General features: G+C 53.5%; 4 protein-coding genes across 10 annotated transcripts in view; 3 read left to right on the top strand and 1 right to left on the bottom strand.

Annotated features, from left to right (window-relative positions):
• Window positions 1-693: 693 nt before the first annotated feature.
• On the bottom strand, window positions 694-7,770 carry RSPO4 (R-spondin 4). The gene is made up of 5 exons (XM_041396170.1): window positions 7,692-7,770; window positions 4,570-4,758; window positions 4,169-4,312; window positions 3,901-4,086; window positions 694-939 (listed from the first exon to the last, which is right to left on the bottom strand). The coding sequence occupies exons 1-5, from the start codon at window positions 7,768-7,770 to the stop codon at window positions 866-868; spliced, it is 672 nt and encodes a 223-aa protein (XP_041252104.1). The 3' UTR covers window positions 694-865.
• Window positions 7,771-24,958: 17,188 nt separating this feature from the next.
• On the top strand, window positions 24,959-32,098 carry PSMF1 (proteasome inhibitor subunit 1). Its single transcript, XM_041396210.1, has 7 exons — window positions 24,959-25,130; window positions 26,191-26,343; window positions 26,880-26,962; window positions 27,542-27,718; window positions 28,884-28,937; window positions 30,756-30,914; window positions 31,028-32,098. Exons 1-7 carry the CDS (start codon window positions 25,002-25,004, stop codon window positions 31,077-31,079), a joined length of 807 nt encoding a protein of 268 aa, XP_041252144.1. The 5' UTR covers window positions 24,959-25,001; the 3' UTR covers window positions 31,080-32,098.
• Window positions 32,099-35,570: 3,472 nt separating this feature from the next.
• RAD21L1 (RAD21 cohesin complex component like 1) lies at window positions 35,571-53,801 on the top strand. The gene is made up of 14 exons (XM_041396106.1): window positions 35,571-35,614; window positions 36,323-36,590; window positions 42,362-42,491; window positions 43,975-44,074; window positions 45,037-45,143; window positions 45,528-45,713; window positions 46,315-46,416; window positions 47,397-47,507; window positions 48,523-48,752; window positions 49,598-49,700; window positions 50,419-50,558; window positions 51,240-51,320; window positions 51,871-51,948; window positions 52,703-53,801. Exons 1-14 carry the CDS (start codon window positions 35,571-35,573, stop codon window positions 52,892-52,894), a joined length of 1,872 nt encoding a protein of 623 aa, XP_041252040.1. The 3' UTR covers window positions 52,895-53,801.
• Window positions 53,802-55,154: 1,353 nt separating this feature from the next.
• The window catches only part of SNPH (syntaphilin), a 13,650-nt gene continuing 12,672 nt past the window's right edge, over window positions 55,155-56,132 (top strand). Inside the window, exons 1-2 of one of the 7 annotated variants that reach the window (XM_041396163.1) lie at window positions 55,155-55,384; window positions 56,071-56,128. In XM_041396163.1, the coding sequence (XP_041252097.1) occupies window positions 55,367-55,384; window positions 56,071-56,128 (76 nt within the window). In that variant the 5' untranslated portion in view covers window positions 55,155-55,366. Of the gene's footprint in view, window positions 55,385-55,429; window positions 55,686-55,714; window positions 56,129-56,132 lie in introns of those variants that run through there. The other 6 variants (XM_041396164.1, XM_041396165.1, XM_041396167.1 and 3 more) reach the window with 6 other exon arrangements.

Genomic DNA, 56,132 nt, shown 5'->3' with positions numbered 1-56,132 from the left:
CATCCCAGTTTGGGGACCAGGACGCAGCAGCATCCCCTGCCTGGGCTTGCACTCACACTGTGCCTGTCCCTGTCCTAGACAGATACAGTCACCCCAAATTCCTGTGCCCACATCCAGCTGGGAGAGAAGATCTTTGAGCCTCTCTGTGAGCCTGAGGATGGCAGGATTTGGCCTGTGAGGGTGCTGAGTGCTGGGCTGGCATGATCCCAAGAAGGGTTTGTCAGTCTGGAGGTCCAGCTGCTCTCCGAGCCCCAGGAGAGCAGGATTTGGCCCTTGGTTGTGCCAGTGGGGATACTGAGCACCAGGCTGGGCTGCTGTGAGCAATGGCACAGTCCCCAGTGGGGTCCCAACGCCAGGAGTCCTGCTGCTTCCCATGCCTGTGGCTGAGGATGGGGGACACTATCCAGCACCTGGAGCAGCTCAGTGGTGCACTGTGCCCCCAGCACTCCCATAAAATCAGGACTCTGTAGAGCCAGGGCATCTCCCAGCCCTGGGGAACACTATCCAGGCAGGCATCAGCTTCATTAGCAGGGTCCAACCCCGGTCTAACCCCATCCCACCCGTCTGGAGGAAGGGATGGAGCAGGCTAGGGGAGAGGGACGACCAGAGGAATAAAGGAGCCACCCCCTCCCCAAGCCCTAGGGCTTTGCTTTGGACATTGCAAATTAGATTTTCTGAAAAGGAAATGTTTTACAGGCCATAAATTGTCTCAAAAGAAAAGGGGGATGGGGGGGCAGAGAAAATTGTGCAATTTTTTTTTTTTTTTCCTGTGGGTGGAAAAACAGGGGTGATGTGGCTGGAGCACCGTGGCAGGAGTTGTCTGGGAGCTCCTGCCATGGTGCCCCAGCTCCCGTGCTGGTGCCCGCTAGGTGCCCGTGTGCCTTTCTGTCTTCGGCTTCTTCTGTCGCTTTTTGCCTTTATTTTTGGGTTCGGTTTTCTCTGCAACAGAAAAAGGAGAAGGAAAGAAGCGCTCGCTCGCTGGCCAGGCAACATGATCTGACCTGAGCCCCATCCATGGAATGCTGATCCCATATCCTCCTTCAAGGTGTTAGTGCTGGACCCAGTTTCTGAATTTGGGGACCCCAGAGCCCTCTCCCAGGCGTGAAACAGCAGTGTGGGTCTGTGGGGGGTCTGGGTGTGCTGATGGCATGGGCACAGGGACACTGGCGTATTGTCCCTACATCTCCCATAGCTGGACTCTCAGTCCTGGTACCCCAAAATCCCCAGGAATGGGGTGGGGCAGCTCAACCCAAGCAGAAACTGCCTGGAGAAACCCCAGCTTCTCCCTGAGCAAGGACTGTGGGTGCTGGAAAGGGGCAGTGGCTGCACCAACACCCCAAAGCCGTGGCACAGCCGTGCTCAGCTCTGCCATGATCTGGGAACCTGCCCTCCACCACGGGACCCAGACAGCCCCTGGGAGGATTTGGGCATGCTGAGGAGCAAGGTGGCTTTGGAGTGCATCCTGTCACAGGTGCTAATTCTCCCTCCCTGTGGATGCCTCCACCTGTGGATGGTTCCCATACCAGTGGCACAACCAGCGTGGAGCCTGGCTGCATCCCAGGTAAACCCACTGCCAGATTTCCAGGGTCAGGCTGTTGGGACCCAAACCTTTGCTCACCCTGAGAAGCTGCCACACACCCTCCAGCTGGCCGAGGTGTTGGTGCTGAGACACCAAAGAAACGGGGATTCAGGATAAACCCTGCTGTGCCATGGGCTCCGCTGGGAGGGGGAGTCCATGCTGTGGATCAGAATGGTTGCCCCAAAAACTGGGCAGCTTTGTGGGTCCTTGCCCCCGGTGCCCACTCCAGTTAGTGTCACATGGGGAGGTTCAGTGTTGTGAGGGGCACAAGGGACCATGACTGTCCCTGGTGCTGCGTGTGCCAGCACTGTTGTCCCCAGTCCCTTCTGAGGACTCCAGTTCTTGTCCTGGCTGGCTCTGAAACCCTGTTTCTCGGCTCTGATCTCCAGACAGTTGCCACCCACAAAGGAGAGGGCACGGCACGCACGCCAAGCGTCTGGAGAGCGGGACAGACACCCAAGGCAGATTTACAGCAGCGTGAGGGGTTTGTGCCACGGCCAAGCGCGGCAGCTTTTCCCTTCCAGCCGCCTGGATGGCTCAGAAGTGGTGGCACAAATCTCTCATCACACGGTCGGGTTCGGCCGCCTGCCCTGGCTCGCCTGGGCTGGGGGTGCCTCAGATGCATCAAGTGAACTCCTCGTCCTCCTCCAGCATCTGGATCCCATAACCCAGCACTTGGCCAGGCGGGCAGGAGCCTGGGAGCGAGGGCAGACACACGCTCTGCCGTGGCAGGGACTCCAAACAGCCTGCCCAGGAGTGGGGGACATGGAGGGGCTTCTCTCTCCTGAGGGGGTCGCTTCGGGGGCACTCATGGGATTCCTTCTGCTGGGCAGGGGACAGGGCTGTCTCTGAAGCTGATCCCAGATAGCAGCCTCAAGAATAGAGTCCTGCCAGTCCCTGAGCCCACCACCGTAGCCCCACGGCTTCCAGCTTGCAGGAGCACAGGCAGAGGCAGAAGGCCAAGCACTTTTCTGGGGTGCCAGTGCCTTCCCAGTAACTTCACAAGATGAGGTGTCCCCGAAACACAGGACAGCAGTCCCTGCCAGTGGGACCCGCTGTGTGCCAGGCAGGGCAGGGCATGGGCACGGTGCTCCAGGACACAGTGCTATGGAGCAGCCTGTCCTCCCACACTAAATTTCTTCCATCAAACTATCACCAGCTCTGCGGGTCTGGAGCTGCCACACACCAGCAGGGAGGAGAACATCCTCAAAATCGAAGCCACCTGGCACCCCAAAGACGTGAGCTGGGACCTGGGTGGGGAAGGGAAGCAGCTCCTCTGCACTGTCAGCAGGAAAATATTACTTATGATTGATGCTGCTGGGATGAAACCTTTCTCCTGGCTCCGTGGCCCTCGCCCAGCACGCACGTCCTCTGCTGCTGCCCCCCTTCTTCATCCTTTTTCTCTCCACCCTCACAGTCCTGTCCTCTCTGATCCCCGCCACGCTGGCGGTGCCGGCCGGCTCATCCCACGGCGCAGCGATCCCGCAGCTCCGAACCGCAACCCTCGCTGGCTCAGATCTGCTGCCAGGCACTTCAGATCGGTATCTCATGCATCCCCCTTTCTGCCAGTTATTAAGTGGAGATTTATTAGGGTAGCTTCAGTCCAGACGCCTGCATCCAAAAATGACATCAGCCACGTCCTGGTTCCCATCGCCAGCCCTGCACCCGCGCACGCACCGCCCGGACAGACCCTGCAGCGGGTCTGGTGTGTGAAAGGTGGGGAGATCCCTGAGCCAGGGAGCCCCCAGCCTGGGAATGAGGTGGGGGGAAGTGCAGGAGCACGAGTGAACATCTGGCCAGATGAGCTATGGATGGGCACTGTGCCCTGGGGTGTCTCCCAAAACTTGCCATCAGAAATCCCCTGGGTGATGCCCTCCTGCTCCACGAGCGTTCCAGCTTTTAGGGAGCTCAGAGGTTTTTGCAGGAACCTCCCCTGTGTGTCTCAACCCTCCTTACCCACAGCTGCAGTACAGAAAGCCTCCCTTCACGTCGTGGCAGGATGGGAGCTGGAGCTCGGCAGCCTCATCCCACCACGGCGGTTCGTGCCAGTGCCCAGCCCAGCCCAGCCCAGCATGGAAGGGGACACTGGCTCGTCCCAGGCAGTCTCGGGGACTGCCAGGTGGGAGCAGCCAGCCCTAGGGCTGCTCAGCACATGTGCCTGAGATGACGGCTTTACCCAGAGTTTCAAAATGCTTGGGGGATGACAGCATGGTTCGCCGGCCACTGCCAGACCCCTGCTGCCACCGTCCTCCTGCAGCGCCCCTCGGGCTCGCTTTGGAGGGACGCGAAGCTGTCCCCAGCCCCGGCGGCGCGGTGCTCACCTCCCGGGCAGTGCTTCTTCATGCGGCACCTCCTGGTCTCCAGCAGCGCGGGGCAGGCAGTGCCCTCCTCCCGGGCAGCCTCCGGCACCTCCCGCACCCGCGTCTCCACGCCCCACTTGCAGCCGCAGGTCCGGCTCTCGTGGGTACAGGCGCTCCACTCGCTCCAGGGGCCCGGCTCGCACGTCTCTGCAGGGACAGGGACAGGACTGGTGACCCTCGGAGCCAGGCACGTCCCCAGGACGGCGGGCAGGGTGCGGGTGCTGCTTACCTTGGCACTCGCGGGTGCCGGGCTGTGCCGCGGTGCCGGGGGGACACTGCCGGAAGCACTGGCCCTTGTACAAGTAAAACTTGTCCTTGCACTTCATGCAGAAGTCTCTGCTGAAGCAGCTCTCGCAGCTGGGCGACCTGCACTCTGCCGGGAGGGACGGCCGGTCAGCGGGACCCAAAACCCACCGGGGACCCAGAACCTGCGGGGTCCAGGCTGCGGCTCTGGGCAAGGGAAAAGGGGACGAAGCCCCCCCAAGCCGGCCGGCCCTGGATCCAGTGCCACCAGGAACGCTGTGGGAAATGAAGCCATCGCCCTTCCCGCAGCACTGGGACCCGCAGGGCGCCGAGGGGAGCAGGGGGCACTAGCAGGAGCAGGGGGACCCCGGCCGGCGCGGGACGTACTTGTGCACCTGTTGACCTCCAGACCCCGCACGCCAAAGTAGCCTGGGGGACAAGTGTGGACGCACATCCCGTACTGACGGATGCCGTCCCTCCAGATCAGCAGGAAGAGCCGGTGGTGGCAGGTGATGCAGCCGTTGTCCTCAGAGCACAGGACGCAGCCCGTGCAGTTTTCCAGCAGGCCAGCACTCGCTGCGGGGACAAATGAGGAGAGGGGCTGTGACACAGGTGCTGAGTGGGGACCCCAGCCTCGTGGCAGCCCCCTCTCTGACACACCAGGGGACAGCGCTGTCCTGTCTCCCTGCAAATGCCACCCCACTTCTCTCTGCTCCTCAAATCCCCACCTCTGTCCACGCTGCAGCCAAGGGACACATGGAGCCATCGCTCCCAGCTTGGTCAGCACTGGTGGCCTCCATCCCCCCAAGATCCAGACTGAGGGTTTGCCCCATGCCCTGCACTGCCCATGGGTGACAGAGGCACACCCCAAGCCAGCCTTGCCCATCCCGTGGGAAGTGGAACAACCACTGGGTCAGCGGTGGGAATGTGATCTGACCTGGATTAATCAGTTGATGCCTCTCAAGTGTCAGAGGACAAAGGGCATTTTGGATGCACTCAAGAGGAGCTGAGAAAAGAATCTGTCTGTTTGCTCAAGAGCCTCTGCTGCCTCCCTGGCTGCCTGTGCTGTACTCCCAGGCTGTGGGCGAGTGACTGACCCTGAGGTGGGTGACCTCTGTTCCCAGGGACAAGGACAGGGTGCCAACATCCACCAGGCCACAGAAACACCAACAACTGCTCCTGCTCTCTGAGCCCACTGAAAAGCCACAAAAGGGGGTACTGAACTCCTGCATGCAAGCATCCAGTGCCTTCACCATGCCCCTTTGTTGGGAGCTGTTTGCTTGGCTCTGGCACCACAGCCTGAGCAGCAGTGACAGTGCCACAAGCCCTGGTACAGCCTGCTTAGGACGTGGGCTCTATGGAACCATAGATCACAGAATGGTTTGGGTTGGAAGAGACCTTCAAGGTCACCTCAAGCCCCCCACCATGGGCAGGGAGACCTTCCACTGCACAAGGTTGCTACAAGCCCGAGCCACGTGCTGGGTGCTGCCTGGTACAGACAGACTCAGCCCTGGCAGCAATGCCTGGCACTGGTCCCTCTGACCCCAGAAGCTGCACCAGAAGGGTCCCACGGCTGTGGGGCTGGGGCAGAGGTGCTGGGAAGCCGGGGAGATGCTGGCAGAGGATTCTGTCAGACGATGATGGCGGGCGGTGCCTCGCAGCCCCCGGTGGTCCCTGGCACAAGCCAGTCCACGGTGCTGCAGTGCCATGCAGCTGTCCCCAAGCTGGCTCATCCCAGTCGCTTCTCTGGGGCACACTGGGATGGCAGCACTGCCAGGAGCCCTCATTAGAGCTGCGTCTGCTGGGAGCGCTAACGAAGCACCTTGGATCCATTAAGTTGTTATGGTCTCCGTTACATATTTACCAAACGCTGACAACATTTGTGTTCCTGGCTGCAGCTGGAGTGGCTTCCCTGGAGACCCGTGGATTTACGAGCCTCTTTCCCTTCCCTAATTCTTTTTGATATTTAGGGGTTTTTTTTGCTGCTCTCCTTCCACCTCCAGCCAGGGCAAAGAAGGTGGGGAACCCTGGCTGGGCTCCAAGGCCTCCTTCCTCTCACTGGCTTGGGAAATAATCCCATGGTATGGAGCTGGGAGAAGTGGGGAGTCCTCCTCCACTCCACAGTGCTGCTGGCATGGCACACACATCTCTGCCACCAAGAGTGACACTGGGAGCCACCACAGAGAGCAACAGAATGTGGCTCACTCTGAAACCATGGGCTTGGGGATTAGGAACAAGAGGTGGGTTCATCTCCTGTCCAGTGGTGATGGCAGAGTGCAGGGCTGAGCTGGGATGGGCACTGGGCATGGGGCACAGTGGGTACCTGAGTTTGCTGGACATGGGTGTGACATCCCCCATCTCTGCCCATCCTATGCCGGTCCTGCTGGGATCCAGGAGTCCCTGGGGCACTGCACTGCCCAGACCAGAGCTCCAGTGGCAGTAGGGAAGCTGTGGGGTGCTGCAGCATCTTTTGTGGCTCCTGGACCCTGAGCTGGCTTTTCTGTGCAGGTTATCCCAGGGTATATAACATGTCTGGGGTGTGAAACCACAGCCAGACCCCCAGGCTGCCAAGACCTGAGGCCTTTGGAGCATTGCATCAAGCAGTGGTAGCTGGAGCCCCTCTTGGTGCTTGGCTGTTTCCCATCAGGGGTGTTTTGGCCACCAGTCTGGCCACCCACATCATCACCCACACCTACTGCCTCCGCATGCCTTTAACATGGAACAACTTCAAGGAAGCTCTCCAGGCTCCAGCCCTGAGAGCCTGGTCCTGGCACGTCCTGCCACTACCCTGGCACGTCCTGCCCCTACCCTGGCACATGTTGGCCCCAAAACCAAGGCATTCCTGGCACAGGGCTGAGAACCAGCTCTGGACCCACTCCACACAGCCAGCTGGCACTGCCTGGCACTGCCCAGCGAGGGGACACGAGCCAGTGCCCAAGGGAGGGGGCACGTGCCTCGGCACAGCCCCAGCACACCCTGCCCTTGCCCAGGCACTGAGCAGGGGCTCAGCTGGTGCCTCTTCCTGGGGAAAGGATGGGGCAGGGGACAGGCAGTGCCTGCTGTGGCTCTGAGCATCCTTCCAGGAGGTTTTACTCCTAAAGCACTTAGTGTGCTATGCAGAGAAAGGAAATATCAGAAAATCAGCCCATTTTGTGCTATCCCCACCGTGTCTGCCTCTGCGGGGGTTTGCAGAGCTGGTCCCAGTGCCAGCCAGTGTCCCTTGTGTCCTGCCAGCCCCAAAGGCAGGGCTGGCACCGGGCAGGCAGGGCGGTGGGGCTGTGCTCTGCATCTTCCACACTGCCAAGCCAGCCCCGTGCCACGCACCCAGAGGGGAGCACAGACGGTCCCCAAAGGGGCTCAAGGCGAGGGGCTGGGGGTTTGCTGGCTGCTGGCACCTCCAGTCCCTGTTCACAACTCCTTCCTGCTCCGTGCAGGCAGGACAGGCAGCCTGGTGTCCCAAAGCCACCCCGCAGGACCCGAGCGGGACGAGCCCACCGTGCACACTGTACCTTGCTTCTTCCACCGGTTCTGCGTGAGCATTTCCATGGAGCTGATGAATAACAGCAACATGAATATTATCCACTGCATCTGGGCAGGAGTGATGTCGGACAGGGAAGAAATCAAATCATCCAAGCGGCTGGCGGGCTCGGCTCCTGCCAGAGCCGGTGAGGGGTGGTGGGAGGGCGACGAGCGGCTCCGGGCTCACACCATCCCAACCCGAGCTTCGGACACACAGCCACACTTCAGGGCAGTTGAGCCGGCGGCAGTGGGGCAGGCTGGGGCTGTCAGGCCCGGGGAGTGCTCATGGTGGCGGGGAAGTGCCGGCTGCTCCAGGGAGCTCTGCCTTTATAGTCAGTGTCAGCCCCCTCTCCTCACCCTCCCTTTCAAAATAATAATAATCCTAAGAAAAAAAATAAAAAATCCCCCAGCAGCAACAAAGCGACTGGCAAACGCCCTGGCTGGATCCCCCCGGAGCACTCCAGCCACCACCTCGGCTGGGAACCGTCCCGCCGTCCCGCCGCGGTCCGACTGTCCCGCTGCCATCCCAGCGCCGGGGTCACAGCGAAGCCCCCTGCGATTTTGGGGGGGTGGAGCCAGGAGGGTGACGCTGCCTGCCCGGCCCCCCCGGCTCGGCCCCCCCGGCTCAGCCCCCGCTCCGAGTCCCCGCAGGGCTGGGGGGGCCGGTGACAGCCCCCGGGCAGGGCTGAGCCCCCCGGGCAGGGCTGAGCCCCCCGGTCGCCGGGAGCCGTGGTGGGTCTCCGGCAGCTCCGGCGGCGGCTGCGGGTCTGCCCCGGCTGTCCCCAGGGTTGCAGCTGACTCTGATTTTCCGAGCGCGTCTTAACTCACCTCCCTCCGAGCTGCGGGAGCGAAGCTGAGCCGAGCCGAGCTGTGCCAAGCTGTTCCAAGCCAAGACGAGCTCACTGCGCTGTTCTGGGCTCCCATGCGGCTGTCCACACCCCTTGTCCCACGCTGTGCTCCCCAAAACCCACCCTAGGGGCTGTGCTTGAGGTGGGGCGCAGGACAGGAGGGGGACACCCCACTCGCCAGGTACCCAGGCGACCTATGGGCACAGGTCCCCATCGTGGGAGCCCCACGTGCTCGTCCCGTTGTCCCAACCCTGTGCCACAGCCTGGTGACGTCCCAGCCAGGACTCCGAGGCCACTGGCCGCCGGTGACAGCGCCAGTGACAGCACATTCACTCCTGTCATCACCATGTGCAAACCAGCACATGGCGCCCCTCTCCTCCCCCCAGAGGGGGCACTGAGAGAATTTCTGGGCACACAGGACCCCCCTGAGCACCCTGGGGCAGATCAGCATCCACCTGCTCATCCCACACAGCAGCGGGGCTCCTTTCCACCCGGGAAGCTCTGGGTCTGCATTGCCTGGGAGGGACGAAGGGGCTGGGGGTGCTGAGAGCCAGCAAACCCATGGCACCAGAGTGGAGCACCCACGGGGCTGCAGTGGATGTGTCCATCAGTGCCCTGGGGTGTCCAGCCATGCCTGGGACAGTACATTGGGGTTAATCTTCTCTCTACCCCTCAAATTTCTCCCTCCTGTTTCCCTTCTCTCCCCCAGCCCCCCCGAGCCTCTCTCCCCACCTCTCCCATCCGGCACTGCTGCCTTTCATTCCTGAAGGGTTAATGATCAGACAACAAAGGAGCCATTTCAGACCCCTTTGGCCTCCATGTAGGAAACCAGGAATAATAACTGAGGAAACCAGGAGTAATAATGGTTAGGATCACTTTAGGTTTTTTTTTTTTTTTTCTAATTATGAAATAAATTGAAAAATTACACATAAAATGCATAAATTGCAGCATCTGGCTCAGATGAAATTTCCATAAACAACCAAACCTGCAGCATGGCATCACCATCAGGAGTTTGCAAGGGCTGGGGCCCATGTGGACATGGGGATGCTGCTGCCATCCCAGCATGGAAAAATAGGAATATGGCAATGGCATTGGGGATATCTGAGTGTCTCCAAACTCTGGCTGCAGGCAGGTGCATCGGAGTGGATGGCAGTGACTGGGATGGGACGTGGATGCCACAGGGCAAGGAGGTTCCACAAGTCCTGTTGGGTGCCAGCACGGCTGCCCTGGAGCCCATAGGGAATTTCCTTGTCCAGACCTGGAAGGCAAACACTGGGCAAGGGCCAGGGAAGCACCTCATTCCAGGTCACGCTCTCTGGCTGCTGGCATGGGTGAGCGGATGTCGGCACAAGCCCTGCCAGGGTGACCCGTCACAGGAGGACGCACTAATTAGACAGCTCTCATTAGTGCTGGATCCTGGGGGCACCACGTGGCCATTGCTCAGCCCATCCCCAGCTGTTTGGGATCACGGGGGATTTGCCAAGGGCGGCACAGCTGCTGTCCCCATGCCCCTGCTGCTGTGTGCCAGGTATCCCTGAGAGAGCAGAGAAATCCACACGTTTCCCTTAATTTGTCTATTTATGACAAATCCTACTGTCGGTGGGAGGAGAGGTGCTGTCTGCTGTTTAACTGGGCACCTGGCAACCCTCTGTTGTGCTGGGAGGGGTTTGGGGGGCGGCGGGGAGGGGAAAGCCCAGCTGATGATGCCAGGGCAGCACCCGCGGTGACTCAGGGATGATGTCGGCGAGAAGCGAGGCTGAGCCGCGGGTGCCGCTGGCGGCTCCCGGCTCCTCACGCAGCCCCGCTCCACGCCAGCACAGAGGGAATGAAATGTTCCTCCTCCGTCTTCCAAAGCAGAAGGGAGAAAGTGTCCAGAAAGATAATTTGGAAAGTTTGTTTGACACTTGAGCACACTTTCATCTTCGGAAAAATCTTGGTGACCTTCCAAAGCTGCACCGCCTGCTTCCCGGCACGGCAGGCGCCCCAGGGCACACGCCCGTGGCACCATCCCAGTGGCTGCTTTCGGGATGCTCAGGGCTCTGGAGGGGACGGTGTGGTCCCGCCGGGCCCACAGGTCAGCAGGGATGCAGGCACAGAGGTGGGGGCACGGGGATGCAGGTGCACGGATGCAGGTGCACGGATGCTCCTAGAAAAGGTAATAAAGTGAAAATTAAATGTCTGGAGCTGGCTAGCGGCAGGAGACAGGAAGGGGCAGGGGGATGGAGGGAGCCCCTGGACGAGGGCGGGGTTTTCTCTACAGGTGCCATGAGCTCCCAGCAGCCACGAGGGCTGGGAGGGATCTTCCCCAGTGCATCCCAGGCGATGAATGTGGGTTTGATCAGGGGAGGGTTTGAGCGGATGGTAGTGGATAAGGAAGAAAAATACTTGGCATTCCTCTCCCATCATAACAAGCCCAGATGCTTGGACGGTGGCAGCCCACTTCCCACAGGAATGGAAAGTCACAGCTGCTCTCGCGCCAGTTCGGCAGAGGCCCTTTCCCCGCTCTTAAGAAAAGCCAGCTCCACCTCACGCTGCACCACAGCCCTCGCTGGCATCCCGTGACACGGCTCCCTCCATCACCCAGTCCCTGGGGGTGGCACTGCCCATGACCCTGATCCAGGAGAGGCAGAGCTTGGAGCAGGGAAATGTGCTGGGAAAGGGCAAGTATCAGATTTACTGCTGCTCTGGCTGGTGCTCCTTCCCACATGCCAACACGTTGGGAACACCTGGATTAGCACAGCCCTGCAAGGGAGGAGTGCTCTGGGGAGGCTGATGTCGTGGGAAGCATTAATGGGAAGCAGCTCCTGTCTGGTCAGAGCTGGTGGGAGCAACTCCAGCCTCCGGGCAGCCCAACTCACCACCTCCCTTGCCAGCACAGAGCCAGTGAGGCCCCTCAATGCTGGGGTGCCATCAGCTCTCCCAGATGAGAAGAAAGGTGTGACGGTGGCTGATTTTAGTGCTGACGTTGCCAAGTGCAGCCCGCAGCACGCTCATGGCACATTTGCTCTCTCCTCCTTCTCCTCCTCCTCTTCCTCCTTTTCCTTCTCCTTCTCCTCCTTCTCCTCCTCCTCCTCATGCCACACTTCAGCCATTCCTGGGTTTGTGCCACCCGCCATTCCTGCTGTTCTCAGGGAATGTGGCATCCCAAGAGGCTTAAGATTTGCCATAAATCACATCCTTCATCCCAGAGCAAGCTCTGGAGCTCCACATCTCTTCTTGGCTTCTCTGGCTTGCTCCAGTCCTGGACGCCAGCATGGCTGCATGGCCTTCAAGTGCTCCAGCTGCCAAAACAGGAGCAAAGCCCAAACAGGGAATTGGCATCAAGTGGCACTGAAGGCCAAGGGGCAGCAAGAGTAGGAGAGAGAGCCGGGAGGAAAGGGAAGACAAGCAGTGAGATGAGAAGGAAGGCTTGGTGTCGAAACTGAATTCCTGGTCCATGTCAGCAGAGCAGATTTCCAGTGTTTATTTTATCTCTTTAGCTGAGCCCCTTTGAGGCAGAATATATTAAATGGCCTGACTTTATATAATGGAAATAATTGAAACAATACTCCTGCTTCCAGCCGCAACGTGCCGTGATTTCAGCCAAGAGTGGCCAGCCTCCTCGAGGTGGTGGGGACAGCCGCCGCCGCCGCCGCTGGCGCTTGTTCGCTGGTTATTGTTGACACATGTCAGCGTCGCCTTCCAATTTCCGTACAGCTGTCAGAGCGGGGAGAACACCCGGCGGCTGGCGCGGGTGGGCTCAGCGCCGGCCAGCGCCGACGGGCGCGGGGAGGGAAGGACGGCGTCCCCGCGCTGGGATCCTCCGCTCTGCGGGGCTGTGGTGATGGCAGAGCTGGGATTTCCCAAGGGGAGGTGCTGTTGGGGCAGCGCTCCCAGGTAGCCAGGTGAGGATGGTGGAATGGGGAGAAGCTTGGGAGGATGGAGGGTGTGCGTGCTCGCTGCATGAACTGTTGAACTGGGAGCTTGGTATTCACTGGAGAGGTGAAAGGAGGAGAGGAACGTGAAGGCCAGGGGTTGTTGAAGGTTTTATCCAACTCTGCCCCAGCAGTGGGTGATGCTGGGGCAGGGAAAGGCCCTCAGCCCCAGCATCCCTGTGGGAAAGTGTGGTATTCACATGCCCTCTGAACAGAGAGAAGTTGTGAGACAAGCAGAGAAGGAAAACACAATTCTTATCTCACTTGCTGTGCTAAGGTGGAATGCAAAACGGAGATTATTTACCCAATGTGAGGATGTTTTGTTTTCTTGGCCTATCAGGGCCAAGAGCTGTGCGTGTGTTGGACTGTCACGAGACAGTCAAGAGAGAATCGAGACGAGTGCTGTTGTGTGCAGTTGTGAGCAAGGGTGAGTGCAAAGCAGACTCAGTTAGATACAATGCATATAGTATAGAATAATAAAGTAATTCTTTAGCCTTCTGATAAGACAGAGTCCTCCTCATCATTCTCTCCCCTTCATCGGGGATCGCCTGTGCAACAATAGGAAAGCACTTGCACCAAGCACCATCCTTGAAGCCAACATCAGTCTCCATCGCACACGAACCACTGAAACTCCGTCACTGAAAACCTGTCATTGCTCCTTGAGCGGAGCTGAATGGATGAACTGAGCAAACACGGTGGTGAGGAGTCGCCAACACTGAGCCAGGCCATAAACCAATTCCCATTTGTGGGCACCGCAGGGTTCCAGGGAAAAGCTGGCAGGAGGTGACAGTAAGAGCAACAGCAGGCAAGGTCTTCAAGGAACTGTGACATGGTGTGAAAAGTGCTCCAGAATCTCTACCCACCATGGCAGCCACTCCCCCTGGCTGTGCACAGTGGGGGCTCAGGGAAGGTTTCTCCAAGGAAAGGCAGATGGGACTTGCAGTGTAGGACAGGGAGCCTGGGGTTTGGGGCAGCTGGAGTGCAGATTCCTTTGCTGTAGGGAGCTGGAATGTCCCAGATGAGTTGGGTGCTGCTACTGTGCCCAACAGGACCCCTCAGCCTGGGCAAAACCTGCTCTACCAGCAAAGCCAAAGCGTCAGTGACCATGGAGCATCCTTCTCTGGGCCAGATGTGCCTCTGCTTTCCTTGCAATGAAAATCATGTGTTTGTTACTGGAAGGGAGCGAGGCAGCGGTATTTTAGTATCTGGCCCTCTTCTATTCTCCTAAGAACCATATATGCCAAATTCCAAAAGATTTTTTTTTTTTTTAATATTTTAGACTATTTAAGGAAACTATTGAGAAAGACAGATGGAAGCATCAGTCAGATGGATGTTCCTGGCTCCACGTGAGACAGCACTCAGAAGTCCCATTCTTTTTCAAATAATTTTAATGTGACTACGTGGTTCCCTCTCGCGCATCATTCCCCAGGAGGGTAAATCCTCTGACTCTGGTGGATGACTCTCACCAGCTGGAATTCAGCAGAAGACAAAAGCTTTGAGCAGGCTGCTGGTTGGGGATGGGGAAATTCCCCCCTGCAGCCACAGAGCCCAGGGAGGGCTGTGGAAGCAGCCACTGCAGTCGTGGCTCTGGTGCCCAAGGCCAGCCCTGCCCATGACCAGCCCTGCCCATTCCCTGCCACAGCTGCAGCTCACAGAGCATGTGCTCCCAGTCAGGGGACATGGTGAGAGGCTGAGGTGACCCTGGGCAGTGGAAGGCAAGCAAGGTGCCCACCTGTGTGCCCTGAGGGAAGCAAAACTTGGGATATGTGGCTGCACCTGCACCTCAGTTTGTGCCAGGGCTGAGAACCTGATATTGATGCTGGCATCACTCAGCTGGGACTTGGCCACCAAAGGCTGTGATGGTGCCTCTGTCTCAAAGTTTACTTTTAAGTTATTTTGCTGATAATCCAACCCCAGTGTCTCAGCTCTGGGAACTGCCCTGGGTCCTCTGGTTGCAGCTGAACGTGGACTTTTGCAGCATCCCAACCCTCATGGACCCTTCTTGGCAGCAGGATGCGATCATTCCGTGACAAAAGCCAGCGGCTCCTCAGCTCCCGCCTGCCCTGGCCAAAGCTGCAGGGATGTGCTCATGCTTTGGACACCAAGCCAGGAGGAAACAGCGTGTCTAGGAGCTTTGTCCTTTGATGGACCCTGCTGTGCTGGCACGGGGTTGGGAAACACCCAATTTAAGTTCATGGTCCACAGGAACTGGAATTTGGGTCTCCCACAGGGACATGGGTCCCTCCTCACCCCAGCCTCGGGATCCATCCTCAGTCCTGCTGACATCCCAACTCCTGGCTCTGTCTCTGGGTCTCTAGGGCACTCCCTCCCATCCCTCCCCTCCAGAACAATCCAGGAACGTGGCACAGCAGGGCCAGCCTGGACTTTGGTCACCAGCCCTGCTGTGGCTGCCAGCACCCCAGGGCCGGCGGCCGTGTGCCACGGTGACTTATAAAGGCTTTTTTTCAAAATTAATAACAGGAGGAACACAAACTTTAATATTTCTGAAGTGAAAATGGAGTGATAATTGTATTTAGCCGACATTCAGGAAAATTATTACCACCTGGCAACCCCATTTGTGGCTGACGTCAAAGAGCACCATAAACCACCGTTAGTTTGGAGAACACCAGGGGAAAAAAAAAAAAGGAAAAAAGCAGAAATGGTGACCTTTGTATTTAAAAATCCAGGATCAGGAGTATCCTGAGATGCTGGACAGAGCAGGTCCCCAGGGCCTGTTTGTCATCAGGAGTTTGACTAACACTCAGGAGTGTCAGCAGATATGGTCCTCAGAGGTTGAAGGAAAAGGCAAGGAGAAAAATGTTCCCCTCTTCTTTTTATTTTTTTCAGTCTTTTGTATCCTGTTTATGCCACTAACAAATTAAATTTTCAGGAGCTGGAATAAAGACAAAGCCTGAGCTGTTTAAAATGGGTTGTGGGCAGCTCCCGCTCAAAGCAAACAGAGAAGGTTCATCACCCCAAAAAGTACCAAATTGCAGGAGTGGGGAGAAAAGGGGATTGCAGTGGGACAGCAGAGATGAAGCAGTGATGGAGAGGGTGCCAGTTAGGTGCCCTGAGCCTCATGCCCACTTTGAGCATCCGTGCTGCTGCAGTTGGAGGAGGGATACAGGGGCATGGTCTCCAAATGGTCCCCAGTGCCATGGCCGGGCACAAAGCCGTGGCAGCAGGATCTGGCTCATGGAAAGAATTCTTCACTTGGGAATTTGAGCAAAAAAGATTAAATGAAGTAAAAAAATGCATGTCACACTATGAAAGCAGAAAAAAGACATTTCCAAATATCCCCAGCCTCCTCTGCACCCGCACGCACTCCAGGCGCTCTCAGCTGCCACCTCTCCTTCCCACGGCATTTTGTGGGTTCATGGCTCCCCACCACAGGGGAGAGCTCTGTCTCAGCTCTGAGGCAACCACAACATGGAGAGACATCATGACCTGGTGCCCTCATCTCTTTCCATCCATCCCCACTCTCCCCTGGCTGTCGGGAGGCTCCCAACAGAACCATCATTGCCATCATTGCAGTAGGGAGTTCCAGCACCTTCCTGCAGGCACAGAGCCCCTCCTGCTGAGGTCCCAGCCCTGGCCTAGGGGTGCTCTGGGGTGCAAAGGGTGATTCCAGTCCCAAGGGAACTGGTGCTTCTCAGAGTTCCCCAGAGACAGGGAATAAACCTGCATCAGTTCTTTGCTGGAGGAGAGATATCTCTGTGCAGGAACAGGAGTCCTGCGAGGATCACAGTGGTGCTTCCCATGGATGGGGATTTCCAGGGTCCTGGCATAGCAGTGCTTCCCACTGTGGGTCTGGAGCAGGGCTGCTTCCAGACATCAGCACTGAGGAAAAATCCCATCATACTGTGATGTGTGGCATGACCTCCCCAGGTGGAAAATGCCTCCTCCCTTAGGAAAAGGGGATAATTAAAGGCTACTGATGTTTTGAGCTGTTTAACAATGCCGGTTTGTTAATTCAGGCCCTCCTGGAAGACCACACAACAATCCCTGTGCTCCCACACTCTCCCAGCCAGCCTGACAGAAGCAGGGCCAGCAATGGTTCCATCAGCCAAACCAGTTCTGGCTCCAGTGCTCCCAGTTCCAGTGGAGCCACTGGGATGGGGATGTCTGTCTATCCCCACATGGGGATGAGCCCCAGCTCTGCTGACAATGGCAGGGCTGGGAGCACCTGGGTTTGCAGCAGGTTTGGAGTGTCCCTGTCCTTGGCCATCCCAATGGCATCTCACTGAGCCTCAACCAAACAACTGGAGATCACTGAGACCACAAACAAACAGCATTTGATTAGATTACTCTTTTTTTGTACTTTTTTTTTTCTCCTGAAAAAACAAAGAAAAGAGGAGAATTCATATTTCCTGTTCATGTGAAAGGAATTTGCCAGCATGTGGCAGGGAAACCAATGCTGGTGGCCTGGAGAAGTCACCACCTCGTGACTAGGAGCAAAGACGAGCCAGGAGGTGGCTGGCATGGAGGCTCCACACCCAGACACCTGCACAGGGGCACAGGCCAGAGCAGGGAGCTCTTGCAAGGCTGCAGCTCCCTAAACCTGGGTGCTGGGAAGAGGCAGGGTGGCGTGGCCAGGCCAGGCTCAAGCCCCAGTGCTGCCAGGGTCTGAATGTCTCAGCAAAGCAGCAGCGGCGCCCAGCCAAGGCTTCAGGAAGGAATTTCAGAAAGTGCTTGGTGTGGCCTCTCTTTTCCCAGACCAAAAACTGGGATCTGCTCAGCAATCCTCCTCCATCATTTTGCCAAGTTGCCTGGAGGGGTCAGAGGAGCAGAATGAGGCTGATCTGAGAAGGCCTTGGCACCCTGGGGTTAGGGAGAGGATCTGCATGGGCAGAGGGACCATCAGGTTGAGACTTGCATCCCTGCATCCCCACAACCCTGAATCTCTGCATCCCTCCACCTCTGGGTCCCTGCTAGTCTGCTTCCCCCAAATCCCCACACTCCTGCATCCACACATCCCTCTATTCCCATATCCCTGCATCCCTGCCTCCCCACAGCCCTGGAAGGCTGTTCTGTTCTCAGCTCATTCAAGCATCCTGTCACTCTTCCCAGACAGTCAGTGCTGCTGGTTGTCTGGCACATCCAACTTCCCTGCCTCCCCACAGCCCTGGAAGGCTGTTCTGTTCTCAGCTCATTCAAACATCCTGTCACTCTTCCCAGACAGTCGGCACTGGACAACTCTGCAGCCCTGGCATCTTGCTCTCGATCGAAGTTACGCATTCACTGAATTCTTCCGTTTCCATATTAATAATGGATAAATCCTGTTGCATAATTGTTTTCCACATCATCTCTCTTTCCTGGTGCTGAGAGGCATTAACCACCCCACAGATCCCTGCATAGCTGTGGTAAGGGTTGGGCACCCTGGCTGCAAAGGGCAGTCCTTGTTCCTGGTCCCCTGAGGCTGGAGATGCTGCTGGCTTTGAGTTTCCCAGTCCCTGGATGTGTTCGAGGCCAGGCAGAATGGTCTGGTGGAAGGTGTTCCTGCCCATGACAACAGAGTTGGAACTGGATGATTCTACCATTCCCAAAGCCTCCAGCCCCCTCCTCAGGGCTGCTGAAGGCCCAGGAGCCCTCAAAACACCGGGGAGTCTCAGCCAGACCTTCACCAGACACCAGCACAGCCCCTGTACTCTCCACCAAGCACCCCTTGGGCAGGCTGCAAAGGGGAAATGATGTTGGAGAGAGGAAGGATGCAGCATGTCAGGGGTCCTGTGCCAGGCAGGGACATGGACCAAGGTGCAAAATCCCCTGGGGGACTGGCAGCAGGATGCAGTACCATCTCCATCCCTGGAATGGGCCCTCCTGCTGGTTCTGGGGACAAGAGCGGCTGCGGGCGAAGGGAGCAGCAGTGTCAGTGCACGGCCAGTTCCCAATTTGCACCAGCCTAGAACAATGACAATGACAATGGTAGAAATAAAGAGATGAAAAATGTGTCTGTGATTTGAAGAAGCTGGAAACATCCAGCATAGGGGACAGAGGGCGGGAGGGTGGCTCCCGACTGGCCATTGCCCCAGCAGCAAAAGGGGTCCCTAATGCCTCCAAGCTGTGCAGCCCTTCATGGGGAACAGCCTGGCTTTCTGCAGTCACAGCCTGGGAATAATTCAAAGATTTTCTTGTCGGGAATTTCTTGCTGGGAGTGGCTGTGGGCTTTTATGTCTGCACCGAATGACTGCAAGGGGTTGGAAAGGCAGGCAGGGGCTCAGTGGAGCCCCACGGCCTTGTGCAAAGCATCCGTGTCCTGCTCCCATATGGAGAGCAAAGGAAAGGGAAAGGCTGAGTGGCGGCAAAAACCACAATCATCCAGGCCTCAGCAAATGGCAGGTCCCACTCTGGCACCCGTTTTGAGGCAGTGGCCACATCTCTCCCAGTCTGGTTTTCCATCCAGGATGAAGTGGGAGCAGGAGGGGGCATCAGAGCCAGACCATTCCCAGTGCCTGCCATGACAGAAGTGGCAGCAGCTGCTCCCAGCACTAGCCCACAGCTCATCCCCTTCTTGGGCTCTTCTCCTTTCCTCCCTGGAATTTTGCCCTCCTGTTTTTTTTTGTTTTTTTTTTTTTTTTTTTTTTTTTTTTTTTCCTTTACTCTTTTTTTTTTTTTTTTTTTTTTTTTTTTTTTTTTTTTTTTTTTTTTTTTTTTTTTGTAACATAAAATTTTTCATAGCCTTTCAAACACTGTAAAATTTAATACAAAGGAAATTAAAAAACCCAGAGGAACTATTCTCAAAATAATTTCACAATCTGCACACATCCCTCAGCAAATTGAATTTGTAGAAATAAAGAACAAAATATGACAATAAAGGGCTTCTAAACAAATCCTAATGTGTCACATATGGAAGTGCAAATGCCAGCCTGTGTGCAGGCACTTGGCGGAGGTGGGTGGCATGTGAGTCTGGGGGGCACAGCTCTGCCAGCCCCCAACACTGCTGGGAGTCCCTGCACTCCTGCGGGCAGCTTGAAGGAGCCAGGCGGGTTTTGCTGCCCCAAACTTCACATTATGAACCCTGACTGAGCGTGTCTTTCTTGCATCCCAGCAGCTCCAGCTCTGGTGGCAATGTTGACAGCATGTCCTGCTTCATCAGCCTGGATCCTGACCAGTTTGTGGCAGTTAATGGGGAAAGCTTCAAAGGATCTGAGGATCTGAATCAGCTCTGCCAGGGTCCCACAGGGTGAGCTGGGAACCTCCTGCCTCACAGCAATGCCCACAGCATGGCTTCTCCACGGCCACTCAGCATCCTGGGGGCTTGGTGGTGGGGGGACAGGGGGGTTACTGCACCCCCATCCTCACACCCCATCCCACACACATGCCCACCACCATCCACTCCCAAAAAGCATATCCTTCCCAGATGTTCCTTGTCCAGCTGTGGCCCTGCTTCTCTCCCTTGTTTTTTTCCTTTTCTATTAATAAACCTGGCACCTGAAGAGGAATTTTCCCTGTAAACACCCAGCCTCACACTTTAGTGACTTTTGTTCTGTGTTTTAATTAACGAACTGGAAAAAATGTCAATTGTTACCCACCACAGGCACGTGTGTCCTGCAGGCTGCCAGAGATGTGTCCTCCCTGCCCTGTCCCATGCTGTGGTCACAGGGCAGAGCCACTCTGCCCTTTACCAGAGGAAAAATAGGGGATATCTGGAGGGTTGTACCCAAATTGCTGTTCCACTGCTGCACCCACACACGGCACTGCTCCAGGGGGATCCAGGTGCTCTCCCTTGCCCAGATGCCCCATCCCAGATGGTCAACGCTGCTGGTTTGCCATAGTGCAGCCCAGCCCATCATGACTGGACCCCTTGCACCCCCTCACCATCCCCAGCCCCACTGGGCAGCATTTTGGACCACTTTCATCAAGGAATATTCCCCACCAGCCGGGAAGCCGATACTCCCCGAGAACATTGCCTCATCCCAGCCGTGCGTGCCTGGGATGGGGAGAAACGCTGGGGAGCTGCAAAAGACATCCAAAAATTAATGTACTGTCTGCAGCAGCGCCGGGGCTGCAGCCCGGGGGAAGCGCCCGCCGTGTGGCATGGAAGGAACCTCAAAGGAAAGGGTCTTGTGAGGATAGCGGGAGCTGCGCGGCAGGAGCGGGCTTTGCTCCGCAGCCTTCCCACAGCTCCAGGATAAGCTTGGGATGGGACTGGCTCTTGCCCCATACGCAATGCCACCTCCTGCTCACCCCTGCAGAGGGAAGGTGCTGCCAGCCCTGGAATGCCACAGTGGTGTCCCCGCATCCATGCACCCCCACCTTTGGTGCTCTCTGCAGCCGCCGTGACCTCGGACATCTCCCTCCATACTCGGGGCAGGGAGCAGCGCTGCACCCCGGCTTTGCTGCTGGGGCTCAGGCAGTGAGCAGAGGCCAAGCCCGTGTGGGCAGTGCAGACAGGCAGCCCGTGGGCAGGGCGCTGCCCGTCTGGGGCTGGGACACCCCGGCAGCCGGCTTGGGACACCCCGGCAGCCAGCTGCTCCTGCTTTGATGTGGAGTCCCTCAGGCTCCGCACAATGCAGACTGGGGCGGGATGAAGCAAGGGTGATTGATTGTCTTGTTTTGTTCCTCCAAGGCTGTCCCGGACCGCTCGGATTCACAGCTGAGATCCCCCAAGAGCAGGGGCTGGCAGTGTCCACCCAGGCTGCAGGGATGGGCTGGTGGGGTGCAGGCTCTGGTGGTCTGGTGGTCTGAACCCTCTGTGCCTCAGTTTCCCCATCATCACTGCCCCCTTGGAAGCTCTTAGTGTCTCTGGATGAAATACATCCCCTGAAACCATCCTCCATTACTCTCAGGTGCGCTGGGCATCCCAGAAATTCAGGTCAACAAAGGGAGCATAGGAGCCCTACCAAGGGTAAAGCTCATTAGGATTTGAGCATGTTGACCTCCGAAAAATGGAGTTTAGCTCCATCCAGTTGATGAGTCATGACTCTGTTTGTGCGATGCACTCCCTGCAAGCAAGGTTTCTACCGCAGAACTAACAGGCTTTTCTGGGAAGCACAGGGGTTCTGGGTTTCCTAATTATTTTCAAATCCTACTGGCAGCCTCTCTCTGACAGGGATCACGCCTGCTCAAAGCGCAGCACTCAGGCGTGTTTAGAGTCCTGAAGCACTAACTGACTTTAGCTCGGCCTCGCTGCTGAGCGCCGGCTCTCGCAGCCCCAGTCCCTCCTCCTGCCCGAGCCTGCTGCATGTGGTTTGCATTTCTTCCCCGGAGAAAAAATCCCTTTCTCCTGCCTCAGTGTCATCTTTCCCTGGAATTGAATTTAGGGGAAATGAAGGGGAGGCCAAATTTTCATGGAGTGACTACCTCCCCTCTGAAGGCAATGATGGCAGTGAGGGGAAAAGCCCATTCCAGGAACCCCTGCCCCGGTCCACATCCCTCGGCACTGGTGATTTCAGTCAAAGTCAGGTGGCTCCTTCTGAGCCAGTAAGCCCTGAGGCACCGAGCAGATTGTGGAGGAGCTACTCCAGTGCTGCTGACTTTTCTCTGCTATGCAGCAGGGGATCCCATCTTTCTCTCTCACTGTGTGCTAGGAAACTGCTGCCTGCATGGAGCACGACGGATTCTGGTAGAAAACATGGCAGTGCCATCCATCACCAGGCCCTGCTCACCCTGGGTGATGCATGGGAGGCTTTCCCATCCATGGGAGAGGAGCGGCAGCAAGCTGACCCCGAGGGAATCAGCAGCCTGCAACACCTGAACATCAGCCAGGGATTATCCACAGCCCCTCTCTGCCTTCTCCTGTAAGACTCTGGGTCATACCCAGGGTGCACAGCACAGCACAGGGGTGAGCCAGCTCAGAGGGCTCATGGGCTGCCAGCGGGGCAGGCGGTTGGGAAATCTGTTTCCTCTTCTGCTCGTTACGACACCACAGTGGGCGCATGCAATGGGAGCAGTGAGGCAGTGGGAAAGTATGAAGGTCAGGGGAGACTGCGGTTTGCGCACATCATCAGGGTGACCCCGGCTGATGTAGCCTTTTACCTGCTCCAAGCACCGCCATCCGGCTGGGATAGCTCCAGCCACTGCCTCCCCTGGGACATCACCCCTACCCATGATCTGTCCGGGAGCAGATCTCCACACATCACGTTTCTGGGTGCAAGAGGGAGGAAAACGGCCAAGGGCAGTTTCCTTGGTGCAAGAGCTGGGCGTGAATCGTCATGAACACGTGCGAGGCACCGGGGCGCTGGCTGCTCTGAGGGCTTCACTCAGCTCTCACAGCATCGCTCCTGCTCCCAGCTAGGCTCCAGCAGTCACAAAAAGGACACGGCTGCTCTGAAAATGGCACCAGCCACCCTGACACACTGGCCTTGCAGCACAACTCTGCCAGCTCTGCAATCCTCATCACCTCCTTAGTGACTTGGCTGTTGATTCCAGCTGGGGCCGGGCTCTCTGTACCTCCCAAGCAGTTTGCAGACCCCTAACTCACTCAGGGGGCTGCTTTCATGTGGCCAGTGGTTTTCATCATCATTCAGCCACGGAGTGAGTGAAGCACGGGAGCAGAGGAAGGAGACAACGGGGAGTCGGCAATGTGGGCCAGCATGGCACCGTGGGTGCTGGAATAATGGCTTTGATGTAGTGGCAGTCAGCCCCGGGGCCATGGGCTCAGGTATGGCAGGGCCCTGGATCCCAGGAGGGTCCTGTGGTGAGGGAATGCATGGAGGCATCCTGCTTTCCTCACTGCTGTGCCCATGGAGAGGCTGATCAGGCCAAGGGAGACTTGGCACCAAAAGTCACTTTCCAAAAGTGTCCAGGGCAGCTGACACATCACAGTGTGGGAAAATAAATCAAGGATGAACATAGAGGTGAGGCCACAGGAGGACAAGCTGAGGACTGGATAGGAGCAGGTAGTGAGGGGTGAGAGGGTGGGGAGCGGATGGTGGTGAACAGGGATGGCAGAAATTTGGATGGGAAATGGAAAACTCAGGAAGCACTCAGCAGAGTTTTGGTGTGATCCTGCTGAGACACCGACAGCTCCTGAGGCCACCAATCCTAAATACGCTATGCACCTGCACCTGCAGGAACCTGTGCTCTGCAGGAACCCAGGGGGAGTCCAATAGCAGCAGTGAGATACGGCATTCCAGATCAGGTTTCTGCAGGAAGACTTCAAACTCTGTCACAGAACTGGGCATTTAAATGGAGTCACTGGTAGCTCCTGGCCCACCCAGGGCCGGGCTGTGCTGGGAAAGTGAAATGTGGATGTCATCAAAGCCTGAAACCGCGGCTGCTGCCCAGGAGTGAGCCGAGCCACGGGGTGGAAATGCTGCTGCTGCTCTGAATCACATCTGAGTGATGGAGAAGCCCCGGCTGAGGCATTTCCTGCTGCTCCCAACTCATCTCTATTCGATGCCTCTCTCATTGAGCTCCTGTGCTGAAATCCCGGCCCTGTGGAAAATCCACAGCAGCTTTCCTGATGAGTCCAGCTGTCTTCCCTGAAAAAAGGAGTGGCAAAGTACGGCAGGAGGTGTGCTGTCTCCTGGCAGTGATTCCCACGGGACCTGCCGGGTTGTGGTCGGTTGTTCAGCCTCAGTGACTTCTTGAGAGGGAAATGGAAAGAGGGAGCAGCGCGAGTTAATTAATTGACGCATAATGAAGTCAAGATGAGCATCCCCCCAGGACCTGAAGCTCAGATTAGGAAAGCAGCAGATGATGGTGCTCCCTGGCTTTGTCCCGAGCCCCAGCCTCCTGCCAGCCACACTGAGGACACTGGCTCTGGCCCAGAGGCAAGGAAAAAAAGCCCCTGAATGCCTTTCATTGGCAACTTCAATAGAATTTAGGTGTTATAAGCACACAACCCAGACAAGGAGTCATGGAAGGGATGAAATAAACCTATCGATGGCTGTTTGGTGCTTTGATCCCTTTGGTGTCAGCATGAAGGCTTGCTATGGCAGCACAAGCAGACCCTGCACGGACTCAAAATGCTTTTCTGATGACAAGAAAGAGCCAGGAGCAGGGAAGGAGGCTCAGTGACTAACCGGAGGTTGCTGGATGGTGCTGGGCAGACACCCTTTACAGGATCATGGAATCCTTTATGTTAGAAAAGCTCACTTAGATCACTGAGTCCAACTATTGCCCCAGCACAACCAAACCCACCACTAACCCTTCTGGCAAAGAAATTTTCCTTAATATCCAAAGTAAACCCCCGTTGGTACAAGGTGAGCCCGTTTCCTCTTGTCGTGCCCCTGTTCCCTGCGAGCAGAGCCTGACCCCCACCTGGCTGCACCCTCCTGTCAGGGGTCTGTAGAGAGAAGGTCCCCCCTGAGCCTCCCCTTCTCCAGGTTAAGTTCCCCCAGCTCCCATCTGCTCCTGATGCTCCAGCCCCTTCCCCAGCTCCATTCCTTTCTCTGCTTCAGCCCCTCAATGTCCTTCTTGTTACGGGGGCCCGAAACCGACCCCAGAACTCGAAGAGCCTCAGCACTGCCGGGCACAACAAAGCACGCAATAACCCGGCGGCCTCAGGAGGCGGCTCGGGCCCAGCGCAGCGGACGGGGGCCCTCTAGCGAGGGGCGGTGCGGCGCCGGCTCCGCCCCGGCCCGCAGCAGCCATGGCCGGCTTGGAGCCGCTGTACGCCTGGGCAAGGCCCGCCATCTCCCGTCCGCAGGACGCTCTGGTCTGCGGCATCCATTGGGAGCTGATTCGGAACGGCTACCGCTGCCTGGGTACCGGCGACCAGGTACGGGCCGAGCCGCGCTGCGCCGCCGCAGAGGCCTGTTAGGCCGCGGTGAAGCCTCGGCCTTTCCTAGCGCCGCTCGCCGGCGCCGTGCGGTCGAGCCGGGCGACCGCTGCCTGGGCCAGGGGAACTGGGCGGCGCCGGCGGTGTTGGGGGCACCCGGGCCGGTGCGGGGGCCGAGGGCCTCAGTACTGCTGTGGGGGGCTGCGGGGCTGGGGGTGTCCCGGTGTTGGGGGGGCCCCAGTGCTGTAGGGGGGCCCCGCTCTTGGAGTAATGGCAGTGCTGAGAGGATCCCGGTGCTGGGGGCGCCGAGGGTCCTGATGCTGGGGGTGGGCTGTGGGATGTCACAGGACAGGAGATCCTGATGCTGGTGCGATCAGTATAACTCCAGGAAGCAAGTGCGTATAGTGCTAAGGGGAGCTTGGTGGTGAGGCAGAAGTCTGTAAGAAAAGGGAGGTGTCCAGTCCAGTGCGGAGGAGGAAATGTACTGGGGCAATATCAGAGAGTGGGACAGTCTAGTTCTGGACTCAGTGCTAAGATGAGGGTCTAGTGAATTGGGATCTGATGGGTGTTGGGAGAGTGCCTGATGTGGTGTTGGGGGGTAATAGGGGTGTAGGGCACTGTCACAGCAGAGGACTCTCCTCAGTACTGTAGGAGGGGACACTGTAGGGCAAGGCCCCCAGAAACACTGATGTGGGGCTGGGACAGACATGATGACAGCCTTCCCCCATGTCCCAGACAGCTCTGTATCATGCTGGGGAGGTGAAACGTGTCTGACAGGGAAGAGCATTGTCTCCTGTGTGGGTATTTGTGACCTCCTCCTGCTGGTTGTGTCCTCCTCTTCCAGTACAGGGATGCTGTGGGAGGCTGGCAAGCAGGCAGGGCCAGCCTCTAGGAAATACGTGCTTGTCCTGTCAAAATCTGGAAGGTATTGAGGGATCCTGTCCCAGAGACCTCAGTTCCCTCCTGGATCTCCCTGTGCAGCCAAGACAAAACCCCCAGCCCTAGGAGGTCATGCTGGGCTCCTGGGCAGGGTCTCAGCAGCCCATCTGTTCCATTGCAGCCAGGTCCTGATGAAAGGAAGTCAGAGCTGTTGCCTGCTGGCTGGGAAGCCAACAAGGAGGTGTATACACTGCGCTACAAGTCCACAGATGATGCCCATGAGCTGCTGCTGAAGGCCATCATGGTGGAGGACAGTATGATCCTCAATGTCATGGTGAGCACCCATGTGTCTCCTGTGGGTTTGGGGTCCTTTGGCTGGAAAGAACGCCAGGGCAATTTCTTAAATGTTGGCTTTTAATTGTTTTGCCTGGAGGTGGTGTTTGCTCCTCAGGATAGGGCAGACCCAGGGGGTGGTTTTGTGTCAGATGTGGCCCAGCATGAAGCTTGTCAAACCCTGGCTGTGTCAGGGCAGTGGGACAGGTGGCCTTTAACAGTCCAGCACAGGAGCTGCCCTGCTTCTGTCCCTTTTCCAGCTCAGGACTTCTCTGCAGCCCCCAACAAGCAGCTGCTCCAGGTGTCTTTGCTCAATGTTCCACCCTTTGCAGCCTGAACTGGGGAGAGTGAGCAGGGAAAATATTGCTGTACACTGGGGCTTGCTCCTAGGCATTCAGGCACAGCACAGGGATATGGTGGGAGGCAGGTGGACCCCCATTTCTTGTATCCCAAGCCTGGGGCTGTTTCTGTAGCTTCTCTGCCCCTCATTCCCAGCTCTGCCAGGCTGCTCACTCTGCTTTACCTGTGCTTTTCCAGGATTGCAGATCCCAGAAGGTTGCAGATGTGACCTTGGCAGTGGCTGACTACATCAACCCAGAGCACCTGGACGATTTCCACAAGTAATTTCAGTTTCCTGGTATTTTCTGCAGGAGCAAATTTCCTACTGGCATGGAGAGGGGGGCAGAAATCAGGTTGGGAGGAGCTGGAGGACTAACTCCCAGTTCAAAACCAGGCCAGCCCTGAAATGCAGCCAGAACTGTTCCCTGCCTTCCTGTGCACTGGCACGAGAGATATAAAGGACAGTGGGATCATGGGTTGGAGCCCAGGGGAAGGCCACCCCACCTGGGAACAGGCCAGGCCAGCACAATTATTTCCAGAGCATTGTGCTGGGTGGACACTGCCCAGGAATGTGACAGCTTCAGCCACATCCACAGTGTCATGTGCTTTCCTCCAGTGCAGACTGCTTGGGTTGGAGCAGAAGGGAGTGGCTGGGTGGCACTGAAATGGGATAAAGGCTTTGGTGCCCTTGTGTACTGTTACCCCTTCCTGTTCCCTCTGTGCTGCCAGTGGGGGACATGTTTTGTGCCAGGGATGCTTTGGGCTTGTCTGTCCCCTCCCCGTGCCTGTTGCAGCATGTCCAGCATCCCATGTCCTGGTGCCATGGCCACCCCACCCCACTGCCCCTCTCCTTGCTGCAGGGTGTACAAGAACACCGAGGAGCTGAGGACAAGAATCACTTCAGGCATCATTGCTCCCCTTGGACCCCCTGCAGGAAAAGCCAAAAAGGAGCCCGAGTCAAAAGAGGATGTGCCCTGGGATGAGAACCCGGCCCGGCTCCCTCCCCGGCAGCCGATGGCCACAAGGGCCCCATCCAGGTGAGGAAAGAGTGTGTGGCTGCTGAGAGCCCCCTGTTAGAGGGGATGAGGTCCTGGCACAGCTCCCCAAACTCCATGTCAGGTCCCTGTCTTGCACATGTGGGATGGGGAGTGGAAAGGATCCAGACCTTCCCCAGCTGGATCAACCTGGACACTTGGGTTTGATTTGGTTGTTGGAGAGCGATGGGCTGTTCTGGAGCTGTGTGTTGGACTGACAGACCCAGGAGGGAACAGGCTGGGGCTGGGAGGTGAGGTGTGGGTGAAGGACAGTGGCCTTGCTCCTGCTGGCAGAGCAAAGACATCAGTGGGAAGGACAGTGCCATTGTGTGGCTGAGCAGCTTTTGGGAGGGACACCAGAGGTGCACCCAGCCAGGGTGGAGTGTAAGACTTGCTCTTCCTGTTCTCCTGACCCCACTTTGCCCTTGGAACCATTGCTGGCAATGCTGGGTAGAGGGGACATGTGGCACTTGCTTTGCCATCCCTTCCTGGCCCCTTCCAATCATCCCTTGTATGTGGCAGGCGGGTTCCCTCCTCTTGCACACACACTGATCACCTTTGGCTGGAAGTCAAGAGACATTGCAGTGGCTCTGCCATCTCTTGGGGACCAGCTGTGACTTCTGGCTTGTGTGTCACGCCACTGATGTCTACTGCCACTCAGGGTGAAAGAGGCTCCGTGGAGAGGCTTGGGAAGACAGACTGGAGCTGGGAACTGCTCTGAAACATCTTACTGGCATGGGTTATTGACAGGGAGATGTGCCAGCTGGCTGCAGGCCCACCACCCCACTGTCCCCACACTCCTAGAAGTGGGATTATGTCTCTGCCTGAGACATGCTGGAGAGCCTGGCCTAGCCCAGCACTGCTTAGGAATCCCCTGACATGGAAACTCCTGACATACATGGACAGCTCCTGCTCCAAGCAGTGGGAACAACAGGGGAAACAGGGCTCCCTTTATCTCAGCAAGCTGCTGCCACACATGTCAGTGTCCTCATCCAGCAACACCCTGGAGCAGGGAATGTTCCCAATGGCAGCCCCCTCATGCAGGGTCCCACAGATCCTAGGGCCCTCCAGGTGCTGCACTGTTTGCCATGGGAGAGCATCCATGGGCACAGCTGCATGCAGCTTCTCTGCTCTTCCTGAACATTTTTCTGTGTCCTGTGTTTTTCAGGCCTTCCCCCTTGCGTCCCTTTGCTGTTGGTGGAGAAGACCTGGACCCTTTTGGGTGAGTATGGCTGCTCTGCTTTGGGGGATGTGGCGTTGGGGGATGTGGCATGGTTGGAGACCACCAAAACAGTATCCAGCCAAGTCTCTCTGAGTGGGAGCTCAGTGCACATTGTGAGGGACCAATTGACAGTTGCTAAAGCTCAATATGGTTCTAATATCATAATAAGATCCCGTCTCTTGCATAGATGATAGGTTGCAATCTGTGTCTGTTTAATAATCAGCTTGTATTCATTTAACACACAGTAATTCCTGCAGTAAATCAAAGCTGAATACGTCGTTAAGTGAATGTAAGCCTCTAATTTAAACCGTTACCAGCTGCTGTGTCTCCAGCCCAGCAGTCTGCAGAAGGGGAGGCTGAAAGCTGAGTTCACAGATTCTCAAGTCCTGTTTCAAGCCTCCCGGCTGTCTGAGGCACTTGGAGAAAGCCTGGGCAGAGGCTGGGCTGTCTGGGAGACTGAGCTTCACAGATATATCCTTGATATTTGGTTTGGTCAGGCAAGGAGAACCTGTCATCTTCCACTCCAGTTAAAAGCACATAGTCAGACAATAACCAGCTTGTGGTGTCATTGTGGAGTGTCCTGCAGCCCAGAGGAGACTCCTCTTTGGAACCACTCTCCTGTGGGGATGGCATTTTTTCCCCTCTTGCAAGACTTGTTTCTCCGTGGGTTTGGCTAGAAAAGGGACAGCTAAAAATGTTCCTGCTCAGCTGGAAAGAGAGGCCTGGAGCTGGGGTGACTGGAAGGAAACCTGATTGCACCAGGAGAGGGGATTCATTTTGGGGGAAGGGTGTCCCTGTTTCTCTTGCTGCCTCCAGCGCTTTGTCAGAGATTTCTTTGTAAATGACAAAAAAAGATGGTAAATGGAAGCAGATTTGTGTGCTGACACCTGCCAGTGCTGGGACTGGAGACCCAGACTCCTAGGAATATGCTCATGGGACCTGGCTGTCCCGGGGCACTTCGGGCAGCTGTTCTAGCCTAATGGAACTCATTAGCACGGTTGTTAATGACTTGTATGATGGCTGCGGTGTCCGGAGGCTCCAGCCACATTTGCACAAAGCCGAGCATGAGGAATGGCACTCGCAGCGTGGGGCAGCTCCGAGGAGCCGCCGTGGTCAGCAAATGACTTCCAGGCAGTTCTTTGGAAAGGCTTGTGGGAACCCAGCCGGCTCTTGCAACACTGTGCAGGGCAGGATGGAAACAGGGATGGAACGTGGGTCTGCAGGTCTGGTGCTTCTTGAGGGAGCAGCCAGCACCTCTGCTGTGGAGATAGCTGAGAGAGCTGAGGCTGTTCAGCCTGGAGAAGAGAAGGCTTCAGGGACACCTTGGAGCCCCTTACAGTGCCAAGAGGGCCTCCAAGAGAGCTGGAGAGGGACTTTAGACAAGGGCCTGAAGTGACAGAACAAAGGGGAATGGTTCCCACTGAGAGCAGGCCAAGTTAGATTGGATTTTGGCAAGAAATGCTTTCCTGTAAGGATGATGAGATCCCAGACCTCTGGTTGTCCAGAGAAGCTGTGGCTGCCCCATCACTGAAAGTGTTCAGGATTGGATGGGGCCTGGGACAGCTTGGTCTAGTGGAAGATATCCCTGCCTGTGGCTGGGGGTTGGAATGAAATGAGCTTTGAGGTCCCCTCCTACTCAAACAATTCTGGGATTCTCTGCAGGGCTCTCTGTCTTCGTGGGCTGCCTCACTGGCTGGTCCTGGGAGCTTTCCTTTCCACATGCCATGTGTCAGGTTAACCTCATGTTCCCATGCTCCGCATTTCTTCAGTTCTCTCCAGTGCCAATCTCATCTCCTTCTCTGCCTTTTCTCTCTCCAGAGGTCGGAGTGGGGGAATGATTGTGGATCCTCTCCGCTCTGGCATCCCTCATCCTGGCATTGACCCATCCTCAGGCATCCCAGGCCGGCTTCCCCCAGGAGCTGTTCCACCAGGCGCCAGATTTGACCCCTTTGGTCCCATAGGAATTGGGCGATCTGGGTAGGTCCTTGGCCATGCTGGTATTCCAGCCTGCCACTGGATCCCAGCTCATCCCTGTTGCTGCAGGCCTGAGCTCTCACTTCTGTTTGACTCTGCTCTGAATTTCTTTCCAGGCCGGATCCTGACCACCTTCCTCCTCCAGGCTACGATGACATGTTCATGTGAGGAGTCACCACGTGGCTGCTCTTGAACAAGTTTTCTGGGAAGCAGGGGCACTTTGCCTCTTCACTCCTCGTCTGATGGACGTGATCTTTCCAGTAGCGTTTTCCTTCTCTCCGATTTGGGCCACATTCCCTTGTGTCCCATCAGCTATAAAGGCTTCCCTGTTTGCAGAATGGAAGAGGAGGCAGTAGTAGGTCATTTCTTTCTCTGCTCCTCTGAGGTGCCCAGCTGTTTGCACCCAGCAAGGTGGGAGTGTGGGGTGTGGCTCTGTGGGAACAGCCTCGGTGCTGTGGGATTTCTCTGCTTTTCTGGGATGGCAGAGCTTGCTGCTGGGGTCCCACAAGTGGTGGGTGTGAGAAAGGAGTTGGCTCCTTGCTGCTGCTCTGCAGGAAACCACAGCAACCTCCTGAAGGGGACAGCTGGAGCGGGCTCCCCACAGAGTGGCGTTCTCTCTTGCTTTGTATCTGAGCAAGGTGCTGATTGAAGGGCTGGAAAGCCCAACCCACAGGGTCTCCATGGGCAGACCCCCAGCAGCAGCTGGGATTACAGCTGTGCCTACTGGCTTTGAAGAGCAGCACCAAAAAAGCCTTTGATGTGCATGAGAAGAGACATAGATTAAATTCCTGGCTCACCTTGCCCCCTCTTTTCCCTGAAGCCATGGTGTTTTTCATTCCTGGAGTGCCTGTGAAGCCCTGCAGGCAGTGTGGGGAGGGATGCCCACTGGGCATTGCATGGGTCTGGAGTAAGAGGGAGGGAGCTGTGCAAAAGAGGTTTCTCAAACATGTTTTCGTACTGCCAGTCTTGTTGTGTGTGGCTCTGCCTGGCTGGCTTGGGGAGAATGGGTGAGATCTGCTTGGCTCAGACTTCTGAGCTCTCTAGAAGCCTCCCTTCCTTATAGATTCCCCAGCTCAGTTGATTTGGGCCTGCAGCTCATCTCTCCTTTCAGGGGCTCAAACTGTTTTTCTTCTCGTGTTTGATCTCTTGGAAGAATGTTCGTAAGACTGAAATAAAAACCTGACAACAGTGTTGTGCTGGTGCATACTGGGGTGGCCCCTCTGTTCCCTCCTGTGCAAAGGGAAGCCCCAGAGCCCTTCCCGAGGCAGAGGATTCATGTTGGGAACTCGCTTTGTACCTTCCCCTGAGCAGCAGCACTTTTCCAAGAGGATGTAACTGTATTAGGAAAATGAAGTGGAGAGCAGCCCAGCCCTGCTCCTGCAGTAATTGCCTCTCCGGGGCATTGAGTGCTGTTAGAACACTGCACACAGCTGCGTTGGCAGAAATATAAAGGGGGAAGGGATCCCCCCATCTATCTCTTTTCCCAAAAGGCTTTTTCCTTTTAAAACCTCTTTGCCTACAAATGCGGTTAATAAAGCTGTGTTATGGTGTGTGCCACCCTGGGCCCTGCACATGTGGAAGCAGGGAAGACCAGCTGGAGAAATCTGGTGCTGGGAGGGGTTGCAGCAACCCCTGCATCTCTCGAGGGCTCATGCATGGGCCCCCATTCGTGGAGGGGCTGGTTCTGAGCCCAACCCACTGTACTACCCAGAGGTTTTTTGGGGAAAGTCCCAACTGCAGACCCACGGGTGGGCTGTGGGCAATGCCCATGACCAGAGCAGCATAGGAGGGATGGAGAGAGACCCAGGCTCGGTGAGGACATTGCTCTTGCGTGTCCTCTCCGGCTCCTGGGACAGCCTGTGCCTATCCCCAGCTTCCTTCCAGAAGAAAGAAGCTCCCAACCTTGCTGCTGGGGTTGAAAGACTGGATGGGGGAGAGGAAACAGCTTAGGCTCATCGAGAGGCCCTCTCTGCGGGGGGCGGCTGTTTTCTGTGCCTGAATTAATCATGTTCTGCGACCTACCAGGAGGGAGAGACACAGCCGGCTTTGATGGGGCTAATTAAAGCGAGGCAGCGCGGGGAGAGGCTGCGGCAGAGCGAGGAGCCGGCTTTTGTCTGCAGCACCCGGCCCCGGCGTTGTGCAGCTGGGAAACAGGTGGCAGAGGAGGGGAGTGGGTTCCAAAGGGGACAAGTGTCTGCTGCGGGTCTTTGCCTGAGCCTCTGGGCTCCCAGGACTGAGCCATCCACTCTCCAGAAAGGATGGGTAAAACGAGGCAAGGATCCTCCTCTCCATGTCACAGGACAGTGGGAACAGGAGACCATCCCCACAGTTGGCTTGGGTGCCACCAAAGGAGCTGGAGCATGGCAGAGGTGGCTCCTGAGGACCAGTGATCCCAAGCACATTTCTTATTCCATCTGTAGGGCTTGTGGCCAGCACAAGCCCCATTCCCTGAGTACGGCTGGGGGGCAGCCGTCCCCATTGCAGGTTTGTTCCACAGTGGCTGCAAGGGTCTGCAGCTCTCCCTTCAGCGGCAGGGTCAGTTCAGGCCCTCAGCCATGTGTCCCCATCCCTGCTGTTTCTGCCCTAAGCGACAGGAAACATTAACATGCACAGGAGCACAGTAACACACCCCTTGTTAATTTTTATGGGGAGGCTGTGAGGAGCGGCTGGGGCTGGGTGTGCGGTCTTGGCACAGGCTCAGCCTCCCTCCTCCAGCAGCAGCACTTCCACTACACGTTTGAAGAGAGGCACTGGATTATTGGTAATGGCTCAGGATCCCCAGAGAGTCCTTCAGGCCATCTGCCAGCCCGCCCAGCCCACAGCACCTGCCTGCATGCTCCCGATGGGATGGCAGAACCCCAGCGCTGCTAATTACCCCGCAGCCGGTGCTGCATCCCTTGGATCCTGGGTACAGGGAAGCCGTGTGTGTGGCCCAGCAGGAAAACAAAGCAGCCCGCATTATATGGAACTGCTTGCTTTGCTCACCCCTGGCACAAAGAAAGACACCCCCAAAACACCAGCACTGGGGGACTGGAAAGCCATTGACCCTCCTACTCAGCAGCATAGCATCAGCCTTTCCCAGACAGATTTTTCTCAGCACTCTGAAATATTCTGGATTGCTTCCTACTATTCCCCTGCACATTAAGCACCACATGCTAGTGCCTCTTTCCCAGTGTCTGCCAGAGTGATGAAGGGACAGCCAGGTCAGACTGCTCCATGTCTCTCTGCCCTGTACAGCCACCCTACACCTCAGCCTAGGCTGAGGGAGGTTGTGTACAAGATCACATCCCAGCCCTGGAGTTCTCAGTGGGGAATTTTCTTTAATGGCATTGTTCCTTCAGTTTGCTCATTGTAAATATATCTCTATATATGTAGAGGCTTCCCCCCCCAGTCCTGCAGGGAGTCAAGGCACAGCTCAGCAACGTGCTGACAAAGCAATAACAGCCCCTTCCTGCAGTTTCTTGAGCAGCCTCAAGGCCTAATCCATGGGAGTATTTCTTGTGCTCACGTACAGCAGGTGCTTAACAGCTGTAACCTTCACCAGGCCAGCTTTTCATCCTGAAAACACTCCTTCCATCTTATTTAAAGCAACAAAAAAGGGATGAGGATGATTTCTCCATCTAACACGTTTATTTTACTAATCCAGAAATGCAGGGCCAACGCTGAATTGCAGGAGGGACATCTGCCTTCTCAGGGCAGAGCCTTGCTTAGGAAGACTCAGAGCTCCCCCTTTCTCCCCTTTTTCTCTTCTTCCCTTTCCTTTCCTCTCTTCCCTCCCTCCCAGAGCATCACCCCCTCCTCCACCCTAGAGCCCCTCAGTGACAGCCACAATGACATTTGCCCCCCTGCTCTCCTGGACCCTTCATTTGGCCCCTTAGGTTCTGACTGAAGCCATTTGTCCCAGGGCTGTTGGGGAGAGACAATGCTTGTTTGGGGACCGTGGGGCACAGCCACCCATTTCACTCCAAGTGTGGTTTCATCCCAGAGAAAAGTGCCTGGGTGCCAGGATTGCAGGTGTGAGGTGATTCAAAGTTGTTTCCTGGGATCCTGCAATAAATACAGAGCATGGCTGGTGATGTGGTGACAGGAAGAGAGGCATGTGGCACTTCACAGCAGCAGGAAGAATCATCTGTGAAGCATTATATGGAAACACAGGGCAGAGGACACCATTCCCAGCATACAAGGAGACACTGGAAGCCCTGGAATAAAACCCAACCCAGGCAACCAGATGTAGAAAATCACTTTTCTTTGTGTCAGGCTGTCTGGAGGGACTTGTCCCTGCCTGAGAATGTCTGAAGTGGGTAGCTTATGGGATGGATTGAAAACTGGTGGCAGTTTATGATAAACAGCACCTTTTGTGGCTCTGCATTTTCCAGTGGGATAATTATGTCCCTTTCCCAGCACACTGCTCGTACCCATTTCTCTTTCCACAGAACATTGTGCTTTAATGACGAGATGCAATTTTGCCTTCACACCACAGACAATGGCCCTTGAATCAGCAGAAGGGCTGGCGTGGGGACACCCCAGCAGCAGCACTGCCAGGCCAGTGTGGGTCACAGCCACCACGTCACCTCGAGGCACTGAGAATCATCCGCTCTCTTCTGTACGGAGCACCATGGGTTTTGAAGAGGCCATTCCAGGGCTGCTGGTGGTAGAGGGATGCTTGGCACGGTGCAGGCGCGTGTCCTGGCCTTCATCCTGCTGTGCGGATGAAGCTGGTGCGGTGTGAGGGCTGGGGGGTGGCAGGGGGCTGGACCCCCACCCCACAGATGGTGGGCATGCTTGCTGCCTCCTCTTCTGCCCGAAGCAGTGCAAGCACCAGCTCTGTGCCAGAGTTTTACAGGAAACTATTGCTAAAAATGGTCACTGACGGCAGAAACAGATCTGTAGGGAAGAGCAGTCAGGTCCTGGCTGTGGGAAGGAGCTCAGCCTCACATCCAGCCCAGGCTGCAACTGACCATGGCACAGAAATCCCTCAGATGCCTTGGCTGTGCCACTGCCATGATGCTGGTGGCAGGATCCCATCCAGGAAGATGCTGGGGAGGCAGCAGGAGGTCCAAAGGCCATGCTGTCCCAGTGCTGGTGGCAGGGAACAACCCAGGCCAGGGCCATGCAGCTGGTGGAATACCCCAAAGCCTCATCAGTCCGGTGGAATACCCCAAAGCCTCATCAGTCTGGTGCTGCTGGGCCGGAGCACCATTCAAGAAGGGTTCAAGGAGGTGAGAATGGTGGCTGAAGGCTGGTGTAGGCAAAGTTTCACCCAATGGTATCGGTGTTGGAGTGCAGCAAGGGGACCCCGTTTCTGCCAGCGGCGGGGCGTCCCTGGGGTGCACACAGCTAGGAGCCGGGCCCCTCGGGGAGCTGGGGTGGGGGGCTCAGCTGGCTCTCGAGCAGCGCCCGCGTCCCTTCAGCCGAGACCCTCCGCAGCCGCAGCCGTACCGAGCCATAGGTGCCACCGGTGCGGCGGGCGGCCCGGGCGCGGCGGCGGGCGGCGGCGGCGGCCAGCAGCAGGGCGGCGAGCAGGAGCCCGCCCAGGGCCAGCAGCGCCAGCCCGGCCACGGTGCAGCGCCCCCGCGCCCGCGCCAGCCCCCGCACCCGCGGCCGCCGCCTCGTCCGGGCTCCGCAGCTCCGCCGCCCGCGGGGACGCCATGGAACCGCCGCCGGCCTGCGCGGCCGAAGGTGAGCGGTCGAAGCGGGACGGGATGCTCCTCTGGGTCGGAGACGGGTCCCCGAACCGGGATGCTACCCCAAATCAGAGGCGAGCCCCGCGGCCGGGATGCTTCCCCTCTCCGGAGTCGCTTCCCCTGACCGGGCTACCAGCCCCACCCCGCAGGTCTCCGAACCGGGCTGCTCCTCCTCCTGGGGTCCCGCTTAGCCGAACCGGGCAACCTTGGGAGCTGAGATTTCCCCCCGGACTGTCCCACTTCCCCGGAACCGACCCCCAGACCGGGCTGCTCCCCTTCCCTGAACCCTCACCTGCCTCTCCGAACCGGCTCGTCCCACCTGGCTCTCCCCCTTCCCAAACCAAGCTCCCGCCGCGTGACCCACCTTCCCGAATCCGTCTGAAACCCCCTGTGGGCACCTGTGTCCCTGTGACTCCACTAAATTGCCCCTCACCGGACCCTCTTCTCCAGCCGGGCTCTGCCCTCCCGTTCCCCGCTCCCGCACCGGGCTGTGGCCCCGCTCCGTGCACCGTGCTCCGCTCCCGCTTCTCCGCTCGGTCTGCCCTCCCCGCCGATGCCCGCACCGAGCTGCCCCGCTTCCCCTCCCGGTCCCCCGCGTCGGGCTGCCTACCCCCGCCGCCTCCCCGGCTCCCCGGGCAGGTGCCGGTGCCGCCGCGGGGCGGGCGGTGGGTGCCCCGAGCTGCGGTCGCGCACGGCCGCCGCACGCACACGCACACACACACACACACGTACGGGGGGCACACACATGCACTCACATGCACTCACATGCACACGCCCGGGTGCACACCGGCACCTGCTGTGCACGTACCCTGTGCAACAATAGGGACCGCTCTGTGCCCCCCCTCGGCATCGCCGGGACCCTCCGTGGGCATCCCGGGGGGCTGCGTGGGGAGGGGTTTTGGAGAGGACAGAGCAGCAGGGTGGGTTTCGTGTGGGGTCTGCCTGGAGGACGTGTCCTCCACAGCCAGCAGTCCCCTGTGGGACATGAGGTGGAGCTGGGCTGGGAACACTGGGGCTGCAGCATGAGCATCCCCAGCCCCAAAGACAGCAGGGAGAGGTCCCATATGGATGTTGCCCAGCCTGTCCCCAAATTCCCAGAGAAAATGGGGGTTGACCTGGGTTTGGGCCAGGTATGATATGCCCCAGCCTGGGACAGAGGAGCACCTGTCCCCTGAGGTTCCCACTGCAGTCCCATGGCATAATGCCCCACTTCAAACACACACACACTCTCACGTTATTTATTCCATTTTCCCCAGAGCATTCATGTCAGTGCCTGCACTCTTCTTCTCCCTGACCTGGCACCAGACCCAGGCACGTGCCCCAGCAGCGACCTGCTGGCAGCCACACGCTTTCCCTCGTTTGTTAATACAACGTGGTCTATTTCCACATTTGGAGCAGTGCCTGGAGTTGTGGATATAAATCCCCAGCAATAGCGGGTGGGCTGCTGACAGCTGCCGGGAAGGTTTGTCCATTGCTTTACCATTCCCTTCAACACCTTCACACGCTTCCAGCATCTCCACAAACACACCCAGTGCTGTGGGCACTGGGTGAGCTCAGTGCTGGGGCTGCAGGGATGCTGCTTGTGCTCTGCACCCTGTCCCCATTGTGTCCTGAACCCTGTTTCCACACACAGTGCGTTCCTCTGCAGCTACACTGGGCTCTGTGTTATCCGTAGTGTCTGGGCACTGCTCTGTGTGGAGATGTCAAATGGGAGTCATGACAGGGATTTTCTCTGAAGTCTCTGTCAGATACAGCTAAAATGGATAAAAAAGGGTCAGAGAGTTTTAGAGCATGCCACACAAATAAAGAGGTGCATTTTTCTGAGGGCTGGAAGGTGCAACACGATCCAGGCTCAGCACCTACCCAGGCACAGTGTCTATGCATGATGCTGACTGGAACACTCTAGACCAACACATGGCACCTCTCAGTCTCTGAGCTGCAGCAGGGGCACAGAGCTGCCATGGCAGGGGGCTTGGAATGAGATGATCTCTTAAGGTGTCTTCCAACCCAAACCATTCCGTGACTTTGTGACTCTGTGAAACACACAGGCTTCCCAGCACAGTGTCCCCAGGGATGTAGCCAGAAGTGGGCCGAGTAAGAATTAAAAATAAATGTAAGTGCATCCTGACACGTTAACTACATTTAGAGAGTCTTTAGTACCAACCCACTCCACAGGAAGGCAGGAGATGCTTGGAGACAAGTAGGTCATGGGACACAGATTGTCCCAAATCAGCAGGAAAAGATGGATTTGGAGCAGGCAGGCATATCTCTGTGAACAGATGGGCAGGAGCAGATCTGCTGCCTCACCATCGCCAAATTCCCTGGGAAGACAGAACTGCCACCAGTTTGCTCCTGAGCAGAGCTGTGGTCAAGTCTCTGTTCTGGAGCACCCAAGCCCTGAGGCTGCCCATGCACCCAGGGATGCCAAGGCCAGGAGCCCGGCCAGGATGGGGATTTGTGGGGAGAAGCAGAAGCACTCCTGCTGTGGGTCCCACCTGCCTTCATACAGGGACAAGAATGAGCCTGCCATGGGGTCAGGGCTCCATGCTGCCCAGGGGGGCTGCTCCTGCACCCCAATCCCACAGCAATGCTCGGGAGGCCACCTGTGAGGTGGAGGGATGTGTCCTGCTTGCACTGAGGTGCCCCAGGATCCCACTGCCATTGCTGGATTGGAGCTGGAGGGGACCCCAGGCCTTTGAAGGGGCCTCAGGATAGCCCAAAAACCTTCCCCAGCCTGATCCTGAGTGGCTGAGCATGAGGATGGGGACTGGCAAAGGCCACTCCATCCCCAAGGTGCTGGCACTAAGAGAAGGGGAGGAGAGACTGAGACAGGCAAGATCTGTGCTGCCAGTGCAGGAGCAAAGAGAGGAGGGAGACAGCCAAGGTCAGAGGGAGCACTGCCAAAATTCACAATGAAACTGCAGGAGTGCTGGAGGGGAGAGACAGACGATTTGGAAAGAAAAGGAAAGAGGAGGGAGGGAAGGTGTCTGGGAGACAAAACAGGGTAAAGGAGCCAGACAGGGAACCAGGGATGGGAACATGTCACTCCTCAGATGAAATGATTGATCATGGATGAGAGGGACAGCAAATGGGAGCCTCAGACAGGCAGAAGAGGACAGCAGGAGCAGCAGTGTGATGGAGCTAGACAGGACCTGGCTTTGTTCCCTAATACAGCCCTGTGCAGCACAGCCCAATTTTGGGGAGTGCACAGCTGTCTGGTGCCCACTGGCAGTGCTGACCCCTATCCAGCCTCACCACGGAGGTGGTTTCATTCCTGCCTCCTTAGCATTCACAGCATCCCATGGCAAAGCGAGTTTCCGCAGCCAGCACGGCTCAAGGTGACTCAGAGGTCAGGAAAAAGCAGACAGGCAATTCAGGAGCTGGCTCTACATCACTGGGAGATCCAGCAGTTTGGGAGGACCAGAGATGTCCAGCACATCACAGCCTCCCTGCCTGTCACTGCCAGTCCCTGTGTACCCCAGACACAACATCCCAGTGCTCCCCATGGATTGGGGGGGATGGTTTCTGAACCAGCAATCTGCTCCTGGGAGCTGCTGCCACCAGCAAGGCAGGGCTGGACATGAGCCTTGGTGCTGGGGAGGGCTAGAGCTACACAGTGGGCATCAGTGAGGGTGGTTCCCCTCTTGCAGGGCATGGAGTTCCCAGACAGGTTTGGTGCCCTGGAAGAGCACTGGATACCTCTCTGGGGCTCATGGGGAGGTTCCTCCAATTCCTCATTGGGGATACACCAGACCAAGGATGGTTTATAGCAAAAATCCCTCTCCTTCCCCACACATCTGAGCCCCAGCCCAAAGGCGGCTGGAGGGATGGAGCCCTGCTTGCCACTATGACCAGATGCAGAGCCGCACTGGGATGAGGCTCAGCGCTTTCCTGGTGATAATTAAGATCTCATTATCTTCAGCTAACACCAGGGAGACAGGGAAAACCTCAGGTGCCTTGTGATATGGCAACAGCTGATGCTCCAGGCTGTGCCTGGGAGCAACGGGAGCCTTGCTTGTTCTGCCTGAATATAAAGCACGGAAAGCACGAAGCAGAGGGTGAAAAACTATTTTTTTCCTGGCTGGTGACACCTAAGTGTGCAAACATACTGTCTTGTCTCAGGGGTGGCTGGAGCTGACACAGATGGATGGCTGTGCAGCTTTTGCCTTTCCCCCCCCTGCACAGAGGTCTGACCTGAGGCTCTGTTTTTTTGTTTGGCTTCTTTGTTTTCTTCTGCAAATTTCCTTCACCAGGGGAGTTTTATCAGACGTGTCTGGAGCCACGCAGGAGCTGCTCACCTGCAGAGAAAGAGATGGGGCGGTGTCTGCAGACGGGCTCTTAGAACGTCAAGGGTGAAAGGGACTGGGAGAAGGGAAGGGGAAGACAAGGAGAGGAGAGGAGAGGAAGGGAGAAGGGGAAGGACAGATGCGTGGGGACAGTGAGACTGCTCTCCACTGTCATGAACCCAAAATGAGGGGTGCGGCAACGTGTTCCCGGGCATGTGTGGGTCCTGCTGGTGAGCCCCAGGAAGGAGGGGGCCATTTACCGCGGCAGGTCCCTGCCGGGGGCTCCGTGGCTGTGCGGAGCCGTGGCGAGTGGACACGGGCCCGGCGGGGCTCTCAGGCGGGCCCGGTGTGGGACCCCCCCCCCCCTCCCCTGGCGCCTTCCCGCCCTCGGCTGAGCCGCGGCTGAGGCCTGAGGAGGGTCCGCCCGCCCCGCCGAGCCCCCTCAGCGCCTGCTGATCCCCCTCGGCCCCCGGGGCTCCTCATCCCCGCAGGGCCCCTCACGGCCGGCTGTGCCCATCCATCCCTCAGGATCCCGATAAATCCAACACGTCCCTCCTGGCATTGCTCAGGCCCCCTGTCCCCTCAGCGTCTCGGTCACCCCATCGCCTCATGTCCTGCTAAATCCGCAGGGCCTGGCTGGATCCTTCTGTCCCCTCAGGCACTACTAAATCCACCCTGACCCATCCTCTGAGGATCCCGCCAAATCCCCCCTGCCTGCCCTCTGAGGGTCCTGCTAAATCCTTTCATTCCCTCAGTGCTCTCAGGGTTCTCCCATTCCCTCAGCGCCCAGCTGGGTGATCCCAGTCCTTCTGGATCCCACTAAATCCTCACATCCCCTCAGTATCTGCCTGGGTGCCCTGTCCCCTCATCCCATAAATCCTCTCATCCCCTTCAGTGCCTGGTTGTCCCCCCATCCCTTCAGATTCCATTAAATCCCTAATCCCTCTTGCTGCCCCAGGACCCATCTCCTGTTGCACGGGGAAGAGCTCAGGGAATTTTGTCAGGGCTGCCCTGAGACCTTTGACCGGGCACCATGTTCTACGTCCATTTGCTCATCAACAAGCGAGGGCCGCTGGCCAAAATCTGGCTGGCTGCCCACTGGGAGAAGAAGCTCACCAAGGCACATATCTTTGAGTGCAATTTAGAGGCCACTGTACAAAAAATCCTCTCCCCAAAGGTAGGCTGTGGCATGAGGAGGGATCTCCTGGAGAGTCCTGGAGGTGGAGGTGTTGGCCTCTCGCAGAGAGCTCTATTACTTCTGTGTAATGATCTCCTGGAGAGTCCTGGAGGTGGAGGTGTTGGCCTCTCGCAGAAGCTCTGTTACTGCTGTGGAACATTTTAATGTTTTTGCCAAAAATACTAACTCCTGAACAACTTTTTTTTAAATTTAAATCCTCACCTGTGGAACATTTTAATGTTTTTGCCAAAAATACTAACTCCTGAACAATTTTTTTTTTTTTTTTAATTTAAATCCTCATAGTTTGCTATAGCTCTGCGAACCTCTGGACACTTACTCCTGGGAGTGGTGCGGATTTACAACAGGAAAGCAAAGTACCTCTTGGCAGACTGCAATGAAGCTCTGACCAAAATGAAGACAGCCTTTCGCCCAGGTATACACAAAATTCAGAATTTTTTCATCTGTGTCCTCTCATTTTAAAAGTTAATTTTTTTATATTTCTGTTCAATACACATTACTGACCTCAAAGGAAACTGAATGTACTAGCGCCTACTGCTGGTCTGGCTTAATTTAGTGCCATTTCAGGTCTTTGACTCCCTTAACAGAAGCATTATCTTAAGTGGGCTTACAAGAAGATGCTGGAGTTCAGCCTCCATTGCTAGATAATTAATTTTAATTTCTGATGACACCAACAACATGTCTAACAGTGTCAGTGCCAGACCTGACAGTGTGTTTTGAGCTCTAGCCATGAAGACAGGGAGAAGGGATCTGAGATGACTGGAGCCTTTTCCAACAGCCTCTGTGTTTGTCATACTTAGGCAATAAATGGGAGGCACTGTTGTCTTAAAAAAAAGCCTGAGAATACCAGTGTCTACTGCCAGTTTTAATGGGCTTCATGACCTGGTCTGTTTGCAAAATAGTCAGTAATTACTCTGCATTATTCTCAAGGATATGATCACAGAATTATAGACTCACAGAACCATTTAGGCTGGAAAAGCCCTCCAAAACCTAGTCCAACTGTTCACCCAGCACTGCCAAGGCCACCACTAAGCCATGTCCCCAAATACCACGTCTTTCAAATCCCTCCAGGGATGGTGACTCCAGCATTACCCTGTCCCAGGGCTTGAAAACCCTTTTAGTGAAGAAATTTTCCTTAATATGCAATTGAAATCCACCGGCCATGACTTGTGGTTATTTTGGAGATAGATCCTATAGCAACTCGGAGAGTACCACACAGCTCAGGAACACACAACATTCACCACTGCTGCAGCAGAGACTTTACTTAGATAGAAGTGGGGAGAAGAATCTCAGCAGGAGTGGTAAAATGCTGAAAGAGGCTGTTCAGGGAGCTGTGAAATCTCCATCAACAGAAACAGACCAAAGTGATCTGACTTAGAAATTAACCCTGTTCTGAGCAAAAGGTTGGGCTGGACGACCTTGAGAAATCCCTCCTCACATGAATTTTTCCAGGATTCTCTGATTCTCAAGTAATTGGCAGTCTGAGTACATAATTATTCCTCTGCTCTGTCTCCATAACACTGGAGAACAGTGTTATGGAGACAGAGCAGAGGAAAGGAAAACACAGTGGTTCATTTGCAGTGTTGTGAAAAACTCTAGGCTAGACATCAGCTGGGAGAAGCTTCCAGGGACTTAAAGCAGCTGCTCAGCAACACAAGTACTTACATATTTCAGGTCCTGTTGCAGCAGACTCTTTTGTATCTGTCTGTAAAAAATAGATCATCTTAAGGACATGGAAACTGAAATTCCACTTTTGGGTGCCTAAGCTTTACCATTCTGTGATTTAGAATGGCAGCAGTCCCTCCTGACAGGTTTATAGACTTATTATACCTACATGGGAGAGAACACTACTTTTATTTTATTGATACTTATTTTGTTATGTTGTCTGTTTATTTCAGGGCTTCTTGACCTTCCAGAAGAGAACTTTGAGGCTGCTTATCAGTCCATTACATTACCTGAAGAATTTCATGATTTTGAAGCACCACTACCAGATGTAAAGTAAATGCTTCCCTAGTTTTATTCATTTTTTTAGAATTCCCAGAAGTAAAAGCTTTGTTTGCTGTTATCTGATCGAGACTCAGATTGGGTTGTTTTGATTTAATAACTGAATCCTCCTAAATTCTGAGCTCTACAAGGCTACAGCCACAGGCATTGTGCTTTGGTAGTTTTCCTCAGTCCTTTAATCAACAGACTTTCACAATGGAATAAAGTCTTGAACTTAGACTTCAGGATTTTAAATTGTCTGAGTGAAGGATGCAAACAGCTTTCTGAACCTCAAGAGAAGAGATAAAAATTAGTATTAATCCTGAAAGATGTGGCCAGTAACCACACAGTGTTGCACTGTTCCACTGGGTAACTTCGTTTTGTTTCTGCTCCACTGCTCTCTGGGGCTGGGGTGTTTTATCAGCAATAGTCAGCCTGGCTCCTGAGAAAAAGCCAGCATATTTCTTAGGCTTTTTTGACACAAAGCAGCATTAATGTAGAAAACTGATAAAAAACAGGAGGCTAAATTATGTTTCTGATGGCTCTGATGTCCCAAAGGTCCAGGACAACAGATTTCCACTGAGGGTTGCTCTGCACCTCCTCATAAATACAGTTTGATGGGATCAGTAAGGGTTTATTATTTTGTAAGTACAGCTGCAATATAATACACTTTATTCAAGTGCCTCAGTGTGCTGACTCTGTAAAGGTGCCTTTTCTTCCTGCCCAAAGAGTTGTGTAATTTGATTTAAAAGATGTTTCACTAATTAGTTGCCTTCTGACAAGGGTCTGGTAGGTACTAGGGCTTGGATGGGAACAAAATCACAAAAGCCTAAGTTTACTGGCAAAAGGGAGTGGAGAAAATGGGAACTTGTGATAAAATGCCAGGACTGAAGGCTGTGTAGAAACAAGTTTTCACATTCCAGCTGAATGCTCAATGAGTTTCAGTTCACTCTGTATTTTTGTATTTTTTTCATCAGGGCCATTGACGTTGCTGAACATTTTACCTTGAATCAGAGCAGAGCTGAAGAAATCACACTTACAGAGGATTATGAAAGCAGTATACTTCTCTGTGAGAGAAATTTTGGTGAGAGAAGTTGAGAAATTGGAGATATTTCATCAGGGGAAGTGTGTTTTATGTGAAACTTTTATGTGAGCCCTTTCCATCCACATGTAAAAAAGCTTAAAGTGATTAAAGGTCCTTTTGTTTCATGCTTTTGCTGATTGGCCTATCATGCTGTCTTAGGTTTAAATTTTTGTGTAAGCAATATAATCTGGTGTCAGAGACTGAGAACCAAACCAAACATTTCCAGCTTTTACTAAATTAGATAACATTGTTTATTCTTTATTCCATTTGAGGTATGGGATGTCTTGCAATCCTTTAAAAATGACTTGAAAAATTAGGAAATGTATACATCTGGGTTTACAAAACTCACGCAGATGAGGGCTGAGGAATTGTGTGTTCCCCCAGATGAAGAAGCAGAAGCACTGAGGAGACAGAGCTTCTTTGAGGGCAGTGTCCTGACGAGCAGTAACAGTCTGGTGGCCCATCCCAACTCAGCCAGCACCAGCGGAGACAAATCTGTGCTGCACGAAGATGTTTACTGCTTCCAGGATGACCATTTTGGGGATGAGGAAGATGCTGTAGATATGATTGGTAGGGTTTGCCACAGGCAAACAGAATTGGTTCCTGTCCAAATATTTTTATTCTTACAGGAAAACAGTCAAGACAGCACCAAAGCGATTGTTGCCAAACACAAGTCCTATGTTATTTGTTGTTTTCGTACATATATTTTTCCTACCTGTTACTAAGTCTATGATCACTTAGACACTGCCAAGTCAAATTGCTTTAAAGGCTGTATTTCATTATTTTAGCATTAAAGGCATTAAATTTATGCTTAATGTTTAACAATTTAATTTCTGTTTTCAAAGCTGAAATAGTATAGCATTTTTATCCTTACTATTGTAATAACAAAGGCAGCAAAGTAGTTTCTGGCTTTTATGTAAACCTTACAGATTGATACCTGTTAACACTATCAAGGCCATATTTTAAAAAAAAAAAAGGTGGAAATCTCCAACTTGTGACTAATCCCCTGCTTTGTGTGCTGTTGCAGACAGCCGTAGCACTGACGGCCATCTGCAGAAGCTGAGCTTGCTTTCTTTGCAGAGTGTTAACCTTGACTAACATTAGGCTGTATCAGGCTATTTCGTGACTACTAAGGCTTAGAATGATTAAAACTATGTGCTTTGTATTTAAGAAATCCTGTTGAGGGATGAGCAAAATGTCCTAGATAAAGACATTCTTGATGTGGAGGAAGCACGTCCTTTGTCACAAGATCTGCCAGAGAACAGCACAGCCAGTGAGTTTGCAGTGTCTGCTCCATCTCACATAAACCCTCTGTTCCTGTGTTAAAGCCTAATGTCACTCACATTCAGCTTTTTGTAGTATCCTTTTCCTTTCTTCATTTATTTTGCTTTTTTTTTTTTTTTCCTAAACATCCACCATTTTAGGATAATTTTATTTGATTTAAGGATTCCAAATTTGTAGCTTTGTAGCTTGACATTGCTTAGAAACACCTTCATGTGACATCCTGTTGGATATGCTGTTGGTCCACCCTGCTGCTCACAGCATGATGTCCCTTTTGAGGGGGAAAGAAACCCAAATAAGGCTGTCCTGTAACAGTGAACTTGCCTAGTGAGAGCTTAAAAGGTCTTTTCCAACAGAAACAATTCTGTGCTTCTATTTCTGGCTTCATATTTCTGCAACAAATTACACTTAAGTAACTCATAAAGGTGTTGTTAGTCTTCTTTTGGTTTGATACTGATGAAAGAAATGAAGCTTTGATAACTATTTCTGAGAAATTTTTGCTATCTTAAATCCTTACTCCCTCATCAGAGTGTTAGTTTAAAACAGAGAATTCTGGAACAGCTTTAAAGGGATAGAGTGGCTCTTGCCTCTCCTTGCTCTGTTGCTGGTGCTACTTGTTCCTTTTCTGTTGACAGAGATGTCCCCACTTGCCTGGAACTGGAAAAGATAGGGATTGAAGCTAAACACCTTTGCCCCTAAACAATTTCTGTTGTGTGGGCATTTCTCCAGATCAGTTCTTCTGTCTCTGCTATGGCCTGGTCATTCTGGGATCAGTGAAGGGAAGTGTAGAGTATGAGAGTATGAGAAGGAACTGGTGAACATAAGTGAGATTATAAACAAAACCACAGTTTCCTATTTCTTGCTGTTTTTGTCTGATATCGTTGTCTGTCATGTAATTGAGAAATTAGTCCATATTGTTTTTGGTTGGTTTTTTTTTTTTAAATTTGGGTTATTTGCTGGGTTTTCTTGCAGTTGAGTCCAACTGTGGAGACACCACCGTAGAGGATGGAAATCACACAAAGAGTGAGACAATCCTTTTGTTCCAGGAAGAAGGATTTGTGCTTGAGCCAGTTGATGATACAGGTCAGAAGTTGGTCAGTTTCTGATGAATGTTTGCATTAACTTTTTTGGTTTGCTTCTTAGTAGTGAAAACTTGCAATATAGATTATTCCCACCTTAGATTTCATCTGCTCCTGCTGTCAGAGTTCCTTTTTACAGTAAATATTATACAAACCCAGTGTCAGGTTATTTATCCCAGCTGCCTGAATTTCTGCTTGTAGTTTCTTCCATGTACCAAGTGAAGTTTTGTTGCTTTTCAGCTCTGGGAGCATTGCAAGCTTGGCCTCCGGGGTGGTACTGAAGATTCACCTGAAAAACTTTAATTGCCAGTCACACATCTTAAATATAAAAGTCACAGTGACTTTTATTTTTAAAATCACAATCCTAAAACTTTCAAGCCTTTGGAAAACATTAGTTTGTGTACTTTTAACAAGATCCAAGGTGAAGAGTATTACATTTCCTCTGCAGAGGAAATCTAAATGTCCCCTGTCACATTGGTGGCTGTTTATGAATAAGCAAGCTCATGTTGACAGCAGTATTTACAATATTGGAATTTTCCGGCCTGCCCAAATAATATCCAGGAAGTTATGGCTATATAACTAATCTGTGTCTTTCTTTTGTGTTTACATCTTGATTAAATTGCTAAAGGATTAAACTGACAAATACAGATATTAATTATGAGGTAATGAAACCTCTTGAGTGCATCAGCAGTTCCTGGAGCACTTAACTTCCTCATGGATTAAAGACAGCTTATTCAGTCTTGTTGCTCTATCATGTGTTCTTATTAAGTTGTCCTGTACCCAGCTCTTTATTAAAAGAGTCATTTGTCTTCCACAATTAAACATAAGGGAATTTCCAGTAAAAGAGTACAAAGAGTGAACACTTCACAGAAGCTTTTGAAGGAATGCCCTGTGCACTTGTACTTTGATTTTCAAGTCTAGGCAGTGTTCAGAAGGTTAGCAGCCAGGTTGATTCAATGGTGTATGTAATATCCTAGGAATAGACCTTAAGACTTGTTATTAATACTTGCTTTATGTAGCTGTCACCCAGAGGAAGAAAAAACAAAGAAAGAGGAAGCTGCTGGTGGATGTAGAGAAGGAGCTCAGCTGCCAAACCATTTACAAGCAGCTCACCAACTACACTGACCTCCTGGCCACGCTGGACCTCGCTCCCCCAACCAAGAAAACAATGTTGTGGAAGGAGTGGGGAGGTGTGGATAAACTCCTGTCCCATTCTACACAGCCTATGCTTCATGCTCAGCTGCAAAAGGTAAACATCAGTTCCTTGTGGAGTCTATGCCACTGTGTAGGTTCCAGGATTGTTGCCGAGCTGGGATCTGACTGAGAGAGGTTTTGCAGACTCTGTTTGATGTGAAGCTGGGGCTGGCTGCAGGTGTGCACTGAGCATTGCTCTGGAGTACAGGTCAGCTGGACACCTGATGGTTTGCACACTCACCACTAATTGTTTCATCATCTCTGGGGTCACAGCCTTAACCTCCTGCACTCCAACAAGTGAAAAATTACAAAAGGAACATGAGAGCTGATGTTTCATTTCACACACTGGTGCCTGACTGATCTTATACTGAGACACAGCTTTTTACTTTTCTGTCCATTTCTTTTATACCTTCTCCTTTGTTGTATTGTTTTCTGGTTTATTTCTTCTTTGTAATCAATTTGAGATATCTTTTGTTTACATTTACTTTAAAGGTACATCAGACATTATTAGTAGAATATTGCTAATGGATTTGGAAGGGTTCACTGCAGCAGTGCAGCTTCACCACTTAGAGTCCAGCTGCAGAATTACAACTTGCTCTTTAAGAAGATGAAAACTGCAGATGTTTCTTTCTTTCATCTTTCCTTACTGGCTGGCTTCAAGAAAAATGTTTCAAGCTGCTCCTAATTTTTTTTTTTTTTCATGGAATTCATGTCAGAGCTGCAGAAGGCTATTGCTTAAAAAAACCCAAAAAAATTGCAGATTTTCAGAGTGACCTAATTCAAATACTGAAATTCTGGGTTGCAGTTATTAACATACAGCTCGTATTCATATTTTGTGTTGATGTTTGTAAATAATCTGACATGATATTCTGAAAGCAAACAAAAAATAATTATTTTCAGTTGTTTGAAAAATGCTTCAAGACTGACAGATTTAAGATGAGAGCAAATGGAATACAGAGGGTGTCTGAAATGAAAGAAACGAGAAAAGAGCAAGATACTACAGGTAACATTTTAATTCTGTTGTGAAGAATTAGCTGTTTGAGAGTATTTTCTATTCTACATAGTGTTTGAGAGACACAAGAGGTGTTAGTGTGCAATATTACACAAATTACTACTTTGCTGTTCTTTTGTTTCTTAGAAATTAAATGAAATCCAGGTCTTTCCTTCCTTGTGGCATAAGAAGATATTTTTGGTTTCATCTTTGGTTTCTCTAATTATCTCTGAAACTGCAGATTTGGGTAACGCTGCTTGTGGGGTTTTTTTCAATATTATTTTAAAAAATAGCTTCCCACTTGTTCTAAGCTTAATCAAACTTCTCTACAAAATTCCAAATTAATGTAAATAGTTCTTCTTGTATCTGGAAGATGTGTTTGGTTAATGTCAGGCAAGAAGAAATGTTCCATTTTAGACCTTCTGAGAAGGATATATCCACTTTCATTCCTTTGCTCTGCTGGGAACCTAACCTGCCTCAAAAATTAATTAACAAACCCACCTCCTGTGAGTCTATAAAGGTCAGCTTTCAGAAAAGGAAAACCTGCCTTGGAAGGTTCTTCTTCCATGCTCCTGTTGGGAATGATGTTTCTTCAATATTTGCTTATTCTGGCTCTTCCTCTCAAAGACTGTGAACTTGTGTGTGATTTTTGGTTTTCAGTGGGGTTTTTTTTTTAAGGATGGTGATTCACAGTAATTTCCTCTTCAACCTTGGTTTTCTATTAATACAGAGATGCTGCCAGAAGAAGAGACAAGTTACCTGCAGAAGCCAGCTCATTCCGAGACTGGGAGAAAAATTAGAAATGATTCCTTTACATTGACATCACAGAATGACAGAAATGAAAGCAATGACAACTGTGGTGAAATTATAGTGAGCAGTTTTCCTCAGTTTTAGAGACCTAAGTGTGCCTATTGGCTCCCCTTTTTGCTAAGGTTCCATTTAAGAAATTACTAATGTTTGGAAAGGATGCTAAAAACAGTCAAGAGAGCATTAAGTAGCTTGTGTGATGAAAGTTTATTTATAATTTGGTAGACTCCCACAATGAATGAATGATTAATTAAAATGTTTATTAATCAGCATACATTACAGTTTAATCACTATGTATAAATGAGAGCTTAATATTAAATATGAAATATTGTACTGAAGAGACAAATATAATCTTTATAAAGGATAAAACTTACATTTTGTGTGTCATATTGAGGAAATACTTAAGAAATATCTCTTCCATCTTCATTTCCATTCTTTAGAGAATATGAGGCTCATTAATGTTGAAAAGTGATGAAATTGGAGCTAATGTTGAAAAGTGATGAAATTGGCATCAGAAAATGTGTGCTCCATGCCTGAACTCTGCCCATAGGTTTAAATTCCTCTTTAGATAAATCCTGCAGCAAGGTCCTTCCCTGTATCAGGAAAGACATGGTAGAAATAGCAGCTATTAACTCATTTGGAAAAACTTCATTACAATAAATTCTTTGAGCAGAACTGTGTAAAGAGAATTGCACTGTGTGCATAAATGGTCAGGCCTAGTGATTGTCTTTTTCATGTTCACAGGAGGATGGAGCAGCTTTCTCCGAGAGCTCAAAAAATTCCCTGAACCAGGAAGCTGAAGCACAGCAGGTGGAGGTGTCAGAGGTGTGTGTTCTATCTAAGCTGATGGCCTTGCCTTGTTTCAGAAGAGAACCGTGTTTCTTAAAAAAAAAAAAAAAAAAAAAAAGCATCATGAACTTACAGGGAGTTTTGCTTCCTGTGAGAAGGAAATCATTTCTTCAACCTTGCTGGTTCTGAGGATGCTCAGGTACTCTGAAACCAGGACAGTCAGCTGCAGGCTTCAGAGGTTAAGCCCAAAATCCCACGCCAAATATTTGAATATCTCTTTAAGCTCCTGGCCAGTCCAAATCCTGTCAGAATCCCAGTCCCACGGAGCAGAACCTGGCTGTGGAGCTGCCTCACTGGGACCATGTCTGTGCTGCACCTGAGCTACAGAACAAAGCACACAGGTTCCTTCCTTTGTTCCACACAGCCTTGTATGAGCACAGAGGTGTCAGAGGCTCCAGATTCCCTGAGTTTGGCCATCCAGATATCCAGCTCCATCTGGATTTTCAGCCTGGAACTCCTGTCCTTTTTCTGGTGGTGTGTGACTTTTTCCACACCCTGAGTAACTTCCTGTTTACTTCCTCTCAAGGAGCAAACAACGACCGGGAAAGACAATGAAGAAATAAGATGGGGCAAAAGAACTCTTCGGCTACAAAGAGCTTTACAGGTACCAGTGCTGGATTTTGTTGTTAGATACCAAAAGCTGGTGTTGATTTCAGCTGGACCATGTTAGAAAAGCTCTTCTTTCTGCTGTCCATCGTGTCTCTGCCTTTCACTGGCAGCATGTGCTTTTTTTGGTATTTCTGTGGAAAATCAGGCTTCTGGGTGCTTGATGTGTGGTGTCCTTTCCACAGCTGCTGGAATTACTAGAATTTTCTGAATGCTTTTTTTCTTGAATGTATTTCAAAGGTTCTGTGCAAATAGTAAATAAATATTTACACCTGAATACAGCCTTTAAAAAACAAGAGATAACTGAGCCCAAAGAATTGCTCAATTATATTTATTGTTCTCAATCACAAAATATGATGGAAGCACTCCACTGATGTAATGGAATTCGGTGGAATTGTAGATTTTAGTAACACACATAAGTACCAACACAATTATGGTGTTAAAATACTAAGAGTCACTTCTATAATCACAGATGGAATGTAGCCAGAGAGGTTGTGGGCTCCCCATCTCTGGAAGTGTTCAAGGCCAGGTTGGATGGGCTTTGGAACAACCTTGTCTGGTTGAAGGCGTGTTTAAGGTCCCTTCCAACCCAAACCAGTGTGTTCTTCCATGATTCTATGGAGATTGGATCCTATTTGAGGCATTCAGGCAGAGATGTTCCCTCTATGCAGTGCTCTCTGTTTGGACTCCACGGGCTCCAGTTTTACTGGTAGAGAAGCTGACCTGACTGATTTCTCATTTCCCCCACGCAGCAACTGAAGAGATCAGGAGTGTGTTCCTTCAGTTTCCGGGAGCTCTGCCGGAGAAACAAGCGGAAAGAAGCTGCAGCCACATTTTACATCTTCCTGGTGCTGAGGAAGCACCAGGTCCTCGAGCTGCGGCAGCCCGAGCCCTTCGCTGACCTCACCGCCACTGCTGGGCCCATGTTTGACAAGATCACATAAACTGGTCAAAATACAGCTTAGGTTGCATTTTCCAGCAAATCGTTTTCCTGGAAAAAGAATGGAATGCCTTGTCAAGCTGTGGGAGATGAGCAGAGCTCCCTGTCCTCTACACCACCCAGTCATGGCTGGTGCAGGGGTCCTGCCCCAGGTGATCACTACAGGGCTTATGATTAATATTTATAGTTACATGATGAGTTATATTATAGTTATACAGTATGTTAATAAAATACCATTAAAATATATGTTCTACGTAAGAGATTTACATTGTGAAGGATTTTATGAAAATCCTCAAAGGAATTTTATAAAAATCCTCAAAGGAGTTTTATAAAAGTCCTTCAAAACCTTTCTCAGGGACTACTTTTGAAGCTTAAATTATTTTTTACAAGCCTTGTGTCTGTTAATTTTCTAATACCATCAGTAAGTTATCTGTTTAGTCTCTGTAGAAAAAAAAAAAAATTAGACTATTTAGAATTGTTCCTGTCAAAGACTGTTCAGTATTTCATATTTTAAGATCTAGCAGGGTAGTGTCTCCAGTGTTGCTTTTGTGTGCTCAGGCAGACAGAGGTTACACTGGCTGTAGAAGAGTCCAGAAATGCAGCAAGAAATTCTATTTCCTAGAAATCCTGCCTTTTCAGAATTCACAGAGCTTTTTAACTTATTAACACCTTTATTCATGTGCAGATGTATTTAAAATTTGATGTTAACTGAAATATTATTAGTTCTTTGCATTTTTATCTAATTTAGGATAAATTTTATCCCTTTTACTGTCATTTTCTGAAGCTGTTGGTTTCCAGCTGCCTCTCACCTGGAGGAGGGATGATTGTGCCCCACTCAGCTGCTTCGGTGCTGTGGGGACATCACTGTTCCTTCATGTGGAATCAATAAAAATCAGAAAATGTTTCCTGTGCTTGTTGGTGTTCATTCTGAAGGATCAAATCCTATGGCTTCATCTCAGGGTCAGGGACTTGGTGGTTTTACTTTAAATGGGAAAGGATGGGTGATGCTGTCACCTGACTTCCAGGTGTTCACTCACCTCAGTGACACCCTGTTTCTCTGGGCCCACTAATGTGTGTGCTTCCTGTCCCAGAGGATTTGGGGAGGTTTTGTTTTGAGGGTCTGTTTAAGGGAGTAAAATGGCTTTAAAAGAGGTGAAGCCCCAGTGTGGGGCATGGAGTGGCCACTGGCTGTGGGGGTGTTCCACGTGAGTATCCCTTCTGAACAGGAATATTTGATTAAATAAATATTGGGCCTTTGCTGCTGTCCTATGAGGGGTTCCTTTTCTGGGTGTAAGGAAGGGAAAATCATCCCTGTGTGGTAAAAACTTCTCAGTTTTCTGCAAAAGAAATGCTGGTTTGGGTGGGAATAGGAACAGGGCTCAGGCTAAGACTGGAACCAAGGGCAGCTCATCTTTTCTTTATAGCAGGCCTGGCACTTCCAAAGCCAGGTGCTGACCTGGGAAAAGGGTTTGGGTTTGGTGAAAACCTCTCTCTCTTCCCCTGCAGCAGGCCCAGTCTCCCTGGAGTGGTGTTCCCACTCTTCAGGTGAGAGTATCCTGGGAGACCAAGCACTGCAGACTGCAGAGGGAAGGAGAAACCATTTTTCTTTCCCAAAAGCCATCAGGAATGACTCTGCATCTCACAGCAGAGCTGCTGCCTGTGCCACATGGTCAGAGCTGCTCCAGTGGCAGCAGCTGTGATATCTCATTAATTTTCCTTTCAAGGAGAGAGGCTGTGCGTTGGATTCACTGGGAAAGAGGGAAACAAAAGGCAGCTGGAGGCGGGCAGGAATAAATGGGAGGCAGGATATATATACACTGAAAACAGTCTGTGTGTTGGGATAAATGAGGTACAAATCATGCAGGAAATAGCGCTGGAAGAAAGACTGACATGTATTTACCAAACAGGTTTGTCAAAACTCTGGAATAACCATGGGGGAGTGACAAAGGGAGCTGGGAATGTCTGAGAAGCACAATGGGCCTCGGCTCCAGACCCAAACTGGGCACAGGCTCTACTGTGGCTGTGAATATTTCCCACATTAACATTTCCCTCCATAAATCCGTATGTGGATCCACACAGGCTGGATGCTCGTAGCACAGGCAGTGCATCTCTGACGCTCCTGGTCCCCACGGGGGTGTCCGCAGCCGACCTTGGGCGCCCCTGGCCGCGGGCACGGAGCAGCCCCGCTGCTCCCCGCGCAGGCAGCAGGACGTGGCGCGGGGGCTCCCGAGACGTTTCCTCAGCAAATAATTTGGGAAGGTTGATCTTGACAGTTACAGCAGGAAGCGTGTGGGAAGTGCCATGAGTAACCGGGCTGTGCTGGAGAACGGGACGTGCCGTGCCGTGCCGTGCCAGCCTCAGCCTCATCTCCCAAACCTCCCGGACGCCAGTCACAGCCCGGGACAGCAGCTCGGGGTGGCTGTTGCTGCTTCTCCACCCCAGCCCCGGCGATTAGGGCTGAGCCACAGGGATTGAAATGGGGCACAGAATTCCGGTTATTTAATGACTTTACTTTATGAAAGCGCGTCACTAATTAGAGGCAGGGATCTCCTCAGAGCTGGACTGCTTAAAATGAGCACTACAACGCTGGGGGGGACTCCAAGGGCCGGGTGGCCGCAGCGCGGGGCAGCCCCGGCTGCCCCCCTTCCCTTCCTCCTCCTCCTCTTCCTCCTCCTCCTCCGGGGTTACGCGGGGCGAGGAGCCCAGGGCCAGCGGGCACAGGGCACACCCGGCCCGCGGGCCTTCGCAGACGGGGAGGGACCCCAAAACCCGGCTGGTTTCTTTTTTTTTTTGAGGTGGTTGTGCCGCTCCGGCAGAGGGGAGTTGCCATAGAAACGGGGGGAAACCCGGCGGGGAGGGCGGGGGGAGGCACCCGCGGCGCCGTCGCTTTAAGATCGCAGAGGAGGGAGCAAATTACGCAGCTGCACGGCTCATCCCTCCCTCCCTCCCTCCCTTCATCCATCCTTCCCTCCCTCCCTTCACCCATCCCTCCCTCCTCCATCCCTCCCTCATCCCTCCAGCGCTCCCGGCCGCCCCGCCGCACCCATGGAGGCCGGCGCAGGTGATGGAGGCGGGGGAGGGCGCGGGGTGCGGGGTGGGGCGGGGGGCACCGGGCACCGCACCGGGCACCGCACCGGGCCCCGCCGCCGCTCACCGTCCGCTCTCTCCCTTCCCCGGCAGGTCGCTGAGCCCCCCACCCCGGCGCTGCCGCCCCCGACATCGGCGGGGCCCCGCGCAGGTGA

Source organism: Onychostruthus taczanowskii, unplaced genomic scaffold (assembly GCF_017590055.1).
Source record: "Onychostruthus taczanowskii isolate IOZ18803 unplaced genomic scaffold, ASM1759005v1 scaffold126, whole genome shotgun sequence".
Lineage (NCBI taxonomy): Eukaryota > Metazoa > Chordata > Aves > Passeriformes > Passeridae > Onychostruthus > Onychostruthus taczanowskii.
Note: the sequence above shows the minus strand (reverse complement) of the source record. Positions and strands in the feature narration are given on the sequence as shown.

Bases quoted from the DNA above. Each gene is read 5' to 3' on its own strand.
- RSPO4 (XM_041396170.1), bottom strand. From the start codon at position 7,770: ATGCAGTGGATAATATTCATGTTGCTGTTATTCATCAGCTCCATGGAA. The intron at 4,759-7,691 runs GTACAGTGTGCA...TTGTCCCCGCAG, and splicing joins GAACCGGTGGAAGAAGCAAG to CGAGTGCTGGCCTGCTGGAA. The intron at 4,087-4,168 runs GTAAGCAGCACC...CTGTCCCTGCAG, and splicing joins CGGCACCCGCGAGTGCCAAG to AGACGTGCGAGCCGGGCCCC.
- PSMF1 (XM_041396210.1), top strand. From the start codon at position 25,002: ATGGCCGGCTTGGAGCCGCTGTACGCCTGGGCAAGGCCCGCCATCTCC. The intron at 28,938-30,755 runs GTGAGTATGGCT...TTCTCTCTCCAG, and splicing joins GAAGACCTGGACCCTTTTGG to AGGTCGGAGTGGGGGAATGA. The intron at 30,915-31,027 runs GTAGGTCCTTGG...ATTTCTTTCCAG, and splicing joins ATAGGAATTGGGCGATCTGG to GCCGGATCCTGACCACCTTC.
- RAD21L1 (XM_041396106.1), top strand. From the start codon at position 35,571: ATGCTTGGCACGGTGCAGGCGCGTGTCCTGGCCTTCATCCTGCT. The intron at 45,144-45,527 runs GTGAGAGAAGTT...GTGTTCCCCCAG, and splicing joins TCTCTGTGAGAGAAATTTTG to ATGAAGAAGCAGAAGCACTG. The intron at 45,714-46,314 runs GTAGGGTTTGCC...TTTGTATTTAAG, and splicing joins AGATGCTGTAGATATGATTG to AAATCCTGTTGAGGGATGAG.